This window comes from Leucopleurus acutus, assembly GCF_964270905.1.
Source record: "Leucopleurus acutus genome assembly, chromosome: 20".
In the NCBI taxonomy this organism is placed as follows: Eukaryota; Metazoa; Chordata; class Mammalia; order Artiodactyla; family Delphinidae; genus Leucopleurus; species Leucopleurus acutus.
In genome coordinates this window covers 56043292-56104239 of record NC_139162.1, presented here as the reverse complement: position 1 = coordinate 56104239, position 60948 = coordinate 56043292, and the positions used below count along the sequence as shown (strand labels likewise).

Below are 60948 nucleotides of genomic sequence, written 5' to 3'. Positions count from 1 at the left end.
ACCCCCGTACTGCCTTCTCCGTCAAGGATTGGCCCGCGCGCGTCTCGTGACGCCACTCCACGACTGCGCGCCCCTATTGGCCGGCGCGCCTTCTATCGTCCTTTTAAACCGCCAGAGTCCCACCTCCCTTCGCCCTGCCCAGGCTCCTCGGCCGACCGTTAGTCGCGTGAGTGATCTCCTGGGCGTCGGGGCGCGCGCGTGCGCCAGCGTCTCATTCAAACGGGCCAATCAGCGGTCGCGTCGCCCTTCACGTCCTCTCCCACTCTACTTCCCCTTCTCCGCCACTCCATCCTCCCGGATCCCTCCCCGACCACCGCGTACCCCCATTGGCCGGCCCGCCGAGCGCCCCCTCCCCAACTTCGGCCTGCAGCTTGCTGGAAGGGAGCGAGCTCGTCGAACGCCGAGGGCTGTGCGCGCTGACGTCACGGGTCGAGGCACGGCGAGAGGGGCCCACGAGGGGGCGCGGCCTGTGGGCGGATATAAAAGGGCGGCGGTGCGCGCGCAACAGGCTTAGTGCGGCCGGGCACTGGGGGCGGGTGGAGGTGCGGTGCGGTTCGCGGCGGGCGTCGGAGGCAGCGGGGAGCAGAGCGGGGCCGCCGGGGCCTCGCTAGGGCCGCAGCGGCAGCAGTTGGGCCCCCCGCCCCGGCCGGCGGCCGGAGAGCGCAGGAAGGGGGCCGGGGGGACCCGCCCCCGGCCGGCAGCAGTCATGGTGAGCTAGGCGTCCAGGCCCGGGAGGGGTGGTTGGGCCCCCCCTAGAGGAGGAGGCGGGGTCTCAGGAGCCTCTCGCGGGCGGCTTGGGGGATTGGAGGGCCCACCTGGGTATCCCGGGCCTGAGATGGGCCCAGGGGCCTTCCTGTAGGCGGGGCGGGGCGGGAGGGGAGGGCCCGGCCGAGCTCCGGGCTTTTTGGCCCGCCCGTGGGTGTTTCGGGAACAACGACGCTCCGCCGCCGTCTCCAGGCTCGAGTTGGGGTTTCCAGGGTGGTCTTAACCAAGATTAGGTGGGGAAGGGGGACCGGCATAGGCCTCGGGCCTGCCCGGAATCATTCGGGGACCTTGCGGAGCTACGAGCGGGCTTTGGGGTCTTCTGGGGAAGGTGGAGTCATCCGCAAGCCCTCGGCAATCCGCCCTATTTCTAGTGGGAGATCAGCTTGGGGCGGTCGCCTGAAACATCCTGGGTTGGGGGTTCTGGGAGCTCGGGGTGATTGACAGCCTGGGACTGCAGGAGTAAGACTAGGGTGCCACTGCATCCTAGATCCTGCAGGAGGCACCAGGCCCTGGCTCTGCCCGTGGCTCACCCCCTTGTCTCCATACCTAGAACTCCAACGTGGAGAACCTGCCCCCCCATATCATCCGCCTGGTGTACAAGGAGGTGACGACACTGACAGCTGACCCACCTGATGGTATCAAGGTCTTTCCCAATGAGGAGGACCTCACTGACCTGCAGGTCACCATCGAGGGCCCTGGTGAGTGTGGGAATGAGAGGGAGGGGTGCACTTCCTAGATCTCCGTCAATCTTAGAGCAAGGATAGGAGGCTCCCACTGTGAGGTGGACTGCCAGACCCTGAGGACGCAAGGGTAGACATGACAGGCACACCTGTTACACATGGTGCTCACAGTACGCAGGGCAGGACACTAGAAATGACAAGTAATTGTATATACTTTCCCCGTAAGTGTTGTGAGAAAAATTCTGGGGGCCAGGAGAGCATATAATGGGGCCTTACCTGGGTTTGGGTGTTTCCTCCATCCTGAAGTATGGGTAGGAATTAAGTGGGATTGGGAAGAGGATGCCAGGTGGGGAGAAGTGTCAGCAAAGGCCTGGAGGGGAGGCTGGATCATCTCAAACTCCTTCCTGCCGCCAGTGTTAGGCTCTCTGGGGACCAAGCAGAGAACAAATGCAGGCTTTCAGGGAGATAACAGTAATAACCACATAACTACAGGGGACCGTTTGATCTTGCAGAGTGGCTTAGCAGGTTGTTTCACGTGCACTACATTTAAGTTATTAGTTGAATTTTTATAAGTGAAGAGTGTGATGAAGGACCTAGTCTGGAGTTGAACTTGTGGGGAGGGGGTCAGGGAAGCCTTCCTGAGGAACAGAAGAAAAAAGACTTGTGAAGCTTATAGGGAACAGATCTTTTAGGGCTTGTAGACCTCTTTTAAAGGAGTTTGGAAAGGAAGCCTTTGGAAGGTTTAAAGCCGGGCCAGTGGGTCGCTTCAGACTTCACTTTGACTTCAGTGAGGGTGGGGATAGAATCTGGAGGCCGGTCAGGAAGCCGCTGACCATGGGCATCCATCAGGTGAGAGAAGTGGTTCCGCTGGACTTGGAGGTGGGCTCAGATTCAGGAGTGGACCTGGAGGTCAGCTGCCCAGGCTATGATGGGTGGGACGTGGGGGCTGGGGCATGAGGAACAGCCATGGGTCTGGAACAACTCCCAGTGTTTGCTGCGGCAGGGAAGACCACGGAGTGGACAGAACTGTCCTGACATTTGCCTGAGAAGCTTCCAAATAGATGTTTTTCCTAGGAGCTGAGTGGGCACGTGTGTCTGTGCCTCTTGGGAAGGGTGTGCTGTGCCTTCACTTGGGAGTGAAGAGGGATCCGTGGGTGGGGACGACCAGTCAGGGGGTTTACTCTGAGCTGGGGGTGGTGCCTGTGGCCCCCTGGGAACCTGGGCCTGTCTTCCTCTCGAGAACCCCCCGTCTGGTGGAGGAGGCGGTGGGGCACTTGCCTCGCAGCCAGACCGTGGAGACTGGTTTTGGGGGTGCCTGGAAGGCCTGCGCCTCCTGACACTGTCCCCCTCCCTGCATTCCAGAGGGGACCCCATATGCCGGAGGCCTCTTCCGCATGAAACTCCTGCTGGGGAAGGACTTTCCTGCCTCCCCGCCCAAGGGCTACTTCCTGACCAAGATCTTCCACCCAAATGTGGGCGCCAATGGTGAGATCTGCGTCAACGTGCTCAAGAGGGACTGGACAGCTGAGCTGGGCATCCGGCACGTGCTGCTGGTGAGTTCTGCCTGGGCCTGGGCCTCCCTCCTGGACGCATCCCAGTGATGTCCAAGCCACGGAGCCTTGTTTCTCTTCTAAAGTCAACACTGAATTGGTTGGGGCTTCTACATAAGAATCCAGATTTCCAGCTTTTCTGGAAGGGTTGGCAGTGCCCAGCTACCTTTGCTGTGGAACAAGTGATGGTTTGTGTAGCAGGACGGTGTTCTGACAGGTACAAGTCAACCGTCTGGTTAGGGCGAAGATAGATTTTCCAGTATCCTGCAGCGTACAGTTCATTGGTGTTTCAGTAGTCACAGCTGTACAACCGTCACCATTGTCATTCCATCGTTCCTCAACCAGGGGTGGTTTCGTTCCATTGGGGACATTTTTAATTGTCACACCTGGGGGTGCTACCAACACCTACTGGGTGGAGACAGGGAAGCTGCTGCACATCGTGCAGTAGGGACCACCCCGCAGAGAACCATCCAGGCCCACCTCAGCCAAGCTGAGGTGGAGACAGCCAGACTACTCTGGTGCTCCAGGGTCCCCATAGGCCACTTAAAGCATGTAGGTCACCTGATGCCTCTCCACCCCTCCCACAAGGTGAAATTTAAAAAAACAAACACTGAATTTCTAATGAGCCCCTGGGGCAGTTGGTAGGGAGGATGGGGAATTGGGGTTTCCTGCAGGGCCCGGGGGAGGATTGAGCACCAAGGTAAACAGACCCCAAACCTTTTCCTCCTCTCCCTGGAGTGTCAGTGGTGGCTGCCAGCAACACCAGAGATGATCTCACAGAATAACTCCCAAGTGTCCCCAACAATCCCTAGGGCCTGCAGTGCGGGGCCCAGGCCAGGCTCAGCCATGGGAGGGCAGCTGTGGGAAAGGCGGGCAGTCAGGCCTCTGGTTGTGGGGTGCAGTTGTCAGAATTAGGGTGTGATGCTGGTCCCTCATGATTATCAGTGACGTGTGTTGGGCCAGGTGCTTTGGGGAGTACTTGTTACTGCCCCCATTTACACGTGAGAGCATTTCACCTGCTCAAGGCCAGACAAGTTCTGGGTTCCTGGGGTGCTCTGCGTTCCCTTTTAGAATCAAAGTGGAGGTAAAACAAACACGGCTTAGGGGCCACAGCTGTCTGGGTAGACTCCTCTTAGAACGGTCCATTGGGGGCTGGCTGGTCACACCTTTTGGCCTCGATTTACTCTGCAGTTAAAATGGGCAGATTAAGGAATATTGAAGACTCACTTCCTTCCTGGACCACTCTCGACTGTCCTCGGGCATCAGTCTCTGTTTATGCCCTGGTGCCTTTCTCTTGGGTATTAACAGCTTGCCCAGCCAGGATTTGTGCCTCTGCCCTTGAGATTCCTGTGAAAGCCAGCGATAGCTGTAGCTTTAAGCATCTTCCTGTAGTGTAATGTAGAGCTAGTTGTCTAGTTGCTAGTTCCTAAGTTGTCCCCCTCGCTTCCTTTTTTTTTTTTTTTTTTTTTTTGGCTGCATTGCGTCTTCGTTGCTGTGCACGGGCTTTTGTCTAGTTGCAGCCAGCAGGTGCTACTCTTCGTTGTGGTGCGCAGGCTTCTCATTGCAGTGGCTTCTCTTGTTGCAGAGCACGGGCTCTACAGCGCAGGCTCAGTAGTTGTGGCGCACGGGCTTAGTTGCTCCACGGCATATGGGATCTTCCCGGACCAGGGCTCGAACCCATGTCCCCTGCATTGGCAGGTGGATTCTTAATGACTATGCCACCAGGGAAGTCCCCCCTCACTTCCTGAATGACCTGGGGCGAGTCACTGATCACGGTGCCTGCACACATGTGCCATCTGGGGGAGCGGTGTTGGGAGTTGAGGCCACAAGGCCGGACGTGTGAGGCTTGGGGGACCGGCCCCCCCTGACCCTGGCGCTCTCCCCACAGACCATCAAGTGCCTGCTGATCCACCCTAACCCCGAGTCTGCCCTCAACGAGGAGGCGGGCCGCCTGCTCTTGGAGAACTACGAGGAGTACGCCGCCCGCGCACGCCTGCTCACAGAGATCCACGGGGGCGCAGGTGGGCCCAGCAGCGTCAGGGCCGAGGCCAGCCGGTCCCTGGCCAGTGGGGCTGTGGCCTCCACCGCTGACCCCATGGCCCCTGGGGGCCCAGGAGGGGTCGAGGGGCCCATGGCCAAGAAGCACGCGGGTGAGCGTGATAAGAAGCTGGCAGCCAAGAAAAAGACGGACAAGAAGCGGGCGCTGCGGCGGCTGTAGTGGGCTCTCCTCCCTCCCTCTCCTACCCGCCACCCACCTGCCCCCAACTCTGTCTCTAAGTTATTTAAGTTATGGCTGGGGTGGGGGAGGGCACGGGGGCACTCGGACCTGGATTTGTTTTTCTAAATAAAGTTGGAAAAGCAGCTGTTGTTGCCTCCACCACCCTGGCTTTGAGCAGTGGGCGCCCCAGCCCGAGTCTTCACGTGGGCTGAGCACAGGTCTCTCAGCTCAGCGGGCCTCCTGTTGGAGTCAGAGACGCCCTCTGTCTGAGGGGTGCAGTGCCAGGCACGGGCCTGCTGCTGATCTCTCCTGCCCTTGTTCTCCTGAAATGGGCATAGTGGCCGGGCAGTGGGTGTGGGAGCTCCGTCTGTCTGCCGTGCGCTGGGGCACTTGATCCCGCTCTAGCCAACAGAACATGTTCCTGTGGATTTCTGTATCATATATCACAAATCCCAGGCCTAAGGAGACACCTGTCTTACAATTTGCGTTGGTTGGAAGTTGGTGTGACGGGCTGGTCGCTGCTCGGGTTTCAGAAGTGAAGTTGAGGATCCACTGGGCACGCACGTTCCTTTCTCGGGTCCTCTTAAAACTCAAAGCTGGCGGGATTCAGTTTCTTGGGGTCATAGGGCCTGGGGCTATCCCCAGCTCCTAGAAGCTGCCAGGGTTCTCACCCCACAGCCCCCTTTTGTGGGACCCAGTTGATTAGATGAAGCTGATGAGCCCCGGGTGATAACTTGACTGCAGGAACATGTCCCAGCGTGGTCACAGGTTCTGCCCTCACTCCAGGGGTGGGGGTGGGAGACCCGGTGGCGCAGGTCAGCTTCCTGCATGCACCCCTGTGGCATGGCCCTTCTCCCTGCCCTGTTCCTTCATCTGCAGGAGGGCAGACCTGCTGGTCGTCGTACCTCTTGGACTGTTATGGAGGGTCAGGTAAGGGCCGCAGACCCGGACAAGTGTCGGGGTTCTCGGCTGGTGGGAGAGTAGGGAGTGGTCGGCCTTGGCAGAAACCAGCAAAGGCACAGATGGGGAGGCCAAAGATTTTGTCGCCCTCTGTCAGGCTCTGTGCCGGGCCTTAGGACACAGTGTCAAAAATGATCATAAAATACAGAGAAAGGAAAGCCTGGTATGCCAGTTTTCACAGTTGCTTCCTTTGTAATCAGCAAAGCCTGGAAATATAACCCACATGTTCACCAATGGATGAATGAGTAAAGGAATTGTGAATTCACACAGTGGAATACTACTTAGCTAAACACTGATACACAAAATAACATGCTGAGTGAAGCCATATACGGAAGAGTACAAAATACTTGATTCCATTTCTATGAAATTCTAGAACAGGCAAAGTTAGTCACTAAGGGCCAAAAGCAGATCACTGGCTGTCTGAGATAAGTAGGATAAAGTGTACAGGGGTGTGGGAAGGCTTTGGGTGTGATGAGTACATTCCAGATCCCAATTATGGTGGGGGTCACATGGGTGCATAATTATGTCAAAACTTATAAAGTATATACTTAAAATAGGTGTATTTTACTTTGTGTAAAGTATATCTAAGAGAAGTTGATTTAACTTTTTAAATCAAGGACTTCTGTTTATCTAAAGGAGAATGAAAGACAAGTCAGTGGGACAAGTCAGTGGGGTTGTATGCAATCGAAATGGACAAATCCAAACATGTATAAAGAGCTCCTACAAATCAGTAAGAAACAACACAAAAGTTGGCAAAAGCATTTGCACGAATGCTTCACAAAAGGGGAAATCCCAAAGACTACCAAGCACATGCAAAGATTCCCGTCATCACTAGTGATGGGGAAAGTGCAGTGTAAACCCAAGTTGAGACCACTATGCTCCCGTGAAACTTGCCACAATGATAAGATCTGACAACGCCACATGCAGAGCCACGGATACTCTCCTGGTCCACAGGGCGACCCTGGCAGGAGCGTGAAATGGTAAAAGTCACGTGGGGACGCAGTAGTATCTCATTACTCAGCCTTCTTGCACATGTACCATAGGCTGCAAAACCACATTTGTCCTAATTGCAAGCAGAATAAACATGCTTGTATATTCAAGGAGCAATACTATACAACACAAAAGTAGTGGACCATCACTACTTCCAGCAGCGTGGAAAACAACATCAGCCTAACAAGCAAGTCACAGGAGACCCACAGTCTGAATGCCTTCGCACACAATTCCAAAACCGTCAAAACCAAGCCGTGCTGCTAAACACACATACCTTGGCGGTAAAGCTGTAAAAGCAAGAAGATTGTTTCCCTAAAGCTCAGGATACTGGTTACCTCTAGCCAGTAGGGAGCCCATGAGGGAAGTGTATAAATGTGTTTTGTGTGCTTTTCTCTGTGTCTGCTATATTTCAGAATTTTAACAACATGAAGAAGCTCACTGAGATATGGACCAATCTCCAAAATATGTGAGAAAGAGCAACATGCCAATGCTGTACAAGATACGCTACCATTTCTGTTGTTTGTTTTAATTTTGTTTTAAATAGGATGTGGGACTTCCCTGGTGGCGCAGTGGTTAAGAATCTGCCTGCCAATGCAGAGGACACGTGTTCGAGCCCTGGTCCGGGAAGGTCCCACATGCCACGGCGCAACTAAGCCTGTGCACCACAACTACTGAGCCTGCGCTCTAGAGCCTGCAAGCCACAACTACTGAGCCCACATGCCACAACTACTGAAGCCCTCCTGCCTAGAGTCTGTGCTCCACAACAAGAGAAGCCACCATAATGAGAAGCCTGTGCACTGCAACGAAGCCCCAACGCAGACAAAAATAAATAATAGGATGTGTATTTGCTTGCATATTCATCGAATGCCTCCAGAAGGTTACATTAGCTCCTGCAAATACTGTCCCAAGAAAGGAGAGCTTGGAATACCATGTGCATGTTACCCATTCAAAAAACAGACTTAAGAAAAAAAAAAGCAAGCAAAGACTTGACTTGTTTTAATTTTAAAGTTAACAAGAGCTTCTTCAGTGAAACGGCTCCCTCTCATTCCCATCTCCCCACACCCAATTCCCTTAATCAGGGACAACCAGTGTCAGCAGGTTCCTGTGTATTTTTCTGGGGAAATTCTATGCAAACGTAAGCAAATTTGAACATATTTTCTTTTTCTTTTTCTTTTTTGGCCACACCATGCTGCTTGTGGGATCTTAGTTCCACGACCAGTGATTGAACCCGCTCCCTCGGCAGTGAAAGCGTGGAGTCCTAACTGCTGGACCGGCAGGGAATTCCCATAAACCATATTCTTTTACGTCCAGCGTTTCATCTGTGTATAACACAGCACGTCGCACCTGAGTTTTTTGACTTAGCACATCTTGGCCATCTGTCCTGCAGCACTCACAGCCCTTCCCTGCCCTCAGCTGTGCCCTAATGTATGTCACACTGAGCTGGAAGGAATGACCTTTGTGCATGGATCCCACGGCACACAAGGAACAGAGTCAACCTTTTCAAGTGACATCCCCGTGCCAGAGGGCACATTCATTTGTAATTCTGTACAGACATGGCCAAACTGTTCCCCGTGGGTTTGTACCCATTGACGCTGTCAGTGACATAAGTGTGCCCATCCCCCCCACAATGGCCTTAATAAGTGCACTTTGATTTTTACCCAACTTCTGGGTGTTTCTCAACCTGAGAGGCGAACACTATCTTAGTCTATCTTTAAAAGACTTTTTTTACAACAGTTCTGGGGTTACACAGAAATCGTGAAGACAATAGTGCCCCCCCCCACCCTTGGGTGCATCTCCTCCATAAATGCTACACTAAGCGAAGGTACTGAAACAAACGTGCTGGTTTTGCTGTGAGAACCTGGCCAAGGGCCACGGGGGTGACATACAGTCAGGGTGAACTCAGCAGGCCTGGGGTGCTCAAGGCCCACAGGTGGATGATTGTGAACAGTTTTCAAGATGAAACACAAGGGACTTCCCTGGCGGTCCAGTGGTGAGGACTCTGCACTTCCACCGCAGGGGGCACGCGTTCAATATCTGGGCAGGGAACTAAGATCCCACATGCCAGGCGGCATCGTCGGATCCGGGGCTGGGATCCTGGGCTCCTCGCATGTCTCCAAACCACGTGCTCATGTCATTTTCATAATTAAAGACTTTAAAGAATAGATTTTATTACAGCAAATGACTACAAGAAAAACAAAGAGATTTTTAAATTCCTGGACTGGGAAGAAACAGCCTGGAGGGAATGCAGCAGAGGACGCAGCGGTGTATTCACAGAACCCATGTGGACTGGGAGACACGGGCACTAGCATGTGTGGGTTTGTCCTCAAAGTGCTCGGAAAAACACGAGCATTGTTTTGTGTGCAAATAGTTATAGACATGGGAAGACATTTGTGATTGTTTTGAGTCCATCTGCTCAAGATAATTTATAATAAACTGTTCATTCATGCAAGGAAGATTTGTGGGCTTGTCCTGGCCGGCCATGTTACAAGCTTTCTGCACATTTAACCACAAGGACCTTAGGAAGTAAGGTCTATTCATATGCACGTGTCACAGGCACAGAGGTTGAGAAGTGATGGAGCCCTGATGTATCTGAGGTATCCGTGAAGATGGAACTATAATCAAGGCCAGTCCTTCCCACGAACAGAGCACGTCTCAGCCCTGAGTTTCCACTGCTCGGAGTGACCTTGTGCGGGGTAGCTGCCAAGGGTGCGCCCTACACTCTCTGCAGACATTCCCCGGATTAGTACTGGAGACAACAGCAGCAAACTAAACCAAGATCTCTGCATCGCAGAGCCCTGAGGAATCAGACGCTTGAAACAACCTTATTGTTTCATCTGTAGGGAAACTGAGGTGCAGAGATAGTGACTCACGCAAGCGTAGGAACTGGCAGATGTGGAACTGGAGGGGGATGCTGTGGGTGGTGGGGGACGGGAAGGGTGCGGGCATCTCTCTGGGTACTTGCCTGTAATCTCACTGCCTCCTGGCCCCCCTGTTCCTGTCGAGAAGCCAGCAGTTAGTCTTACTGCAGTTCCCTTGCACGTGAGGTGCTCTTCTCACGCTTTCCAGATTCAGTGTTTTTACTATGATGTGTCTGGGTAGTTATGATTTTTTAAATCTTGTATTCTTTATTTGCTTTTCCAACTTCCACGCCAACATACATCACTTGCGAGAAAACAAAGTGTGCATAGATAGCCCCCCACACAAACCACACCTGCCGCCAAGCTCTCCTCCCCCAGGAGGGAGATGGGCAGCTGAGATCTGCTCCCTCCCAGCAGCCCTCTCCTGGTCCCCCTCACCGAAGTGCCACCCAGACCCCTGGCATGGCGTCCCCAGCCCAGCCACCCTTGATGGCCTGGCCACCCGCAGGGCTAGAGGTCCAGAGACCGAGTGAGGCTGTGTTATGAGGAGGAAACTGAGGCCCCAGAGGGAGGTAGTTATCTTGGGGGTTCCGGTGACCAGCCGGACTCCACATGGGCTAAGGGCCTAGAGGAGCAGGGCTCTGGGGCAGACAGGGAGAGGGACACCATCTGACGACCGGCCGCCACGTGGGTGAGCAGATGCTCAGCGCTGTGTGCATGTGGTGTGCTGGGGTGCCAGGCTAAGTACTGCCTCACAAGACACACCCACTAGATGGACTTCAGTGCTGTGGAGAAAAATGAAGCCGGTGTGGGGGTGGGTTTTGATTTTTAAGAGTGGCCAAAAGAGGGACTTCCCTGGCAGTCCGAAGTTTAAGACTTGGTGCTTCCACTTCAGGGGGCGCGGGTTCGATCCCTGGTCAGGGAACTAAGAACCTGGATGGTGGCCAAAGGGGACAAGTGGTCAGGAGAGACCTCACTGCCCAGCAACATGTGAGAGTAAGAGGCCCTGGCTCCCTGTGGGGAAGCACCTTCCAGACAGAGGAACAGCTAGTGCAGATGCTCCCAGGCAGAACCGCGTTCTGTGGGGGACAGCAAGGGGCTGGGCATCTGAGTGAAGATGGGCCCGACTAGCCAAGGCTAGGGGGCTGCCTTTCACTCGGAGTGGGATGGGAACCGTGGGAGGGTTTTGAGCAGATGTTAAGTCGCCTAAGTTCCACCTGGAACTAAGGATACCACTCCACCTGGGTTGAGGACAGACCCCAGTGGGGCGAGGGTGGATGGTCCAGGAGAGGAAGAGGGTTTGGCAGGAAGCGATCACGTTCACAGCCACTGAGGAAGGCTGGAGCGGGCAGCAGGGTGGGAAGGGGGTCAGGAACTGTCCAGGTGTGTGGAGCTCCTGGGCCTCAGCACAGAGCTGTGAAGTGGGGGCAGGGTTGTCGTCTCTGCACAGGGTCCTCAGGATGGCAGAGACCTGAACCCTTGGCCCATGGCATAATGGCTGGCACATAATAGGTGCACAGGAAACACACCAGGAGCAATGATGTGGGTGACCTTTACCCATCTGAGCCTCGGTTTCTACATCTGTAAGGCGGGGATGACACCTGCTTCATGGCACATCTGGGGTAGTCAAGAGAAAACAGCCACTCCTCAAGTGTACATGTACGTACGTATGTGTGTACACACGCACGCCACAGGCTCATCTGAATAGTTACAGACGCCATCCAGCTTGTCATAGGCTTAAAACGCTACACCAACAGCTGTTTACCACACTTACCTGCATTCTTTAACCCAGGGGTCCTCAAACCCCGGGCCGTGGACCAATACTGGTCCGCAGCCTGTTAGAACTGGGCTGCACAGCAGATGAGAGGCAGAAAGCAAAGCTTCATCTGCTGCTCCCCATGGCTCGCGTTACTGCCCGAACCATATTTCCCTCCCCCAGTCCCTGGAAAAATGGATTTCCACAAAACCAGTCCCTGGTGCCAAAGAGGTTTGGGACCGCTGCTTTAGCCCACTTAATTCTGACAAGAGGCAGAGCTCCAGTTACTTGCCCAAGGCCACACAGCTAGCAGCTGAGCTGGCAGAAGGACCCAGGCAGGTGCCCAGTGGCAGCGCCTACAAGGACCACGTCTCGGTTGTAATAAACACAAGGAAGCAACTAGGAGAACCGACGTTAGACCCAGCGGTCAGAAAAGACCTCTGAGGAGACAGAGCTGTGCAGCCTGGGGTAGGGCTGGAGACACGCTGCGCTGGAGCAGTCAGGAGCAGCTGAGGGCAGTGGGGAGGGCAGTCACCTGCTGAGAACAGGAAGCAGGTGAGGGACGGTGCTGCAGGGACGCTGGGCTCACCCCCAGTGCAGCAGGAGGCAGAAACACTTGGCCAGGTGGGCTCCTCGCCAATAAACGGCTGTTTAAGGACATGCCTACTGGCAGGAAGCCTGAGGCTGCCACCTTCCTCCTGGGTGGCGGGTGCAGCTTATGTCCCCCTCTCCCAGGTGTGGACAGAGTCCCACAGGCTTCTGGACTCAGGAGCTGCACTGGTGCCCGTGAGTGCAGTTCTGGGCCCAGACCAAAGGCCAAGGCATGCTGAAGGCCCTGTCCACCCCCAAGTCCTAGGATGCTCACTTCACACCTGCAGAGCCCCCTGGAGAGGCCGAGCTGCCCCAGGACCCACAGTGGGAGGGGAGGGCCAGCCTGCCTCAGGCTGGAAGAGGCTGGGGTCCCAGACAGCAAAGACCCAGACTGTAAATGCTTCCTCCTTCAAAGGCCACACTGCCAACACTGCTGTGACACAGGCCACAGAACTATACAAACAGAAGGTGCGCTGACCCTTGGTCTAGATGCCCACCCCTCACGAACCTTAGACTAAATGTTAAAAAATCAAAAATTTCCACTTAATGTCTCTCTTGAAGCTTTGTCATGCATCAGCAGAGTATGAGATCATGCTGATTCTAGATTTTACTTAACCTGCAGTTCCTTTTTTTGCGGTACTGGACAATCACCTCTGAGCGTCGAATGTAAAAATTCACACCAACGCCAGCCCTCCGTGATGGGCAGAAACGATGGGCCAAGGACACACACAAAAGCTGGGGCTCAGCTCCCCCACCTGGACCTGGTCCCTCCAGACTCAAGACACTGGGACGACTGTGTGCTGCCGGCTGGTAGGGGAGCCCCTGGGGACATGGCCTGGAAGGCAAGGAGGTTGCGGCAAGTCAGCTGACAGCTTTATTGCATTAGGGAAGGGGACAGATTGCTCAGGAGCTCTTGGTGGGGCGGGTCCGCTTCCTCTTCACCATCACAGGCTTCTGGCTGCGCAGGATGGCGCTGGCTCTGCGGATGGCAGCCTGGGAGGCGAGGCGGCCTCAGGTCACCCACCCCACCAGCTGTGCCCCCCACCCCCACATGCCTCCCAGATGGGCAACGTTCCCTCTTCCCCAGAGCGCAGGTCCAGCTCCAGTCACCAGAGGGCCGTCCTTCACAGCACTGGCCAGGCTCCCTGGGTCCCCACTGTGTAGTTGCCTCCACCACCTGGCATCAGCTCTCCAGCCCCCACTCACCATACGCAAATCCGGGCGGTACTTGTTCTTTCGGATCATGTGCCGGATGCTGCTGAGGGTGGCCCGGGCATTCTTGTTGATGGTGGTCCGCACGTAAGAAGTGGCCGGCTTTCGCTGGCCTGGTGGGGTGGGGAGATGAGGAGCCCCAGGGGTCAGACGGTCTGGACCTTTGGTGCCCACCCCCGGGGTGAGGGCACAATCCCACCCAGAGAACCTGAGTGCCCTGACTGTGTGAGCCTGGGAGGCCGCCCCATCTCCAGGCATCAACTTACAAGACAATGACGAGGACAACCACAGGCCAGGCCCTGCACCTGTATAGGCGTCTCCTCCCCAGCCTGTCCCTGAGACACAACACTGTTCATCTCACTGGACAGAAGTGGAAGCAGACGCAAAAGGACCAGGACTCCCTTGCCCAAGGTCCCATGCACAGTTGTGTGACTCCAAGGAGAGCCTGGGCGAGGTGGGCACTTGGCACCATGCTGACCAGGTGGCGAGCGCTCCCCAGAAAGCAGCTCTGGCTCCTCTCCCTTCCGCACCCTCCTGGGCCCTAGCTACCCGCTCAGCAACAAGTGTCTAAAACGCCAAGCTGTGAGGCTGGGGTGATGTGGAGCCACAGGAGGACCAGGGTAAGAAGAGTCCTGGGGAAAACACCTACCCATCACCTGTGCACAAGTAGAGTTGGACTCCCCTGCCCAGGATAAAAAGGAAAACACCCCCTTTATTGTGCCAAAGAGCTGATGGGGTCCCGGCTAGGATCCTGTGCTCCTGGGTTTCCCCCCAGATGCCAAGGTCCCTGTACCATACTGGGGATTTGATGTTAGCCTTCTGACCCCAGAGGAGAGCCCATGGTACCTCCTCAGGTCAACCAGATTCCTGACAGCCGAGGAAAAGCCACCCAACAATCCAAGAAGGGAAAGCAAAGTTTTTGGGACCCAGCGCACCAGACAGGGTTCTCAAGAGTGTGGGAACCTGAGAAGCCCAAAAGCATAAACAACTGGTTGCTCCCGGGTCTGTGCTTCTGGGAAGGGAGGTTAACCGCCTTCCTCCTGAGAACAGAAGGCAGCAGATGTGGCTGCTGCTGTCAGTGAACAGGACACAGGGCTCAGAACCCAAAGAGAAACCGGTCCTAATCAGGGATCCGGGAAAAAGCTCATTCCTATCTGTTAAAACCCACTGCCCATCTACAAACAAAAGTGTTGCGGGTGTGGTACCATGACTCAGCTATTACCAAGACACACCCCTGCCTCCCCTTGACCTCCTCTAAGAGTCTAAAAGAGCCTGTCTGTGCCTGAGACACAGGGAAGTGGGATGCTGAGCGCCCCATTCTGAGTCCTTGAAGCCAGAATGGGAGCCAAACTACTGCTTCAGACCCAAGCTGTCACTTCCTATGCGGGAGCCAGAAGGCGGCTCCCCATCTGTTTACCTGAATTTTCCCACCGGTGGAGACAGACTTCCACCTGCTTCAAGGATTTATTCTGAAAACATCATCAAACCGTGCAACCCTGTAATTTAACCCTGACAAGCACCCAGCGGACTTCAGGTGCTTTTAATTTCTCCACTTTCTAGATGATAAGCTCACATACCTGGTGGGCTAGCTTGGAGAGGAACCAGCCCCCCAGGTAAACGTCCTGACCCCAGGAATCCTCCATTCAATAGCAGAATCACTCCCGCGGCCCGACAGTAAAAAACTACAGCCCCCTGCCCCGGATGGGGATCTGTTGCCTGGGCCCAACCAGGGCAAATGCTCACCGGATCTCCGCTTCATGACCACCACGACCCCTTTGCCGTCCGCCGCCGGCTCCACGCCCACAGTCTTGCGGTGAATGAGCCCGTTGTAGCGAAAAGAGTTGCGGGCCTTCAGGTTATTGGGTTCCTGGGAAGAAGGACGCAACGCGGTCGTGAAGAGGAAGGGGGCACAACAATCGTAAAGGTCCCTCCCTCCGACCCAGCCGTCGGGGCCCCGCTTACGGTGCTGTACGTCTGCTTATTCCTCTTGATCAAGAAGCTGGAGCAGTTCCGCACGACCATCCATTGCAGATGCGCGGACATGGCGGCAGCTGCGGAGAAAGGGGCGCGGGAAAACGTCAGGGGCGCAGCAGGCCGACGCCGGACAACAGAGGAAGGCTGCATTTGGGGACCTGGCGAATGGGAGCACCGCGTGGGCCGAGGGCGCCTAGAAATTTGCCAGGCGGGGCTGGGCGGCCTAAGGTGGCGGCGCTAACCTGGGCGGCCGAGACTAACTGCGGGGGACGAGAAATGAGAATCCACAGCGACCTAAGGCGGCGGGGCCGGGGTGAAGCCAAGAGCGCGAGAGGCGCAGTGAGAGAGGCAGGCAGGGGCACAGACACCCGGTGGCAGGCGCGAGAGGCGGTCACGCGGACGCAACTCACCTCCTCTCGTGGCGACGGCCGGATACGGAAAGAGGCAGGTGGGGGGCGGGGCGACGCCTTTAATAGCAACACGCATTTCCGCTTCCTCTCAGGGTACGCGCGCGCCGTCGCCTGTCCCCGCCTCCTTCCGCCCGCCTCCGAGGCAGCTCGTTCGGCTATTTCCTCCAGTCAATCTCAAACCGTTCGGGGACTTTCGGAACTCTTCGGCTGGGAACCCGAGGGCGTGTTCTCGACGCGGAATTGGTACAGTTCCGAGGGCCCTTCGTGTGTTTTCGGAACTCCACGGCTGGATTTCCGAGTGTGTCCCTTTCCAGAAGTCCCAAGTCCCCTTCCTCAACGGCTTCTCTCCAATATTGCCACTCAGAGCTTGCCACAGGATGGGTGCTCAATAAACATTTGTTTTATGAATGAACTTGTTAGTGCGTGAACTATTTAAACCACACAGGGACTTCGGGTGCTTCCAGGTTCTTCGTAGGCCCTTCCAAGTTCTTCGTAGACCCTCGGCTATTCCCGACGAAGGCAGCAGGCTCGGTCGGACATTTTCGGAACTCTCCGGAAACACTCTTCCGAAGGGCGGCCGGCTTCCCTCTTATTGGCCCATGCCCGCTTCGAATCTCTTCGGAAACACTCGGTCTCCATTCGGCCACGTTCGGAAACCTTCGGCTAACCCCGGGAGCTCCCTCTCAATTCGCCCTCCCCAGGGTCCTCTTAAGCTCCTGCACTATTTCGAGTCTAGAGAGAAGCCGGGCGGACCCTTCTCGCAGACTGCCACCCATTTCCTCTAAGGGCGAGGTGTGTTTGGAGGAAAAGAGATTTGCCTGGGAAAGGTCTTGGTTTCTTTAGGGCCTGCATACCTGTTCGCCCAGCTTATTTCCTGTGCCTCGCGGACTCCGGCCCTATTCTCCCCCTCCATTCCGCCCTATGTCACACCCGTTACACTTTAGGGAAGTTTATTTTCTGTTGTCAGGGTCCTCTTTAAGGGGCAGGAGGCTCGCCTGATATACCTCTGAGTCCTCAGCCTCACCAGCACAGGGCCTGGAAAGACTCCAAGTGAACAGAAGGAATGACGGTGCTTTATGTCACCTCCATTAGGGCACCTTGAGTTGTGATTACGTCCAGAAACTCCTTGAGGGCAGGGGCCTTGTCTGGCCCATCTCTGTGCCCTTGGACTTCGCCGTAACGAGTCCTGACAGTCCAGAGGCCCCAGGAGAAATCTGAGCAAACAGGAATGTTGGGGTTTGCCCTGCTGCCTCTATTAGAGCCCCCCGGATTTTCACCATGCGCTGCTTCAGGCTCCTTACGATGCAGGGGCCCTGGGCCGCACTAATCTGTGCGCCCAGCTGCCCCCAGCATCGGCTTCTGAGGGCCAGGGCGCCCTCGGGCCGGGCCCGTCCGCACCCAGCCCAGCTCAGGTGACCAGGCGGGTGCCGGGCACACCTGGCGCAGTCCCCTGACCCCGCCCCGGACCGGGCCGCACCCGGAACGCGGAACGCTCTCCGTCGGAGCCAGCCGCTGCGGTGGAGCAGGTCCATGGCGACGGTGTCGGCGGTGTGCGCCTCGCAGGGGCCCCCGCCGGGCGCACCGTCCCCGCCGGCGGGCGCGCCTGTGCCCGCGTCCGGCCTGGGCCGCTGCCGGTTGGCGCTGCTGCTGGCCGTGGCGATGGACGTGGCGGGCATGGCGGCGCTGCTGACCGGCGTGTTCGCGCAGTTGCAGGTGCGCGGCCGCGACTTCGGCGACCTGCTCATCTACTCGGGCGCGTTGCTCGTCTTCCTAAGCCTGCTCGGCTGGATCCTCTGGTACACCGGCAACATCGAGATCTCGCGCCAGGAGCTAGAGCGCGACTACGGCCTGCGGCCCTCGGCGCTCGCCCGCCTCGCGCGAAAGCTCTCCCGCCGCTGGTCGGCGCCGGCTTCCTCCTCCGCCGGCCGGCGCGCCGCGCCCAGCTCCTGGGGAGCGCGCCCCGCCGCCCGCACGCCCCAGCCGCCCGCCACCGGCTCCCGCCGCGTGCGCCTGCAGCTCGCCGCGCTCGAGGCCGGGCCTGGGGCGGCGTGTGCGAGCAAAGAGTGAGCCCGAGGTGAGGGGCGGGGAGGCGGGGAGCGGGGCGGGGCAGAGGGGAGAGGTGGAGGGACCGAGGGACAGGGGGGAGATGGAGGGACAGCGGGAGAGATTGAAGGACAGTGGGAGAGATGAAGAGACAGACGGAGAGCTGGAGAGGTAGTGCGAGGGAGGGAGGGAAGGACAGAGGGGAGAGATGGAGAGACATCAAGGAGAGATGGAAATGGAGAGGGAAAGGTGCAGAGACAGAGACAATGGGGAGAGAGAGACAGGTAGAGGTCAAGATTGGAAGGCAGAGAAGCAAAAACTAGCAGAGACCCAGAGGATGAAGACCTAGAGACAGTTGGCATGGGTGCAGACTGAGGAGAGACAAATGAGACCCTGCCCTCAGACGTGCGTGAGGGCTGGAGAGTCACCTTTAGCTCCACCAACACTTGGAGATTATTCGTCCCTGTGCTCCAGTCCCCAGGTGCACCGAGTCCTACTTCCCATTTAATCCTCCAAGGGTAACAGAGTCTCTGAGGTCACTGCTATTACTATCCCCATCCCGGGGAGGACACTGAGGCCCCAAAAGGTGCCACCTCTTGCCAAAGGGGAGGTACCTGTTGCACTCTCCAGAGTGCACTCCTCCGCCAGAGACCTGCTGTGGCTCCCTGTTGCCCTCTGGTCAAATGCAAGCCACTCGCTATGTGTGTGTTTGCCACATCTCAGCCCCACATCTCCTGCCTTCTCTGCAGTTAGAATGACCTCCCTTAGTCCACGATGGCCAGGCTGTCTCACACCAACTGGCCTCTGTCCATGCCTTCACCTACACTGGGGGTGCCCTTGTTGTCTGCACTCCACTCAGAAAACTTACCAGGTGTCTTCAGATCCAACTGAACTTCAGTGCCTTTCTCTGGGTCTTCACATTGTCTGAGTGACCATTGTTATTGCTTGTATCACTGTGTGTTGTATGTGTGTGTGCTGATACTTCTCTCCCACCCAACAGGGAGCCCCTGGAGGGTAAGGCCTGGGTCCCTGGTGTCTTTGTTCTTAGCATGCCCCAGCGAAGAGTGAACTCAGGAAGTCAGAGGTTGAGGATCCGGTGGGTGGGTGGATGGATGGATGGATGGATTGGGTTGATGAATGAGTGGATGGATAGATTGATTGATGGATGGATGGGTGGATGGAGTTGTGGGTGGAGAGGTGGATGGGTGAGTGGATAGAGGGATAAATGGATGAATTGCTTGATGGATAAATAGGTGGTGGATGGGTGGCTGTAGTTGGATTGATGGATGGATAGATGAGGGTTAGATGGTTGGATAAATTGGTTGATGGATGGGTGGGTGGATGGATGGATATGGTGGGATTGATGCTGGTAGATGGGTGAATGTGGGGTTGTATGGATGTTTGGACAGATGGGTAAGTAGATAGATGAGAGGATAGATGGGTTGGTGGGTGGGTGGATGGATGAGTGAAACAATGGATGGATGAGTGACTGAATCAGTTTCTCAAATGGAGGTTACATAAAAGAATTAAATTCTAATGCCCTAAGACATTCTTTATAGGTGATGAATTAACTTTCCTTCTATGCATCCAGAAGGACAGTAATATACCCTTTTTTTGTGAGAATTTTGAAAATAGTCCAATCATATGCTATGTTCTGTGGTTCAGATGAGGAAACAGTTTATGCATAGATGAAGCATGAGCTAACACAAAATTTGGCATACAATGCAGAAATAACCACCTGTGGTTAAAATTACCCCTGGGAACACTTTACCTTGCCCAGAAGTCTAACACAGCTGGGTAGACCTCTGCTGCTAGAACCACTTGCCAGAAACTGGCCAAGCTGACCGGCCTGTAGGCCCCTCTTAGAAGGAAAACGGGCCTGTCCAAACACAGGACTCCATAATGGCAGGGTGAGGTGATTCCAACCCATGAGGGACAGAGAACTGGAATTTTAACAGAGGGTCCTGTAGGTCCTGGCTCTGGTCACTTCTCTCTGCCTCTGGGACCAAAATTAGTTGAGAAGATGTGCAGAGCCAAACCCATCCTATGTCATTTCTCCCCCCATTTCATCTTCTCTGTCTCTGCCTGTCTTTCTCTTTGTCCCTGTGTCTGTCTGTCTTTTTTTATCTTTGTGCCTCTATCCTTCCCTCGACATATTTGTCTCCCCCTCTCTCTTTTTTGTGTGTAAGTCTCTCCGTCTCTGCCTTTCCTTGCCTCTCATTCCCCACCTTGTACCACTGAGTTCCGGTGAGTTAAAGGCACAGTCGCTGCCGCAAGTCAGGGCACGGAGTAATGAAGGAGCCAATGAGCAAGTGCGTCAGTCAATTGTGAGGGACTGAAGCGGGAGGAAAGGGCTCCTTCTCCTGGGTGGTGGTCCTGGGATGCAGGGATACACGCAGGGGTCCTGAGCAGCCACTAACCCCATCCTCCCTCCTGCAGACGAACGCATGGCCACACCTGTCAGGACACGATGGAGATGTGCAGCTGCCCCATCGCCATCTGGCTGCCAGGATGCCTACCTGTCCTCCATCTATCCTCCCCTGGATAAAGGGCTCTGCCTCACTGTGCTTCATATCTGTCTGGAGAGGGACGGCACTGGGGCAGGGGTGAGGGAGGGGCTGCCCAAGCCCTTGGGGACCTAGGAGCCTAGCTTCACGTTGTCGCCTCATGGAGGGGGACAGGAGTGGGGGGCAAGGATCTCAAGCCCAGACCCACCCCCTGAGTCCAGACCTCCCTCAGCCCAGGTTCCTCTGTTAGTTTGAGGTCCCCAGAGATGCAGACAGAGGGATGAAGACTTGCAAGATATTTGTTGGGGACATACTTATGGAGGGTAGGTTGGAGTAGCTCTGTTACCTGAGAAAGGAGGGGCGGAGGAAAGAGGACTGAGCACGATGAGTCTTCAACTGTAATGAAGTTCCAGGAAAATTTCCGTGCCACCACTAGGGAGTCTGAGAGCTATAGTCGTCCGGCGTTCTGGGAAGCAAGGCAAATGCCTGCTGGCCCAAGGGCGGCAGGATCCCAAGGGCAGGCAGCAGAGGCTGTCAGGCAGCGGCAGAAGGACAGCTGAGGGGCACGGTGGTCCATGTCCCCCCAGCCCAGCTGCAGTCCCAGCCCAGGCCACCCACAACTCACCCCAAGCCCCTCAGTCCAGACCCCCCATAATCACAGCCCAGGACCTACACTCAACTCAGGACCCCCACCAGCTCAGGCCTCCCCCGATCAGCCCAAGTCCCTCTCAGCTCGGATCCTCCCCACTTACCCCTGGACCCCAGATGCCCGTCAGCTCACACCCTCCATGATCACAGCCCAGGCACCCCCCAAAACACACACACACACACACACACACACACTCTCTCTCTCTCTCTCTCTGCCTCCGGGTCTTATCCGTCCCCTGCTTCATGTTTCTCAGAAAAGAGACCATGCATCTCTGCTATATCTGTATTGAGGGATCCCTCCAGGGGTGCCCCTAATCTTCCTCCTCCCCTGCTTCCGTTTATTCGCCCCCTTCCGTGCCCTCCTCATCAGTGCCCCCTGAGATGTCCAGGGCCCCCTCTGTGGGCATGCTGCCAATGGATGCCATCTTCTTTTCGCTCGGTGTCCGGTCCTTGGGTAACAGAGAGACGGTCTGGGACAGGTTGCACTTGCCCTTCATGAACCACGGCAGCCGCAGCATATCCCGTCGCTTGGCCCACCTGGCAGGGAGGGGACACCCTCAGCTGTGCCGTCCACCTGGCCCCGCCCGCCAGGGCAGGGGAGCCCCCCCGAGCCCCGACCCCACTCACCAGAACAGGCAGATGCTGGAGCTCAGGAAGAGGAGGCCTCCGCACATCCAGCCGAGTGCCCACATGTGCTTCCTCTGCATGTTTTCTGCACAAAGCAGGGAGCCATGAGACCGAGGGGTCCCTGCCACCAGCCCCCCCCCAGGGGCCCCGGCTCCCCGGCACACACCATCCGGCCGCTGGTGGTAGCAGACCCCGTTGCGGTAGCAGCATCGTAGACGCAGACAGAGATTCGGGTTCTCAATTGCCACCTGGCCCCCACAGCTCTCCCGTTCCCAGACATCTCCCTCACAGCCTGGGGACCAACGCGAGAAGCAGCTTCCTCACAGAGCCTGACCCCAAACCAGGCTCTGGGGCTGCCGGCCTAGTGCTTACTTCGTGCTGGACCCTGGACTCCAGGCCCCCAGCCCCTCTCCCCTCAGACCCAGGGGTCCGGGCCCCCAGCCCCTCCCCCCTCAGACCCAGGGGTCCGGGCCCCCAGCTCCTCCTTCCTCAGACCCAGGGATCCGGGTCCCCAGCCCCTCCCCCCTCAAACCCAGGGGTCCAGGCCCCCAGCCCCTCCTCCCTCAGACCCCGGGGTCTGGGTCCCCAGCCCCTCCTCACTCAGACCCAGGGGTCCGGGTCCCCAGCCCCTCCTCCCTCAGATCCAGGGGTCCAGGCCCCCAGCCCCTCCTCCCTCAGATCCAGGGGTCCAGGCCCCCAGCCCCTCCTCCCTCAGATCCAGGGGTCCAGGCCCCCAGCCCCTCCTCCCTCAGACCAGGGGTCCAGACCCCAGCCCCTCCTCCCTTTAGACCCAAGAGTCTAGTCTGGGCTCCTTATCCCCAGGGGACCCAGGGTTTCCTCCACTGCTCACTCCATGGATAGAAGAATCCCTGGATTCCATTCCCATCTGTGAAAGAAAAGAGCGGTGTTGGGAGGCTGTATGGAGGGTGAGGAGGGCCTCTGCTCAGCTCTCTGACCCTCTCATCAGCCCCCTCACCTACTGAGCCCTGCATTAGCAGGAAGAGGCCCAAAGCAGGGATCCCAGACCCCACCATGTCGCCTCCCCAGGCTCCTGGGGCCTCTGTGGGGAGAGACCTTGAAGGCCATCACCCCAGCAACCGGCTCGCCCCACCCGCCTGCCCGGCTGGCCCCCAAAATTCTAAGTTCTATTTCTAGGGAGCCCCCTTAGCAATTGGGAAGAAAGAAGGGGGGGTCACACTGGCCTGGTCACACCTGGTTGCTAGGGAGTTGCTTCCTTAGCAACCAGGTGGAAGGGGCCTTGTGGGTGGGATGGGGCCCTGGCATTAGAAGAGCCTCCTTAGCAACCTGCGTAGAAAGCAGGTGGGAGTCTAAGACGTCTCCTCCCAGCCAACCAGGGGACCCAGGGAGTGGGCACCCCGAGACCTTCTTGCCAGGGAATCCCTCTGCTTAGTAAACATTCCTGAAAGGCAGCTCCAGGTGACCCAAAGGTTCCTGAGACCTGGTTGCCAGGGAGTCTTCACCCTAGCAACCAGGGGCAGGGGGCCTGAGGCCCAGAAGACCTCACTGAGCCCCATTGTTAGGGAGGCCCCCTAGCAACCAGGAGACCTAAGAGGGCGATGAGAAAATGGGGGTCAGGCCATAGGCCAGAGCTCTTGCTCCAGAGTCCCCTGGTCCCAAAGGCATCCAGGCCTCCTGATGGGGAGGGCCAGGATCCGAGAGGTCTGAGGCCCCAGGTGGTGGAGAGGGGACTCATGGGAAGGGAGCCCCTTCTAGCTCGGTCTGTTTCCCCCTCTGCAAACAGGGAAATGGGTCCGACTGGGATCCCCAAGCTTCTGGTTTGGTCCACCCCAGTGGTGGGGGAGGAGGTCAACTTGGGGGCTGGGGTGGGAACATGATCCCTCACTCTCCCCTGAACCTCCACTCAGCTTTCCAGCCAGTGAGGAGGGGACTCAGCTCTCCTGGGGCGGTGTGTCTTTGTGCCCAGATCCTGAGTCTGAGGGAAGAGGGGCTGGGGGTCTGGACACTTGGATCAGAGGGAAGAGAGCATTTGGGGTCAGGACTCCCAGGTCTGAGGGAAGAGGGGCTGGGCATCTGGACCCCGGGGTCTGAGGGAGGAGGGGGAAGGGGACTAGGTCTGAGGGCAGCTGTCCAGGAGTCCAGACCCCATTTCTCAAGAAGCCCTTTGAGGCTGCCTCCCGTCCTACCCATCTCCCGTAAACATCCTGGTGGGTGCTGAGTGGGCCCAGGGTTGCCTTCGTCAGAGATGACACAGGTCCGAGGGGCTCGGCAGGGGGCCGGGGGTGGGGGTCAGAGGGGTTGTGGGGCTGAGGCCGGGCAGCTGCTGACCGTTTCCTGTGTCAACATCATCTGGACCCACTTCCCAATTCCCGGGATTCCTCAGGGATCAAGGAGGGGGTGGGGGGGCGGGGCCGCAGGGCCCTGGACCGCGGCTTGGGGCTGGGGGGGCCGCCGTCACGGCCCTCACCACTAATGACAGGTTTGGGCCGCCTCTGCGGCCCGCCTGCCCCGTCACCCCCCAGGGGCCAGACAGGACCCCCCAGGGACAGACAGACGGACACACACAGACTTGGACCTGCTGACCTCACACCAGCCAGCTCCACCTCACCCAGGGGCCAGCACATGAGCATGGACCCCCTGGGGTCCCCCGTCATATCCCAGTGGCATCTCCCCCCACGGCTGTCACCCCTCAGAGTCTCAGCTCCGTGTCACCCCCAGTCTTTGTCTCTGCACCCCTGAGCTTGTCTCTGCGTCTGTATGGGTCACAATTTTTTTTTTTTTGCATCTCTGTCTCTCACTCTGGCCTCTGTGCTCCTGTCTCTTTCTGTTTGTCACAGTCATCTCCTGTCATTGTTTGTGAGTCTCCTACCCTGCCTCTCCATCTCTTTACTCGTGTCTCTGTCTTTGTCTCTCCTTCTTGCTCTCCTTTCCACAGAAGTAGTCTGAGTATCCCCAACCCTGGGGAAGATCCAGGAGTCCTGAGTAACCCCCACCCTCCTGTCCTGCACCCACCGGCCTCCTGCTGCCACAGTGAGGAAAGATGACCCCGCATCCCCGGGGCGAGAGGGCCGAAGCAGGCCGAGGGGACTGTCACTAGTCGGGGACTGATGACCCATGCCTAGACCCCTGACCTTCCCCAACAGAGCACTCCCCAAATTGCAGAATGGCCACAAGTTTTCTCTACCTTTCTTGAAACAAGGGTTTCGGACCTGGACACCTGCCACTTGGCTCTGAGGGAGGAGGGGGCTGAGAGCTGGACCCCTAGATCTGAGGAAGTAGGCGGCTGGGGGTCTGGACTCCTGAGTCTGAGGGAGGAGGGGCTGGGCTCTTGGACTCCTAGGTGAAAGCAATGGGGTTGGGGCCGGCAGCCCCGGTTCCCCCGAGGTGGAAGGGGCTGCCATCACCAGATCCCTACTGTGGCTCTCAGGCTGGGCCCAGGCCCAGTCCCCCATCCCCTCAGGCCAGTCCATCTCCCAGACTGGTGGCCTGAGTCACCTTGGCTGGCCCCACCGGTCTTGGGGGGGGGGCTACGTCAGTTCTCCCCTCACTGACGCAGCCTTGGGCCCCCCCACGCTGACTCAGCCGGAAACAGGCCCCCTGAGGGGCGGAGACCCAGTGGTCAGAGGCCTGGGTCCCAGCATGAGTAGGGGCTGGGGAGGGCCCCTGGGGGGCCCTGGCAGGGGTGGCCATGACAGAGAGGCAGAGGGAGTTCTTACCTGAGGCGATGAGGTCATGTCCCACCATGGGGGGGCTGTGACCTCACCTCCCTGGGGACCTGAGCAGTTGCCCCCCCAAGTGGTGGGGGATGGGAGGGGGAGGACTTCAGCCAGCATTCATCCTCAGAGCCCCCCTGCCAGCTCAGCAGTCTCAGGGGCGGGGAGGGGGAGGGGTGTCTGCGGGGAGACCTTTGGAAGTCCTTGTCACCTTCTGTCTTCTCACTACCCTCCACCCTTCTCTGCCACCCTTATCCTGGGGGTTGGGGTGCTCCTGGGGACTTGGGTTCCTGTCATGGTCCCTCACTCTTCTGCCGTGAATCCCCGGGGCCTGGTGCCTGGTACTCCCTGTGTGCATCTGTGTTGGCACCATGTGCCTGGTACTCCCTGTGTGCATCTGTGTTGGCACCACCGTCCCCCTGAGTCTGTGTCTCCCACCCCTGCTCCCACCCCTCTCCGCATCTCCACCTCTCCACCTCTCCGCGTGGTGTCCTCCCTGCCCTGTCCTGGTCTCCAGCTCCCCCCACCCATCCCAGCTGCTCTCTCCGTGTCTCACCATCTCCATCTCTCCCAGGGGCTCCCTCTTTTCCTCCGTCTCCCTGGATATGTTAATAAAAATCAACGGTGAGAATAGCAATAGTTCGCATTTACTGAGAGCTGGTTGTGTGCTTTACAGGCGTGAACTCACTGTATCCTCACACAGGCTTTTGGGAGGGGGTCGTGCCCGGGGTATCCCTATTTCACAGATGGAGAAACCAAGGCACAGAGAGGTGAAGCCATGTGCCCGAGGTCTCACCTCTACTGGGTGTCTCGATGCCTCTTTCTCTTGGTCCCTGTCTCTCTGCCTCTGGTCCTCTCTCAACATGTTCCAACGTGTCTCTTGGAGAAAGGCCCCCCCTCTCTCAGTCCCCACTGCTGAGTCCTCGTCATCTCAGCATCGGCATCTCTCAGAGGATCTCTGCCCCTTGGGACTTCTCCATCTCTGTCACCCTGCCTTGTGTATCTCTTTTCTGCCGCCTGCCTCCCCTCTTTCTGGCATGCCTGTCTCTGTCCCTTTTCCTTTTGGGGGTCTCTCTGGGTCTCTCCAGACGTCTCCTGCTGTTTTCATCGTGCCCCTCAAACCTCACTTTGCTCTCCTGTTTCTCTGCCTCTGCAGCGTGTCTCCTTGGCTGTCTCCATCTCTGCACCTCAGACTCTCTACCTCTGTCCCATGTCCCCATATCTCTGTGTGTCTCTACCTCCTTGCCTGGGTCTCGGCCTCTCCATCTCTCTCTGTCCCTGGGAGTCTCTCTCCGTCTCACCTCCAACCCCCCAGGCCTGCGTCTTGTGGTCCCGTTGCCACCTCTACCCCGTCCGCATCACCCCCTGCCTCTCCATCTCTCTGCCTGTCCTGGTCCAGCCGGACCCCCACCCTGCAGCCAGGCCCCAGCTCTTGAGCTGCGCGTGTCTGCCCCGGCGGCGGCGGCGGCCGGCCGAGGAGGTGGAGGGAGGGGACGCCAATGACCTCACCAGCCCCTCTCCGACCACCCCCCCTTTCCCTTTTCAACTTTTCCAACTTTTCCTTCCGTGCCCTCCTCCGAGCGCGGCGGCGTGAGCCCTGCGAGGCAGCCGGCTCCGTCGGAATGGAAAAGGCAGGCAGGGAGGGTGAGTCAGGATGTGTCAGGCCGCCCTCCCCTGCCGCCTGCCCCCCGCCCGCCCGCCCCGGCCCCCTATATAACCCCCCAGGCGCACACACTCCCTCACTGCCGCGGCCCTCGCTGCTCACACGCACATGCCTCCCCTCCCCAGGCCGAGGCCCAGCTGACCCCCAGGGCTCCCACGGCAGCGGACAGGGAAGGGTTAAAGGCCCCCAGCCCCCTGCCCCCTGCCCTGGGGAACCCCTGCCCTGTGGGGACATGAACAGTAAGTTGGTTCAAGCTCCTGGAGGGGGGACAGGGAGGAAGGAGGGAGGGACCGTCGGCGGGAAGGGTGGGGAGCAGACAGACAGCGGAATCGGACCGAGAGACGGAGGAGAGCGAGGGAGCAATGGGGAGGCGGAGACGGAGCGAGCGGGAAGGAGATTCAGAGAAAGCAGGAGGCCTAGAGAAGGGACGGGCAGAGCGAGACATGAAAGGACGGATCAGAGACGCGGAGACACCGGCAGGGCAGCGCGAGGCAGAGAGAAATGGAGACTCACAGACAGAGACAGACGAAGGCCAGGGGGTGATCCCAAAGGGCCCGGGACCCCCAGGGAGTCAGCGGGGACCGAGAGACGCAGACTCCCAGGGACCTCAACAGAGAGGCTCCGGGAGGGAAACTGAGGCAGAGAGGCCAAGGAGGTGAGAGCAAGCCCAGAACACCGACCCCAGCTACGGGGAGGAAAGACAGAGGGAGACACAGGGGTGCAGACAGAAACAGGAGAGCCAGACGGATGCGGACGGACGGGCGGACAGACCGCGGCCTGGGAGGGCCCAGGGGGCGGGCTGGGGGTGTGCTGCGGGAGCGGGGCGGCCCGGGGGTCGCTGATTGGCTGGCGGGCGGGGTGGGCGGGGCCGCTGGGGGATGGGCGGCCGCGGAGGGAGCGGGCCGGAGCCCCCGCGCTGAGCACCGCCGGGTCCCTCTCTCCCCGCCGTGAGCCCGGCGCGCCCGCGCCTCTGCCTCTCTCCGCCCAGGTGTGCTGTGGGGTATCCCCGGCGCTGCGGCCCGGCCTTCCGCGGTCCACTCTGGTGGGGCCTACGCGGGGGTCTCCCGGGGAGGGGTCAAGGCCCCCGGACCTCTGTCCAGGTCTCCTTCCCCTGCTCTCAGTCCGGTTTGGGCTCCTGAGCCTCGGGAGGGGGCAGGTTCTGGCCTGTGTCTCCCCCCTCCTGCCCCGCCCCGGGGCCCAGATTCCGGCGTCCGGGGGCGGACGGGAGACGCCCGGCCCGTCTACCCGCCCCGGGGCGCGTCTGCTCCGACGGGCGGGGCGACCAGAGCCAGAGAGGGAGAGGGAAACCCGCCCAGGCCCTGCGACGTGCCCTGGGCGCTCCGCCCTGGGACTCAGGACCCCCTTCCCAGCCCCTCCTCCCTCAGACCCCCCGGTCGGACCTGAGCCTCCTTTCTGTCCTCTCCCTCCCTCAGGTGTTTGCTGCCTGGTCCTGGTCGCGCTGAGCCTGTGGCCAGGTAGAGCTGCTGCCCCGGGGCCACCTCCTGGCCCCCCACGGGCCTCCCCAGACCCTCGGGCTGAGCTGGACAGCGCCGTCCTCCTGACCCGCTCTCTCCTGGCGGACACTCGGCAGCTGGCCGCACAGCTGGTAGGAGAGCCTGGAGGGGATGGGCTGGGGCCAAGACCGAGAACGGGGAGGGCGTCTGGGCTACCACGGTGGCAGAGACGGGGGAGAAAGGAGTCCGGGGCTCGTGGTGGGGGATGAAGCGACCCCCGGAGCTGGGCAGGGTCCCTCTCACGGCTTCTTTCCCCCCAAGAGAGACAAATTCCCAGCTGACGGAGACCACAACCTGGATTCCCTCCCCACCTTGGCCATGAGTGCGGGGGCGCTGGGAGCCCTGCAGGTAAGGGCAGGGGTGGGAGTTGGGCGGTGAAGGGGGTGCAGGGGGTTAGGGGCTGGAGTGGGCAGGTGCCAGGTGCTCCTTGACGCCACCCCCCACCCCGCCCGTCCCCCAGCTCCCGGGAGTGCTGACACGGCTGCGGGCAGACCTGTTCTCCTACCTGAGGCATGTGCAGTGGCTGCGCCGGGCAGGAGGCCCTTCCCTGCGGACCCTGGAGCCCGATCTAGGCGCCCTGCAGGCCCGGTTGGACCGGCTGCTGCGCCGGCTGCAGCTCCTGGTACGATCACCTGGCTCTGAGATCCAGGACCCCAGACCTCAGGCCTACTCCGAGACCCTCACCCTGTGTCCCTGAGACCCCAGACTCCAAAATCCTGCCTGGAAACTCTAAACTCTCACCCTGAGACTCGGAAACCCCATGGTCTTGTGACTCCAAGACTCCCATCCTGAAGCCCTAAGGTTTGAGAATCCAAACCCTCACCCCAAGACCTGGAGACCCCGGTCCCAAAACAGGAGGAATCCAGACCCCAAGCCCAGGATATTCTGAGCCTCCAGAGCCTGAGACCCACCCATATCCTGGCCCCGAGATCCTGACACATCAAGACCCCAGACCCTCAGATGATGCACCGTGACTTAAAGCCAGACTGCAGACCCTGGCTCTGCAAACCTCAGATCTCAAGGACTTGGACCCTGAGATCTCAGACTAGAAGACCCCAGACCCTGAGCCCTGGGTCCCCAAGAGCTCAGATCTAGGTTGTGAGCCCTTAAGACCCCAAGACCCTGACTTTTAAAACCCCAGACTCAAGACCCTGAGATTGTAAGACTTCAGACCCCGGTTCCTGGTCCTGGTGACCCCAAAGACCCTGGAACTCAAATTCCAACTCTCAGCTCTGAGACCCCAGACTTGAGACCCCACCTCTCACACATGAGTCCCTGAGCTTGATCCTACAATGAGACCCCACATCTAAGACCTCGGCCCCAGGATCCTGGCCCTGCTGCTACAGACCTCACCTCCAGCCCTCTGAACTTGGCCCTAGAACCCCAGCCTTAAGACCCCCACCTTTTGGCCCCAGCCTCAATTTTCTGAACCCAACGTCCTGAAGAACTCCCAACCCAGACACCCCACCTCACAGGCCAGAGACACAGTGGAAATAAGCAAGCTGGACCTCCCCAACCCTGATTCAGTACAGGCTCCAAATTCCCGCTTCCCCGGACCCTAACTGCACCCCTGGCCTGACGTTAACCCTCTGTCCTCTCCTGACAGATGTCCCGCCTGGCCCTGCCCCAGGCGCCCCCAGACCCACCGGCACCCGCCCTGGCTCCCCCGGCCTCACCCTGGGGAGGCGTCCGGGCGGCCCATGCCATCCTTGGGGGGCTGCACCTGACGCTCGACTGGGCTGTGCGGGGCTTGCTACTGCTGAAGACTCGGCTGTGACCCGCCACCGAGAGCCACCAGCGCCCTTCAAAGCCAGACCTTATTTATTTATTTATTTCGGGACTGGGGGCGTGGCAGCCAGAGGACTCCGCCCTCACCATTGTCTCCCTCTAGTTAGAGACGATCCCTCCAGGAGACCTGGGCAGGGGGGCATCTGTGCCTTATTTATACTTATTTATTTAAGGGGGTGGGTGGGAGGCAGGTGGACTCGGGGGTCCCTGAGGAGGAGGGAACTGGGGTCCCGGATTCTTGGATCTCTAAGAAGTCTTGCCACAGTGTCTCCCTGACCCCCACCCCTCTCGGCTTGGGCAGGAGCATATATTATTTATTAAACAATTACTTTCTGTGTTGGGGTGGGGAGGGAGGGGAAAAGGAGGCCTGGGTTTTTGTTCAAAAATGTGAGAACCTTTGTGAGATAGAGAAGAGGGAATTAAATTTGTCATACACATCCACTTAGAGGTGATTTCTCTGGGGGCCAGGGGCTGGATGCTGGGGTCCTTGGGGGGCCCTCCGTGGACAGGGAAGTAGAGGAACCATCAGTCCCCCAGAGACTGTGAGTTCTTAGTCTCACAGTCAATAAATAAATATTTAATGGATAGTTACAGAAGGTTACCCTGTGACCAACAGTACTAGTACAGGACAAGGCTGCAGGCTCAAGGTTGTTCATTACGGCAGTGTTTACAACAGCAAATTGGAGACAACCTAGATGTCCAACAGTAGGCGATGGTCATATACATGACAGTGCATCCATGTGATGGAGTACACCAGCCATGAAGAGGGATGCTACAGAGCCTGCTTTAGGCATAGAAGAAGCAGGCCACAAGGCTACAAACCACTGTGTGATCCCCATTTTGTATAGATACGTATAATCCATGGATTATTTAAAAATCCTAGAAGGAAATACACCAAAGTGTTGACTATGGCCACCTCAGGGTACAAGGTGGGGGTGGGATTGTGGGTGACTTTTGTTATTTGTGCTTCTCTATATTTTCCAGAATTTTTACAATGACCATGTATTTTGCATGACACATGAAAAAATAATAACCACTATATTTAGAATGACAGAACATCAGCACCCCCCGCCCTGAAAGCCCTCAGAAGGCGACAGGAATGGCCATTCACTGTGCGCCTGCTCTGCGCCATGCCTTAAGTGTGGGGTTTTACTTACAAGATCCCGTGCATCCTCCAGTACCCCCCAATTTTACAGATGAGGGAAGCTGAGGCTCCTCAGGGATGCCTGTCGTTTAAGGCCACACAGCTAGGGAGAGGCAGAATATGATTTTGCCAAAGGTCTGGCTTATTCCAAACCTCATGTCCCTTTCTTTATAACCAATGTACAGCAACTGTTGCCACGGACACAAACAAGTTAGATACAGGGAAACTGAGGCTCCTGGGGGTATAGACCTTACCCAGGGTGTAGAGATGGGTCAGTGGCAAGTTGGGACTGTAATTCAGGCCTCCCCTATTAAGAGTCAGAAACCCTTTTGTTTAATTATTCACTTACCACATCCCAGACGGCCCCTCCCAGGGCCCCGGGTCGTCCTTAGTTTGGGTCTGGAGCAGGGGCTTCTGATTCACCCACCCCAGCCCTCAAGACTCCAGGACAGGTTCCTGGAGGGGAAGGGAGCTGAAGGCCCCTGGAGACTTCCCAGGAAGAGCTGCAGCTGTGTCCGATGAGGTCACAAGCTCCTCCACCACCGAAGGCTCCTCCCCCAGGCCAGGGCTGAGCACCCCTGCAGGGCCATGTCCAAGCCCTGGGGAAGCTCCACCCTCTGGAACCGCTGAAGCCCGAGGGGCTGGGGCCGGTGGGCTGGGGGGCTGGCACCCTGCCTCCGTGTCCCGGGTGACCGACACTTTCTGCAGCCATCATGAACCGGCTCTGGAACATCAGGCGTTGGGAGCCACTCCAGGGCCCCCTGAAGTGGGTCCCCACCCTGGGCGAGCTGCAGAAGACCCTCCAGAAGGGCGAGTACTTGCCCCTCCGCCCGCTGCCCATGTTCGAGAGTAACTTTGTCCAGGTCCCTGGCTCCCTGTGCCCTGGGGGCAGAGAGGGGCAGGAGGGAAGGGAGACCCCCTGGGCTGGGGGATTTAGGCCCAGGAGGGCACAAGGCAGCTGGGGGGCTGGGGAGTGGAGCTCTGTGTGGAGGTGCCAGAGGAGCATAAGAGAAAGGAGTGGTCCCAGCCCCTCTCCCTGGATCCCCAGGTGACCAGTCGAGGGGCCCCAGTGTATGTGCACCACAGAACCAACCGAGTGACCATGGGCGTGGCCGCCTCCCTGCCAGGCCTGGTGTTGCCAGACATCCTGCTGATGGCCTAGCCCCCCCGCGGGCAGGGAGCGCTCCAGCCTCGTCCTCACCAGGTGCCACCATCCCCCCATCCCCTGCCACCTCGCCCCCATCTCCTGCTCTTCCGCTTCCATCTCCTGCCTCTGCTAGGATGATCCCGCTGGACCTGGCCCACCTCTACGTCCACGACCTGTCTGCCTGGCACCTGAAGCTGCGTCTGGTCACGGGCCGCCGCTATTACCTGGAGCTGGACGCCCCTGACAATGAGGTCAGCTTCCTGTTTGACTGCTGGATCCGCCTCAACAACCTGCTCCGGCAGCCCGCCACCTCCTGGGCCCCCAGGACCCTCCACACGCCCCCCATGGACCCGGGCCACGTGGCATCTCCAGGTGGGCCCTGACCCCACAGACCCCTGGGGGCAGCTATGGTTCTAGATTCGAGAGGGTGCCAAGACCAAAAGCCAGAAGTACAGGAGCCCCAGGAATGGAGCTGGGGCCAGGACCCCTGGCTCTGAAGGAGGAGGAGGCCTGCACTCCAGAGTCTGAGGGAGGAGGGACCAGGGGCTGAATACCTGGGTCTGAGGGGGGAGGGGCTGGGGGCCTGGACCCCTGGGTCTGAGTGGGGAGGGGCTGGGGGCCTGGACCCCTGGGTCTGAGGGGGGAGAGAACAGGGGCTGGATACCTGGGTCTGAGGGGGGAGGGGCTGGGGCCTGGGTCTGAGCATCTCCACTGGCCTTGACCATCCTTCCCCTCCCCTCCATCTACCTACAGGGGTGCTTTGATTCTGAGGGGGCCACATGCCTGGCAGGTTTACTTGAAACCCCTTCACTCTGTATCTCAGAGGACAGCCCTGAAATGCCCTTGCTGGGCTCCTGTGATCACTTGCATATGTACCCGTGGCAACAGGACATGGACGACCTGATGGAACCGGAGGCCAGCACCTTGTCCACGTCCTCCCTCTGCCCAGCCGCCTACCCTCCTGACTTCCACAGGTGCAACGAACAGGCCAGGCCTCTGGACTCCGTGCAGAGACTGTGGCCGCCGCCCTCCCAGAAGCCCCCAGCCATCCCTGCTGCCTCTTGTAAGGCTCCATTCATCCTTGACCAGTCCCAGAAGTCCTTGGCTGCACCTGTTCCATCCCGGAAAGCGCCAGCTTTTCCTGCTGCTCCCCAGGAGGCCCCAGCCACACCTGCCCCATCTCAGAAGGCCACACATGTATTGGCTGCTCCCCAGGAGGCCCCAGCCACGCCTGCCCCATCTCAGAAGGCCACACATGTATTGGCTGCTCCCCAGGAGGCCCCAGCCACACCTGCCCCATCTCAGAAGGCCACACATGTATTGGCTGCTCCCCAGGAGGCCCCAGCCACGCCTGCCCCATCTCAGAAGGCCGCGTATACACTTGCTGTTCCCCCGAAGGCTGTATCCCCCCCTGCTCCAAACAGGAAATCTGTGTTCCTACCTACCCTGTCCCATAAGGCTCTGACCTTACCTACCCAATACCAAATGACATTGGACCCTGCCACCACTGGCGTGTTGCCTGCGGAAAGTCACGGAGGAGATGTGCTTGAGAAAAGCAAGCCTGAAGGGAAGCCAGAGCCGTGGTGTTGATGGGCACCCAGGAAACAAACATAGTAGAGGTGAGGACTCAGAAAACATCCCTGGAGCTGCCTTTCACCACCACCGAGAAGGAGGAAGTCCTGGTCAGCAGAGCCCAGGATGTCACCGCGGATGGCTTGAAGGGCAAGGGCAAGTTGAAGGACAAAGTCCGCAGGATGAAGGAGGAGATCTCTCTGGACATGCTGGGCTTCAAATCCAAGGAGGTGGGGCAGCAGCAGAAGTGGATCAAGACCCAGGAGCTGGCCAACGAGGAAGCCTCACAGGGGCAGACCGGGCCCTTCTCAGTGGAAGGGCTCACCCGTGCCAAGCTGATGATCACTGCCAGTTCCAAGGATCCCTCCTTGAGATCAGCTCTGTTCAATCTGCCCTCCTGGCTCTCAACCCAGCAGGGGTCTGCCATGCCAACTATGGACACGGTACCCCTCAGCACCACCAAGGTGTCCTTGCTGGAGGAGATGCCGGTGGTGGTCAGGGAGCAGCCACAGTTGGGGGCCTGGGCGACGGGGAACACGCATCCATGGGCGGAGGTGGAGGAGGTGCCCCGGGACCCAAAGGGGCCTTCCAAAGCGTCCCCCTTCCCCAAGCATGCCACCAGCAGCCCCAAGATGAATGCTGCCTCCCTGACTCCCATCTCTCTGCCCTCAGCGAGGTGGGAGGACGTAACGGAGTCTCCTACCTCTCTCACCCCTGTCTCAAAGATGGAGGCCAGGGTCTCCCAACAGCCCAGGAGAGTATCTCAAGAGCCCAAAAGGGTGCCGGACCAGTGCCCCATGGCCACAGTGAGGTCGTCTTTGGAGATTCTCTTGCCCACTCTCTTGGAAATTGAGAGTATGAAGGACATGGCCTCCAAGGTGGAGAAGATAGAGGAAGTGGGCATCTTTGCTCCTTCGCCCAGGTATTTGGGGTGACAGCTAACGTGTATTGTCAACTCTGTTATCCACGAGGTAGAGAGGATCATTCCTTCTTTTTCCACTTTCCTTTGTGCTCTCAGTGTATAGTGAGTGTCAACTACGTGCCAGGCATCATTCTATGCACTATGGACATGGCATTGAGCAATTTGGGGAGGGGGTGCTCCTGGCATCTTTTGGGTAGAGTCCAGGGACGATGCTCAACATCCCACAATGTACGCGATGGTGCCCCACAGCAAAGTATGATCCTCCACAAAATATCAGTAGTGCTGAAGCTGGGAACTCTGACAATAAAATCCACAGTAATTATATTGTACATTATTAGCTGATAGGGCTCCGGGCAAACAGCAGGGTAGGGAGGGCTACGAGTGGGGGTAGGCAGCTTCCAGTATTGGATTGGGTGGTCCGGGAGGGCCTCAGTGAGCTAGTGTCATTTGTGTAAAGATCTGAAGGAGGGGAGTGAGGAAGCCATGTGGACATCTGGGGAAATTCGTTCCCTTCAGAAGGAACAACCACTGCAAAGTCCCTGAGGCAGGAATGTGTACGATGTGCTGGACCAAGAGGGAGCTCCAGGACAGCCCAGAGTAGGAATTGTGGTCACAGGAGTCACGAGGGTGGCACCATCATGTGGGGCCATCTTAAGTACTTTGAGTTTGATGCTGAGCAAACTGGAGGTTTTGAGCAGAACGGCTGGAGTTGCTGTATGTTAGAAAGGACTCTCTCTGGCTGAAGTGTGGAGAAGGTAGAGGAGGAAGGGTGGATGCCGGGAGAAGAGTGGGGAGGCAGTTGCAATGACGCAGGAACAAGATGATGGTGGCTTGGACAAGAGGGGAAGGAATGGAGGTATTGAGAAGTGGTGGGGTTCCAGAGATACTTTGATGGTTGAGCCAACGGATCAGCTCGTGGATTGGGCATGTTGACATGGCATTGAGGTTTGGGATCTGAGCCACTGGGAAGATGCAGCAGTCAAGGAGGCTGTGAGTGGAGTAGATGTCAGGGACAAGATCAGGAACTCCATTTTGGACATCTTGATTCTGAGATGTCAGGTGAGGATGCGGGGTACGCAGCTGGACACATGAGTCTGGAATGATTTGGGGAATCATCAGCAAATGGATGGTTGCTGCAAGCTATGAGACTGGAGGTCACCAGCGAGTGACTGCAGGTGGAGACAGAGGCCAAGGTGTTTAGGGAAAGGGGAACCATAGTCAGAGAGTGAACACTGAACAGCATCCTGAACACCAGGTGAAGAAAATGAGGAGCATCGTGAGGGCAGCCGTGTCAGATACCACGAGCAGGTGAAGGAAGACAGGACGAGAGAGGACCTCTGGATGTAACAGCAAGGAGGTGACCTGGTGGGGACGAAGACCTGAGTGGGGCAGGCTTAAGGGAGCACAGGAAGTGGATCACCATGCTGCAACTCTTGAAAACATGTGGCTGAGCGAAAGGAGCTAGACACAAAAGGCCACACAGTGTACGATTTTCGTTTGCAAGAAATGTCCAGAAGAGGCAAATCCGAAGAGACAGGAAGCAGATTGGTGGCTGCCAGAAGCTGCAAGGGATGGGAGGAACGGGAAGTGACTGCTTAATGGATTTGGGGTTTCCTTTTGGGGTGATGAATATGTCTTGGGAGCTAGGTAGTGGTGGTGCTTCCACATTATGAATGTAATTTATGCCACTGAATTGTACACTTTAAAATTGTTACAATGGTAAATTTCATGGGATGTGTATTTTCCCACTACTTGTATACATACATATGTATGTAAAGAGGGGAATCGGAGAGAAGGAGTAGACCAGCTCTTTCCAAGTGATCTGCTGGAAGGGGAGGAGGGACCTGAAGAGGAAGCTGGTACAGGATGTGGGACAAAAGAGGGCTTCTTAAGAGGAAAGAGATATTAGTGCGTTTGGATGTTGGGGCAAAGGATCCAGAGTCAGACTTGATATTAAGGAGGCAGGAGGGAGAGAAACCTAGGAGGGACACTGGTGGAAACGTGGATTCCAGCTCAGGCTTGGCGGGCCCTGGAGCAGGACCACGCCCCCTGCCCCCCATCAGCATGTATTTATTGAGCAGTTACTACTCTCTCCCTGCCGATCCCGCAAAGCCCTCTCTGGCTTTCTCTCTGCAGCATGCACGGTTCCCAGCGGCCTCAATAGCGGGATGCGGGGGACTCAACCTCAGTCGCCGAAGTGTCCAGAGGAGCCCAGCGGGGCCAGGTAGCCCCTGAACCCTGCAGATCAGCCTTATACCTGGCGCTGGCGTCCAGGAGCCCGGACCCCACCCTGTCTCTTTCCTCTTCCTCACAGGCCCCTAGGTGTTGTGCACCTCTACTGTAAGAATCAGGGTCCTGAAAAGGCCGGGCGGGGATGCTCCTTCTCCGGTAGAGACCAGAGCTATCTATATCTTTGTATATTGGGGGGGGCGGGGGGCGGGTCGAGGGAGAGCCCGCGTGGTGGCCCAGTTTCGCAGAGATTAAAAGCATGAGCCTGAGACTCGGCAAGAGCAGCGCCCGGGTGCCTGTGTGTGAGCGCCTGCCCCAAGTGGGGGTGTCGGGCCGGAGGTGGGAGTCGCGGCGGGGGAGGCGGGTCCACACCGACCCCGCCCCGCGTCCCAACGCAACGGCGCAACGGCGTCCATTGGCTGGGGCTCCGGGGGTCCCAGCCAATCCGACCGGGAGGGTCGTGTTTTTCCTGGGCTGGGACCCTCGAGACTCAGAAGCGAGGGTGTCCCCGGACGGAGCCACAAGCACAACTGAGCCAGTGACCTGCTGACATCAGCCTGGTGAGGGCAGGACGGGTGGGAACGGGGGCTGGGTTTCGTGGTGGGGGTCAGGAGCTGAGTGCGGGTCGGAGCGAGGGGCGCCCCCTAGGCCCCACAGAACCCCATCCCTCCCCGCAGGAGACGCCGCCTTCGTGGATGTTGGGTATTGATTGCCCAAAGCCCTGAAAGGGGAGATGGCCAACGGCACCCTTCGACCCGCGCTTCCCCAAGCAGAACCAGACCCGTAACTGTTACCAGAACTTGCTGGGTAAAACCTCGCGGGCCAAGTTAGGGGGAGCGGGTGAGAGAAGGTGGGAGGCAGGAAGGGGCGCGCCCCACCTGAGGACGAGGAGAGGGTCCTGGACTCGCCGCGGGGGCGGAGACCGTTGGGGTGGGAGGTGGAGTGGACCACGGTCTGAAGGGGCGGGACCTACCTGGGAGGGGAGGGGCCTTGTATGATAGGGAGGGACCGATCAGTGGAAGGTCGGGGCCTATTCTGGAGGCGTGCGATCAAGTCACGGAAGGGTGGGGTGACGGAATAGACGAGGCCTTGCGGGGAGGAGGCGGGTCTGCAGCTGGACCTTTCTGAAGGGCGCGGCCTTGGCGTGGAGGGGGCGGGGCGTGCTTGCGACCCCGCCCACCTGCCCGCTCCTTCCCCCCCCCCCCGCCCCACTCGGCAGACTACCATCCCTGCGTCAAGAGGATGAGGCGCCGCGGGAAAAGCACACAGCCCCGCGAGTATTACTTCCGCGTGTTCCACGCGCTGTGCCCCATGAGCTGGGTGAGCGGACAGAGGGGCAGCGCACAGACGGGCCGGGCGAGGGTGGATGGGCCGGCTGAGTTGAGCAAGCGCCCGCTCCCCACCTTCCTCCATCCTACCCCCCCCACCCCAGGTGCAGCGCTGGACCGAGATCAAGGACGGGACTTTCGCTGGCAAAATCTAACGGCCCGAGGGCGGCTTCTCCGAGGGATGAGTATCAGTGTCATCACCCCCAATTCTCTCATCTTCCGGGCCCCACCACCCCAAACCCCGCCCCATCTTTAAGCTACAAATAAAGCTATGTTATTGCTGATATTTCTTCTTAATGTCTGGTCAGTGAGGTGCGCACGGGGGCGTCGGGAGATCCTCCCTGTCTGTGCCCTGCAGCCAACACTACTGGTTCTAATCATGGGAGGGGTGAGGGAGGACTGGGCTCCATCAGGGCTGGTATGGAGGGAGGACAGTCAGGGTAGGAGCAAGCTGAGCCCCCCGCTCCCACCCCCTTCCCACCTTCCCCCCTCCAGCAGGCAGCAGTCTCTTCTCAGCAGGGTCTCCCTTGGCTCTTTGAGTCCCAACACTTGCCCACCAGGACAGTTCCAGGGTCCTCCTGCCTCAGTCCTCACACCTACCTGTCACCCAAGTCCTCCCTCCACCTCCGCCTTCAGGATCCTCTTCCCCTCCTGGACCACCTCCCCAGCTGGCTCCTGGACTTCCTGCCCCACCCCTTCCATCCCATCTCAAGTTCCACCCAGCGCTGACCCCTTCACTCCCTCCCCTGCTCCCCACCCTTCCCGGCTTGCCACCACTCCCTCACTCCCCTGTCCCCTTTGACTCCACATCCCTCCCAGTACATCCCCAATCCCATCACATGAGCCCCTCCCAACAGGGTGCTCTGTGCTGGTCCCCTAGGTCTTTGGAGCGCCCTGTCCACAGCCAGGAGCAGCCTTTTCTCCTCTGATCAAACACACGTCACTTCAGTCTCTCCTGCCAGCCCGTTCCTGACTGCGAGCTCCTCCAGGACGCTCAGAGCTCCAGGATAAATTCTTCTTCGCTCCCGCCCCACTCGGGCTCTGGGCCTGCCCTCAGCCAAGCTCAGGGACCACAATGCTGAGATTCATCCTGATTCCAGATGCCCCTCAAAATGTCACCTCTCCAACCACCTCCCTCCCCCCCTCCCCCCCACCCCGAGCCAGGCTGAGGAATGACCCTTGACAGAGCTCAGAGCCTGGGGCTTCTAGCCTGACCTAGATGGGCATGAGTCCTGGGCATCAGGGTGGCGGTGGATTTGACTTTCTGCCTGAAGCTGTCAGTCTCCTGGGGCAGCCTGGACCCCCAGACTCTGCCTGAAGTGATCTCATGAGGTCTCCATTCAACCCCAGGGTTCAAAGGTGGCTATTACTAATCATACGACAACTTACTGGGTGGCCCTGGACAAACCTCCTGACCTGCGTCACCTCAGTTTCCCCAGCTGTCAACAGAGATGGTGCAAAATCCCATTCTCAGGAGGGGTGGAATGATGGGGGGGCGGCTGGGTAAGTTCAGGGGAGAACTGGCTCCATCCACTCCCCTCACCCCCTCTATGCTGCCCTCATCCCCCTACCCAGGGCACACCCCAGATGTGCCATCTCCCAGGATGGCCCCACCCGAAACCTTGGCCCCGGGCCCCCTCTCTCAGACCACAACCTGAGAGGCAGAGGGGCAAATGAGGGCATGGGGTGTGGACTCAGACAGACAGGCTGGAAGCTACAGGAGGGGGTGAGTCGTTCATGTGACCTCCCCCGACCTGCAGACCTCTGGCCTGCACAGAGGTGGCGCTGCTGCAGGAAAGAAGGAAAGCCGTGATGCCACGCAGTCCAGGCAGCTCTGAGTCACCGAATGAATGGGGCTGGCGGCTGTCTGAGCACTTGGTGAGGTCATCCAGGTAGCATCCAAGCACAAGGCCTGACACCTGTGCAGCCACAGCCAGCCTCCCGACCTCACCAGAGCGCCAGTGCTGGCAGTGTGTTCTCGCCCTGTGGGCCAGCAGCCCCTCCCAGTTCCCCCTTCTTTCCCTCTGGGGCCAGGATCCCTGCCACCATCCCTTGACCACTCCTGGGACATTCTTACACTCCTGGCTTCCCTTCTGGCCACCACTGCCCTATGGATGCCTGAACCCAGGGCAGGGCCAGACCCACTTCACTTCCAGCTGGCTGGGCCAACACTCTCAGGCCCCAAACTCTGGCTCTGAACACCTCTTCCTAGGCTCCTGGGCCATCTTCGCCCACCCACATCCTGAAACCCCCAATGTCAAGCTCACTGTCCCGAAACAGCCTCCCGGGACAAAGGAAACTGACTTCCCCATCCCTCCTCACAACCTGCATCCCTGCTCTCCTCCTCCTCTCCCTGCTACCCCCTCCCAGTCCCAGCCCATCAACCGCACACTTACCCTCTTCCCCTCCCTCTGCAGCTCCTTCCTCCCAGTCTACTGAAAGGGTCAGGTGCTTCCCGGTCAAAATCACAAAACCACTCGGTGCCCTTCACCCGTTGCTCCATGAACCCTCCAGGCACTGCTCTGGCCCTCGTCTCCACCCACTCCCCCATCCCATGGAAGCCACTGCTGAAACAAGCCCTGAGTCTCCAGTGGGCACGGTCCCAGCCTCCCCTCTGGTGTCTGCCTCTTTCCCATCCCAAGGATCTCAGAGCCTGGTTGAGCTCTGAGAATGGGTTCAAGTCCTGGCCCTGAAGCTTGCCAGCCTTGTGGCCCCAGACAAACTTCCTAAGCCCTCTGCACTGTGGCCTTCTCACCTAAAATACAGTGATAACGATACCTAGACTTCACAGGGCCGTGGGGAGGGTGATGCTGTGTCACAAGCCAGGACAGTGTCCAGTGCAGCCGTCCTCAGGGTGTGTGGGTTCTCTGTCTATGTAACTAATTTGAGACACTCAGAGTCCTCATGTCGGCCTGATTCTGGTGCCCAATATCATGTTGGAGGTGGGGGTGGCTGGTCGTCAGCTGCCCTCCTGGATCAGCAACCCCAGGATGACCAACACCATCAACAGGGCCCTGGAGCTCCTGCAGGCATCTGGTCAGCCCCATGCACAGGGTAAAAGCATCAGAGAGCTCCCCCAAGGGGAGAAATGGGATCCAGGATTGGGATGTCCTGCCTGGCTCCCTGCCGTCCCAGTAACCCAAGGAGGGGAACTTAGAAAGCTTTGGGGAAGGCACTGCAGAGTGCGGGGCTTCCTGAGACTCTGGCCTGTAATTATTTCCCGTTTCTTTCAACTTCCTCCTCCTCCTCCCCCAGCCAGATTCCCCGTTTCCTTGCTCTGGCCCCCAAGTGTATGACGGGGTTCTCAGCTTGAGCCTTGACCCTTCGACCCTCCCCCTGGGGTTCCCAAGCCCCAGCTCCACCCAAACATCCCAGGGGCCGCCAGCTCACTGGACCCAACACACACTCCTCTCACTTCCCTATCGTGGTTGGGGCTCCATCTACCTGGTGGTTGAGGCAGAAACCTGGCAGCAAGGCGGGCTCTGTCCACGTACCAGCTGTGCGGCCTCAGGCAGACGTGCCTGCCCTCCGACTACCTGCAAAGGCAGGGGGGTGATCTTGGTGGCACTGCTGTGAAGGTTGATGCCAGATGCACAGAACCTGAGACCAGTGTCAGCTGTAGTTATTGTCCCGGAGGTCTTCCTTCCCTGTCATCCTGTCACTCTAGCCCAGTGGTTCCCACTGGGGGCTGGATTTGACCTCTAGGGGTACATTTGGCAATGATCACAGGTATTTCTGTCACCACTAAGGGGATGCTACTGGTAACTCGTGGGTGGAGGCCTGAGAGGCCACTCCTCGTCCTGTGACACAGGATTAGCAGCTCAAGACAGCAGCAGTGTTGAGAGTGAGAGACCCCGATCACTGGTTTCTAATCTTTGTGTTTTGGGTTCCAGACACTTTTGAGAGTTGGATGAAGGCTCTAAACCCTCTGCGCCAAGAACACGCCTGTGAATATGCAGTTACTACATTTGAAATAGGATTCCAGGAGGTTCTCGGAACCTCCAATGTCCATCCAGGCTAAGCCTCCTTACTCTGCTGTCATATTTGCCGAGAAGCCATGAATTTCTGCTTGTCTAGAGGGACAAGTTCTTTAGCGACTGTGTCAACCATCTCTCTTCATTCTCTTCGTTACCACTTGCCGACTGGGAGGCCCTCTCCCTCATTTTTAACCTGAGGGAGAAAACTAGGAGGGTTCAGTAGGATTTGCATGGAAGAAAGACACATTTTCTCATTCTGAAAGGGATGAAGCAGGCTATACATAAATAATATGAATTTTAAAGTAAAAAAAAAAAAAGTTACCTGCTTTGAACTGTCCCCACCCCCACCCCCAGGTCCACTGTGGAAGTGCCCCTTCCTGGGCCATCTCCTTGGCCCACCCAAGTCTTCCTGCAGCCTCTCCATGTGTGTTCACTCCCTCTTCTCAGCACCCCCATGTCCCTCATGCATATGGCCTGGCCTCATCAGCCTCCAGGGTAAAGTTTTCCAAGGCCGGTCGACATGGAGGAGATAAACTGGGGCCTGCAGCCCACACACGACCCTCAGACGTTCCTGGCTTGTTCTCATGAAATGGCTGTGAGGCCTCAATGAACAAAAAAAACATATCCACAAGACGCTTTGCAGCGGGTGCCTGGTACCAGGAAGCACTCACTGATTGTCAGCTGTTAGTACTTCCTTCTGTAGAATGGGGGTTGAGGTGAGAATTAAGAGACGATGGGGGGAGTTCCCTGGTGGCCTAGTAGTTAGGATTCTGGGCTTTCACTGCTGTGGCCCGGGTTGAATCCCTGGTTGGAGAACTGAGAACTGAACTGGATCAGAAGAAACAAGAAGATTCACTGTCCTGGCCTCACAGAGCCAGGCCAACCGAGATGACACACGTGAGATCTGGGAGGGGCTCTGACTTGAGACAAGGGTGATCTGGCCCCAGGTGACCCGGGACAAGTCACTCTAATTGCTGGACCTCACTAATCTCATCTGAAAAATGGGGAGACTCCCCACCTGGGTGAGAAGATGGGACTGAAAGCGTTCTTTATGAGCACAGTTTGCGCCTCTGTACTCGGCCATCCTCAGAGCCCACTGCCCTTCCACCCTTCCAAAGCTTTCAGGGCCCAAAGTCTGGGCTGCTTCCTCCCGGTCTGGTCTCCCCAACAAGGCGGAGGGTCTCACCCTCCCAACGGACATCACTTCAAAATGTAAATCAAGATGAAATGCTTCCCAGGGCACTGCTTATGACAAGGTTTTAATAAAATAAAATAGAAAGTTCAAGTGCTTCCAATCCCCCAACATACCCCATTCTGGCGTGGGGGAGGGGAGGGAGCCCCCACAGCCCAGTAGCACCAGGGATAGCACCATGAGAAAGATGAGGTCGCACCGGCCTCCCTGAGACCCACGGGGGTGGTGGGGACATGCCCCTGGCCGCCCCCTCGTCGCCCCCCACCTCAGACACAGAGCCGAGAGCACACTGACTCCCCTCTGTAGGGCAGTGTCTAGGGAACGCCAGCCCATGTCAGTTCCACCTCCTCCCGAGGCCTGGGCTTCTTTGGAGAAGCCACGGGGCGGCCCCCACCCCTTATGGCTTTGCTCCCTGGGCAGGAGAAGGCGGGTGGGGAGGGAACAGCTCCTTCAGCCCTGAGGCTGGGGCTGGGGTGGGAGGGCGGCAATGGCCAGGGCTCCCTGCTAGGATGGGGGTGGCTCAGGGGTCAGCAGTCACGAAGGGTCAGGGGTCAGATCCCCAGGGGGTGTCCAAACCAACCCGCCCCGGGGGTCAGAGCTGTGCTGGGGTTGAAAGTCAACGCCCTCCCAGAGGTCCAAGAGCTCCTTCTGGAGGTCGGTTACTGAGAACTCAGGGCAGAGGGGACCAGGAGGGACGCCCTCCTCTCCCAGCCTGGGCCTCCCTGTCCAGCCCGTCACGGCCCATCACCGTTGACATCCAGGTCAATGGAGCCATGGCTGACCACGAGCCGCAGGCGCTTGGGTGGGGAGAAGGGGGCAAAGGCAAGGGCCTGCTTGGGGATGGGGATGGGGCCTGGGGTCCCGGCGGGGACGGGAGTGGCAGTGGCAGGCGGGGCCGGGGCCACACGGCTCAGATCCACACGTACCACATAAGGCAGCCCGTAGCGCCGGGCCCAGTGCCAGTCCTGCTGGGGGGCCCAGCGGGCACGGGCGGCCGGCCCCAGAGCCACTAGGGCCTCCGCCCGCAGGCAGCAGTGGGGGCCACAGCCTCCCCATCGGTGCAGGGAGACGCGGGCAGCACGGAGAACGGGGGGCGCCGGGGCCCGCCGGGGCTGGGGGCGTCGGCGCCTCCGGGGGCGCACCCGGAGCTGGGGCTGAGGCAGCCACTGGAGCCAGAGGGGTGAGGCATCGGGGCGGGCGCCGCAGGGCGGGGGGCGCAGGGGCTGGCAGGCAGCTGTGGAGGCCCAAGGGAGGGGGAGTGGGGAGAGAAAAGGGCAGCTGTGTGAGCAGGGCCTCTTCAGAGGGGAAGAGCTCCTCCTCAGGCCAGCCGCCACCCCCCCCACCCCTGCCCGATGCTCTTCAGAGGGGGACAGATGAAGAGAGGATGTTCAGGAGTGAGGTCCTGTCTGGGGGACCAAGTGGGGGTACCAGGAGGGACAAGACGAGAGGAGGGCAGAGAAGGGGCTGGGGCTGGGGGAGCAGCTGATGAAGACAGGCCAACAGGACAGGGTCCCCGCCCCACACTCACCGCAGAACAGGTCCCGGCGCAGCGGGGGTGGGTGGGCACAGGCCCGGGGGCCATCCAGGCCCTGCTGCAGCCGCCGCTTCGTCTCCCGGAGCTCATACTTGTCCACGGGCCGGGGCGGCAGGGGCTCCTTGGGCTGTAGTCGGAAAGCTCCTTCGCCTCTCCTAAGGATGGAAGGGAAATGAGGAGGGAGGGAGGGGTGGGCCCTGAGGATGCACTTCTGGTTCCCAGGATCCCAGGGACCGTGTCCCTTCCTGCAGGCCATCCCCACCTCTCGCAGGTGTAGCATTCACAGTGCTCATTCTTTTCACCGAAGAAGCCTTCGCCGTAGAAGCATGTCACCTCGTCCCCTGGCTCGATGTCCCGGAGCACCTTCACGCAGGCTGCGTTCCCATCTGCAGGTACGAACTAGGGGCCAGGAGGCTCAGCGCCCTGTCCTGGGGGTGGCCTGGCTCCACCCCGCCTGGCTGGCACCCTGGCCTCAAGGGTCCCCCTAGGATGGGCAGCACCGGGAGCCTGGGGAAGAGCCCTGCCCAGGGCCTGCCCTCAGCATGCACTCCCTGACCCTCCCCCGTTTTGCTGGCTCCCACCCTCCCTGTAGGACATGACCTAACCAGCCTCTGGCAGTGCGCACAAGAACTGCTCCCTCCAGCACTCCTTCTCGGGCTCCTCTGACACACCCTGCCAGCCTGCACCTCAGTGGCCGAGATGTGCGCCTCTGCCTGGCTCTGCAGCCTGCCCTCCCCGAGGCCTGTGTCCACCCTGCAGCCCCAGTCCAGGATCGCCACCCCTCTCGCCTGCCTGCTCCTGACTCCAAGCTCCCCATTTGGGAGAGGCAGCACTCCCATCCATCCATCCATCTGCCTGCCCACCCATCTGTCCATCCTAGCCTGACACACACCTGGGAGTGCCCCTGGCCGCCCGCCCACCCGCCTGACGCCAGGACAACCGGCCGGCACCTCCCGAGCGGGCAGTGTTGGGCGTCCTCTTTCTCTGCCTCCCTGGGACCCCAGCTGCCCCTCATCACCTCCTACGCAGCTCTGCCCCAGGCTACCTGCCAGGGCCACCCCCGAAGCTCCCAGAGCAGCGGCACCAGGGCCTCTGAGAACCAAGCCCCCTTCACTCACCCCGTGGGAGCCTCCACGGGGCAGACCCAGCTCATGCTGACACACGAGGCGGGAGCCACTGTGCCTCCTCGCTCTCCGGTGTGGCGCCTCCCCTCTGAGATGCCCTAAAGCGGCCCCATTTGCCCTCAACACCTAGAAAAATCCTACTCCTCCTTCAACGCCTGGCTCCAGCGTCACTTCCATGCAGCCTGCGGTTCCACACCACGTGGTGGCTGACCCCCACCTCACCGAGCTTTGCTTGACTCTCCATCCTATCCAGCGTCTGTGCCCCGAAACCCACGGAACAGTGTGCAGAGTCACAGGACGCTGACACACACCCAGCCTTCACGACTGTCCCAGGAGGCAAGTTCTCCCCGTTTCCCATCCGAGAAAACAGGGCCAGGGCAGCAGAGCCAGGACTCAAACCCTCCCCACACCCCTGGGGTCCCAAGGGCGGCCAGGTGAGCCCCACACTTGGCAGGGTGCACACCCAAGGCCTTACAGGGGCCACCTCCCCACAACTCCTCTCTCTCACTGCTCTGTGCTCCACACGCTGCACAGGGTGGGGGGTGGCCTCCCGGAACCTCCTATCAGGAAGAGTCCTTGTCCTCCAGGGCAGCGCTTGCTCTGACCCCACCCCAGGAGGCCCTCCCCAGCCTCCTGCTATCACAGATGCCGTGGGTGTCTCCCTGGGAAGCCCGGGGCCCATGGCACAGGCAGGGGCACTTTGTGTCTCCCCATCACCATACTCCCGCCAAACTGGCCCAGCCCCCCGCCCAGGTTCAGAGAAGGGAGAATGCGGCCAGCAGGTGGCAGCCTGGGTTCCAGTGTGACTTTAACCAGAGCCCCTCCCTCCTCTGACAATCGCACAAGCGCCAGTGCTGCACAGCCAGGGGTGGGAAACTACTTTGTCAGACGGGGAGACCCGGGACAGTTTCTGGCTATTCGCCGAGCAGAAAGCCCCTCCCTCGTGCCCATTCCTGCGAACGGGGGTCCCCAGGTCTCACCTTGCAGTTGGGTTTGCAGTCTGGAGCCAGTTGGGGGGTCGCGGGGAGAGAAGAGAACTGGGTCAGCGAGCCAGAGAGCCGGGGCTCAACCCCTCCCCCGCTGGCTCCTCGCACCACCCCGCCCCCGGCCCCGCCCCCACTGCCCCCTCCGGCCCCCCCAGCCCCCTCCTCGTCCCCACCGTGGTTGATGAAGGCGGCCGGGCCGAGCCACAGCTGAGCGCTGCGCTTGCGGGTGGAGTACATGATACTGAAGTCATTCTCCCCGGCCCTCAGCAGCCCCTCGTCCGCCTCCCGCAGCTCTGCGATGCAGCCCACCAGCAGCTCCAACTTTTCGTTCTTTTTCCTGCCCAGAAGCCAGGTGGTGGGTCTGTGAGCACCTCCCTGACCACCAGTGCTGGGGACAGGGGCCCCTCATCCCAGGCCTCCGGCGGGAAGAATCGATGGGACGCACCAGCCACCGCGTTCCAGCTCCCAAATCTGAAATTCACCCACCGTTGCCTCTACACCTGCGCAGGCGCGGCACCCTCCACCTCCTGAAAGCCTGACCCGCATCCTCTCCCGCTCTCGGTTCCTCCAGCGTCCAGTGCCCACTGCCTCGGCCTCTCGCAGTCCAGTCCTGCCCGGAAGTCCCCACAGGCGCCCCCGCACTCTTCACTAGACCCTTTGGCTCATCCTTCGGGCCTCAGCCTAGGCCTGGCTCCCAGGAACACTCTCAAAATTCCCGGGCAGGCTCAGGACTCACTGAGCAGCTGTGGTCAGCCCTGTGCGCTCACTCAGCTACCGCCTGCCTCCCCGCTAGAATGTGAGCAGTGGGCAGGGTCCTCTTGTTCACGGTCCTGCCCCGTACCGAGCAGCGATTGCTACGCAGCAGGGGCTCCAGAGGGGATGAAAAAAAAGACAGCACAGCCCTGGGTGCAAGATCAGTCCTTTCTTGGCAGCCCCAGAGAGCCTGGGTCTCGAGGGGATCTCATCTCCCAGCAGTGCCGTGGTGGGCCAGGAGGGTCTTGGGGGACCAGACCCGGCCTCCTTTCTCTCAACACAGACATCTTCATGGCCCTGTCCCGAGTGTCCAGTCTCCTCCAGAAGGGAGGGGGTTTCCTCCCCCAGCAGCCCCCAGGGAGGGATGCCTCCTGTCAGGCCTGGGGCCCTGGGAGGCATGTTCTGCCCTCTTACCAAGCGCGGGTAGACACAATCTTGGCTCCATTTGTCTCCATGGAATAACGGGTACAGGGCAAGATGGTGAAGCCGCTTTCAGGCAGGAAGGCTCGGAGGTAGCGATAGATCTGGGGGAGGTGAGGGGTGGCAGGGTGAGGACATGGGGCAGGGTCATCCTCGGCCCTCTCTCCTGGGTTCTAGTCCTGCTCTGCCACTGACTCGCTGTGTGGTCTCAGGGAACTCACTTCCCCTCTCGGGGCCTCAGTTTCCTCATCTGTCAAATGAAGAAGTTAGACTCCATCTCAGAGGGCCCCCCAGCTCTCCTTTCCTAGGATTCTCTGAGCCTTGCCTCAGATGGTCCCAATGGCTAGGAAGTCAGGGAGTCCCGGGGAGCTGTGCTGAAGGTCTGCCCGGCAGGGTGGAGGACCCAGGACAGGCAGAGGAGACGGGGAGAACACAAGGGCCGAGGGGAGGGAAGGGAAGGGCTCCCTCACGTGGGTCTTGAGGGCAGCCTCCTGCCGCGGGCCCCGGCTCTGGAAGTAGTGGGCCATCCAGCCTCCCAGCGTCAGGGCCCGGTACGCAGCCTCCAGGTCCCGCTGCCTCAGGAAGGCCTCCAGCGCTGAGCGCAGGTGGTGCTGTCGCCGCAGGGGGGGCACGGGGCTGGGGGAGAGGGCACGCCTGGGTCCCAGGGCCTTGGCCTATTCCCTCTGGGCCTTCCCAGGCCCCACCCCCACCCCCACTCGGAGCTGAGAGGAGGATGGGGCTGAGGGGTGGCAGTGGAAGGAAGGGGTCCCGAGCCCTCGGTCGCCCTCCCCCAGGTCGCCTCACCTGACGTTCATCTTATGGGTGCGGAAGCCGAGGTAGGGGTCCAGGACGAGGCTGGTGGCGAGGTCGTCATTCTCACACAGTTCCCTGGCTGTCACTCTGTCGGGGCCCATGGTGCCCCAGGCACCATGCTGCCTCCTGCGGAGAGTGGAGAGCTCAGGGCAGGGGCAGGGGCGGTGCCCCGGGCGTGTGCCTGCTCTATGTCACTTCTAGGTTGTGTGAGACTTAGGCAAGCCCTTCAGTCTCCTCATCTATAAAGCAGGGAGAAAAGCAATACTGACTTCACAGGGCTCTCGGTGAAGATGAAATGCAACAAGTGCTTCTGACAATGGGGAGATCCCCAAAGAAATGCCAGCCACCATCGTTAGTAGCTGCGTCTCCTCCAACCACCTATGACAGCCCCGCCACGTGCACACACACTCGCAGACCCTGTGCGCACACGCAGATTCCCCAGGACCCCCATACACACCACACACACACACACACACACACACACACACGCAAACGTGCCAACTGGCTCACGGAAGGCTGATTAATTGGCAGTCTGGGATAACCCTAAAGGCTTAGTCCTGCAGGAGGTGGAAGTCAAGGGGGACCCAGCAGCTCCACCTCTGGCCCTCACCAAGGAAAAAGCCCAGGCTTCCTGCCCAACCAGAACTGCTTGTTCCTCTGCCCATCCCCACTCTCTCCTGGCCTTGGCCTCCACCCTCATCCCCAGCAGCCCTTGGGAGTCCTCAGAAGGCTCTGGGTGAAACCCCAGGCAGCCCGACTCGGAGGCGGGTGAGGGGAGGGAGAGCAGAGGAAGGATCCCAGCACCTGCTCTCTCTCCAAGGATTCCGGGGGAGGGAGGGGCACAGAGGACAAAGCGGGGGGAGGGGGGGAGAGAAAAGGAACGGTGTGGAGAGGCAGAAGAGGCCCATAAAAAAAGAGGAGAAAGACGGGCATTAGCAAAACGAAACAAAACAAGCCTCCTAACCCCGACTGCAGAGGGCCTGGTGGGCACCGACACCACGGTGCTTCAGGGAGAGCAGATGGGGGACGGCGAGGAAAGGGGAGCTGGAAAGAGATCAGGAGCTAGAGCAGCTGGGAAAGGGGGTCGAGAAGGCACGCAGGCTGGGGAAAAATAAAGAGGGGGCGCTGCGGGAAGGCGCTGGGACTGAACGGAAGCTGCAGAGGGGCAAGCGGGTAATACGGACACCACAGGGAGGGAGCTGGGGCAGGGAGAAGGGGCGGGGGTGCCTGCGGGGGAGACCGAGGGCTGCGGGAAGGCTTGGGGATCCAGGGAGGACCCCAGGAAAGCTAGCAGGGAGACCAGGGGTCCAACGAAAGTAGAGAAGGACCTGGAGGTCCAGGGAGGGTCCTGAGATGGTATAGGGGGACCTAGGGGTTCCAGAACGGGGCTTGGAGAAGCAAACAGGGACAGGGGAAAGTCCTAGGGATCCAGGGAGGAGCACAGAAGAGCCGCGAGAAGAGAGCCTGGGCTCCAGGGAAGGATCTGGGTAGACAGTGAGAATCCAGGGGAAAGGCCTGAGGTCCAGAGGGAAATTGGGGGAAGCAGACAGGAGCCTGGGGAGGCAGGGAAAGTGCAGGAGAAGGGCCTGAGACCCAGGGAGGGGAGTGTAGAGTCAGGGGGCGAGCTGAGGGTCCAGGGAAGGGCCTGGAGCGCGAGAGCGGGGCCTGGGTAAGGAAGCACAGGAAAGGGGCTGGGCGCCGAGAGCAGCCTGAGGCTCGCCGAAGGGCCAGGAGACGTGGGCGCCTGGACACGAGGAGGGGCCGGGCGGGGAGGGGGACAGTCGGGGCTGGGGACGACCGGGAGCCAAGGCGGCGCGGGGCGGGGGCCGAGAGGGGGCTCAGAAGTCGGGCCCCGCGCCGCCCCTCACCCGCTTCTCCTCCTCCTCCTCCTCCTCAGGCGCCCGCGCTGCGGCTGCCACCACCTCCCACAGCCTTCTCCAGCTCTCTTCAGACACGGTCGCCGCGCCTCCCGTCTGCCCAGCCGGGCCCGCCTCGCAACGGCCGTCACGGCCTTCCATTGGCCAAGGTCGCCGCCACTCTTCAGTCGCTCTGAAGCTTGCGCCGCTCCCGTTGGCCGGACTCCGCTCTGCCCCTCCCTGCCCGCCCCACGGTCAGCGCCCCTAAAAAACTCCGCGTCGCCCTCGCTGCTGTTGAGAGCCGCCAACTGCACCCAGTGGCTGCCGCCGCTGTCCTTCCGGCGCTGCCATGGAGACGTATCCCCGCCCACGGCCCAAAGTCGACGCCCTCATTGGCCGAAAGCGTCGTCGCTCCGGGAGAAACGCGGGTTTGGGTCGGGTTATTTGGGTCCAAGTGGAAAGAGGGCGGGTACCGCCTGCTCCAGAGCCCGTATGTGATTGGTTGGCCTTGGAGCGACTCATGCTTCCATTGGCTAAGGTCTCCGCCTGTCACCATAGAGTCGCGACCTCCCTGTTCTTTTTCTGTGGCGAAACCTTCGACCACCAGAGGGAGAAAGCAGGGGAGGACGGGAGGGGGGGTGAATGCGCGCGCACCTCCTTCCCCCCCGCCTGTCTGGGCCAGCGGTTGCCAAGGCGACAAAACTTTATTGACAACCCTGCCCGGTACAAAGGGCTTTTCGCTCTCTTCCTCACTCCTAGACCACCTTCTCTTCCCCTAAATAACCTGTTTAATTTTGAGTACCCACAATACACTTTGTGGGTGAAAGGGTCAGAAAGAAGGAGATTGATAGGTGGGGGCTTTGAAGAAAGCCCTGACTCATGGGGAGCTCCCATGGGGCACCCCCCCACGCCCACAGTTGAGATCACCCCTCTGCTCCAGTCTTAGAGGCAAACATAATTAGTAATTCATCATAATTACGCCCAGAATAATAAGCCCCACACTTGGAGCAGGCGGTCTTTGTTTTGTTGCCGGCTGTATATCCTGTGCTCTTGGAACAATGCGTGGCACGGAATAGGTGCTTCATTAATTTGTGCTGAAGGAATGAATGTATGAAGCTGGTTTCTGCAATCCTTCACTCTGTGACTTTGGAGAACTGGCTTGCCGTCTCTGGGCCTCAGGCTCGCATCTATAAAATAAGGACCACACTGGTCCCTCTTTGAGGGGTCTTCCTTAACACCCTCCTAGGTGTCCTTCACTCGTGCTTCCAGGCTCCCACCCTCTGTTCTTTCCCCAGCTGGGACTATCCCCAGCTCGGAGACACCCCCAACCCAGGTACCCCCACCCCCATAAGGATGGCTATAGCTCCGGAGAAGAGATGCAGCCTCACCCGGAGAAGGGGAGCCAGCAAGCAGAGAGGACCCTATAAAAAGCTCAGCTCGGGGCTTCCCTGGTGGCGCAGTGGTTGAGAGTCCGCCTGCCGATGCGGGGGACACGGGTTAGTGCCCCGGTCCGGGAGGATCCCACATGCCGCGGAGCGGCTGGCCCCGTGAGCCATGGCCGCTGAGCCTGCGCGTCCGGAGCCTGTGCTCCGCAACGGGAGAGGCCCGCGTTCCGAAAAAAAAAAAAAAAAAAGCTCACCTCAACTGAAACAACACTGTAAATCAACTAAATTCCAATAAAAATTAATTTAAAAAAACAACAACAACAAAAATACTCAGCTATTCGGGAAAGTCCTATCAGCAGGTCTGAATCTTAAAAGTGCAGCCCTGGGCTTCCCTGATGGCGCAGTGGTTGAGGATCCGCCTGCCAATGCAGGGGACACGTGTTCGTGCCCCGGTCCGGGAAGACGTGCCGCGGAGCAGCTAGGCCCGTGAGCTATGGCCACTGAGCCTGCGCGTCCGGAGCCTGTGCTCCGCAACGGGAGCGGCCACAACAGTGAGAGGCTAGCGTACCGAAAGAAAAAAAAAAAAAGTGCAGACCTTCCACCAGCGGGTGTACACCCTAGAGAAATTCTCAAAAATGTGAACAAAAAAATAAGCACAAGAATACTTGCGACAGTGGTGTTCGTAAGGGTGAAAAACTGGAAGCGGCTTAAATGTCCATCACATGAGGCATGAATTAAACGGATCATGGTATCTTTACACAGGGGAACACCATACTACAGTGAAAGTAGGTGAACCAGCACTCTGTATATCAACCTGGACAACTCTAAAGCATGCTGCTAGTTGCAGAAGTTTACATAGTCGAATGCACGCAGTTTTAAAACACATAAAACAGGGGTTGTGTGTGGACGCATGAAATTATACACAAACTTGCATGGGTATGATAAGGGACGGGGGAGTCCCAGTGGCGACCTCTGTGGGCAGAGCGGAAGGGATGCAACCAGGAAAGCTACTCAGGACATTGTTATTTGTAATTTTTTTGTTTTTTAAGCCCGGAGGTGGAAGCCCTGAGTTCATTGTATTCACTGTCTGTTCTTTTTCTACGTGTCAGAAATATTTCATAATACAAATAACATTTTAACACGCCAATGCCACTTCCAGGATTTTATGCTAAAGAAATAACTGGACAAGTGTTAAAATATTTAAAGATGTTTGTCTCAGCATTTGTTGAAAAAGCAGAAAAATAGGAAGAGCCGTAATGTCCAGCTGTAGGAGGTTGGTTGGACCGATTACAGCATATTCGCAAGACGGAAGAACAATAGTACCTAACAGTTGCTGAGATCTTAGCACACTCCAGTCACTTTGCAAATAGTCCTGTGAGGGAGGGGCTGTTATTATCCCCATTTTACAGATGAGCAGAGTGAGGTTTTCCAAGAAGGTGTAACTGGCCACCACATTACAGAGTTTGTACTCTCAACCCCTGCTGCTACACTGCCCGGACAGGATCCAACTGGTTCTCGACCCACAGATGACATAAGAGGCACCTTGGAAAAATGAATAAATCTCTGACACATGCTACAACACAGATGAACCTTAAAAACATCATACTGGGTGAAAGGAGCCAGAGACAAAAATTCACATATGGAGTAATTCCATCTCTATGAAATATCCAGAATAGGTGAATCTGGAGAGACAGAAAACAGATCTGGGGAATTCCCTGGCAGTCTAGGAGTTAGGGCTCCCTTGCTTCCACTGCAGGGGGCATGGGTTCCATCCCTGGTCGGGAAAATAAGATCACACATGCCTCAAAGCGGTGTGGGGCGGGAGGAAGCAGATCTGCGATTGCCATGGGCTGGGGAGAATGGGGAGTGACTGATATTGGGCATGGGGTTTCCTTTTTGGATGAAGTTCTGGAACTAGAGAGCGGTGATGGTTGCAAAGCATCGTGCATGTGCATAATGCCGTTGAATTGTGCACTTTAAAATGGTTAAAATGGGGTTTCTTTGGTGGTCCAGTGGTTAAGACTCCACCTTCCACTGCAGGGGGCACAGGTTCAATCCCTGGTGGGGAAGTTCCGCATGCCCCGAGGTGAGGCCAAAAATAAATAAATAAATACAATGGTTAAAATGGCAAATTTGACATTATGTATATTCTACCACCACCACCCCCCCGGCAAAAAAGAAAGAAACTCCACCAAGAAACAAAAAGAGAGAAAATAATAAAGAATCACCTAGAGAAAGTAGTGAAAATATAGATTCCAAGGTTCAGCCTCTTGAGAGAGGCTGGTCGAATATTTAATAATTAATCATTTCAGGATGTTGCTGCCCAAAGTGTAACCATAGACCAGCAGCATCAAGCAGGATTCCACGGGTGCTTGGTAGAAATGCAGAATCTCAGACCCCACCCCGACCTCCTAAATCAGAATCACCCAGACTGGTGATTGGGACGTTCCAGAACGTATGAGAAGCATGCCTTAGAAGACACCTGTGTTGCAGGTGGCTTCCTCAGAGCAGTCATTCACTTGCTGGAGGGATATGGTGGGCTTGGTAACTCTCAAGGTGGCACGTGACTTATTAAGGGGGAAAGCGTGCTATAAAACAGCAAATTCGGGATGATCATATTTTGAGGGGAAAGGGATATCTACTTTTATGTGTGTGTAAATTAAATGATTGGGAGGAGGGTGTGGAGAAAAGGGAACACTTGTACACTGTTGCTGGGAATGTAAATTGGTGCAGTCACTGTGAGAAAAAAATTTGGAGTTTCCTCAAAAAATTAGAAATAGGGACTTCCCCGGTGGCGCAGTGGTTAAGAATCCACCTGCCAACGCAGGGGACACGGGTTTGAGCCCTGGTCCGGGAAGATTCCACACGCCGCGGAGCAACTAAGCCCATGCGCCACAACTACTGAGCCTGCGCCCTAGAGCCCATGCTCTGCCACCGCAATAAGAAGCCCGCGCACTGCAACGAAGAGTAGCCCCTGCTCGGCCAAAAAATATATATATAAATATATATATTACAGATAGAATTATCACGTGATCCAGCAAGCCCACTTCTGGGTATATATCAAAATGAAATCTCTATCACAAAGAGATATCTGTACTCCCCAGTTTATTGCAGCATGATTCACAATAACCAAGACATGGAAACAACCTAAGTGTATGTGGACAGGTGAATGGATAAAGAAGATGTGTATACATACATTGCAATATTTTTCATCTATGAGGAAGGGGGAAATCCTGTCATTTGCAACAACATGGATGAACCTGGAGGACATTATGCTAAGTGAGAAAAGATAGACACAGAAAGACAAATACTGCATGACCTCATTTATACGTAGAATCCAAAAGACAGTCGAACTCACAGAAACAAAGAGTGGAATGGTGGTTACAGGGAGGGGGGAACGGGGGTTGGTCAAAGGGTACAAACTTCCAATTATAAAATGAATAAGTTCTGGTGGTCTAATGTACAGCGTGGTGACTACAGTTAATAATAAAACATTGTACGTTTGCAATTTGCTAAGAGAGTAGGTCATAAGTGTTCTCACCACGTACACACAAAGATGGTAACTATGTGAGGTGATTGATGTGTTAATTAGCTTGATATCGTGGTGATCATTTCACAGCGTATACATATATCAAAACATCACGGTGGGGTTTCCCTCGTGGCGCAGTGGTTGAGAGTCCGCCTGCCGATGCAGGGGACACGGGTTTGTGCCCCGGTCCGGGAAGATCCCACATGCCGCGGAGCGGCTGGGCCTGTGAGCCATGGCCATTGAGCCTGCACGTCCGGAGCCTGTGCTCCGCAACGGGAGAGGCCAGCGTACCGCAAAAAAAAACACAAAAAACCCCATCATGGTGTACGCCTTAAATATACGTAGTTTTTGTTTGTCAGTCGTACCTCGATAAAGCTGGAAAAAAATAAATGGTTGGTGGGGAGTTGTCTCTCTGTTTTCATGTATTACTTGTGTAATAACAAAATGTATACAATAATAGAATAAAATATAAGTATTCATACTATGTTAATTTATACACATATTCCTATATCTATATATACATACCTATGCATATGTACACATGCATATACATAATTATCTATATATCTGTCTCTACCTATAGCATCATCATTATCCCGCTCAAAATTCTGCAACGGACTCATACCCTGGTAGCCAGCCCCCAAGAGGATCTTCACTCTGCACCCCACCCCCTTCCCCAGGATTCATGCCTTGTGTAGCTTCTTCCACACTGAACATGGCTGAGCTGTGTAACCAACAGGATATTGCAGAAAAGATGGCATGTCCATTGCTGTGTTATCAAAGACACCATCCGCTCTGGGATCACTCACTCCTCTGGGGGAGCTCAGCGCTATGTCAAGAGGTCATGGCAACCACCTATGGAGACATCCACGAGGCAAGGGCAAGGAACTGAGGCCTCTTGCCAACAGCCAGAGAGGAACTGAATCTGACAGTCATGTGAGTGACCACCCTGGAAACGGTCCTCCTGTCTCTACCAAGCTTTCATAGGATTATACCCCATCCACAGCTTGACGGCCATCTCAGGAGAAACCCCAAGCCAAAACCATCCAGCTAAGCCACTCCTGAATTCCTGACCCACAGAAACCATATGAGATGATAAATGTTTTTTGACATCCTAAACTACAGGCAATGGATACACACCTAGATTAAAATGTGATGTCCTTACAATGGCCTCCATTCTTCCTCTGATTAATCACTTACTATTCTCCTCATTGCTCACTCTGTTATAGTCCCATTGGCTTCCTTGCTGGAAGCCGGAAGTCCCAAGCATCTCCAGGTCTTTCCCTACTCTTATCTCTGCCAGGAGAGCTCTGCCCACTGATATTCACAGGGTTCACTCTCTCACCTGCTCCAGGTCTTGGCTGCAACATCACTTCCTCAGGAGACCTTCCCCGACAGCCCTGCCTGGAATCACCCACCCACCGCAGCCATCCCCCTACTCTGCTCTGTTGTTTTATGCCACCAGGTTTGAGGGAATTTGTTATAGCAGCCATAGGAAGCTAATAGATGGTTGATTAAGTGGACTGGATCAATGGGAAAGTGGATGATTGGATTGATGGATGGATTGTAGGATAAACAGGAACAGAGAACTGATCGAATGGGTTAAAGAATGAAAGAACATAGGGGTGGGTGAATGGATAGTTGAATGGATGGATGGAGCTTTGGAGAGCTGGAAGAATATCTGAAGAAATTATGGTTGGATAGATAGGCAAATGGGTGCATGAGTGGGTAAATAACTAGTTGGATAAATGCATAAAGGCAAGAACATATGCACAGATGAACGGGTGGTTTGGGTGGAAGTTTGGCTGGATATGGGTATTTGAGGAAGAAGCATGGTACACTGGAAAGAACCAGATTTTATTTTATTTTTTTTATTGGAGTATAATTGATTTACAATGTTGTGTTAGTTTCAGGTGTACAGCAAAGTGATTCAGTTTCACATATATAATCTTTTTCAGATTATTTTCCCTTTTAGGTTATTATAAAATATTGAGTATAGTTCCCTGTGCTATACAGTAAGGTCCTTGTTTGTTATCGATTTTATAAACAGTAGTGTGTATATGTAACCAAAAGTCTGGTTTCTATTTCTGTGGGCCTATTTCTGTTGTATAAATAAGTTCATTTGTATCATTTTTTTTAGATTCCACATATAAGCGATATCATATGATATTTGTCTTTCTCTGGCTTACGTAGTATGATATTCTCTAAGTCCATCCATCCATGTTGCTGCAAATGGCTTTAGTTCATTCTTTTTAATGGCTGAGTAATATTCCATTGTGTACATGTACCACATCTTCTTTATCCACTCATCTGTTGATGAACATCTTGGTTGCTTCCATGTCTTGGCTATTGTAGATAGTGCTGCTATGAACATTGGGATGCATGTATCTTTTCAAATTATAATTTTCTCCAGATATATAGCCAGGAGTGGGATTGCAGGATCATATGATAGCTCTATTTTTAGTTTTTGAAGGAACCTCCATACTGTTCTCCATAGTGGCTGCACCAACTTACATTCCCACCAACTGTGTAGGAGGAAGAACCAGATTTTAGAACCAGACAAACCTTAGCTCTGACCCCAGCTCCCCACAGTGACGTTGGGAAGTATGGCAGCCAAAATGGATCCCCCTTCAATAAAGAACTTACTCAACTGTGAGGACTGCATTTGGCTGACAGCTCCCAGCTGCAGTACCTGCAACTGTTATTTTTTTTGGATCCAGATTCTTTTTGGGCAGCCCCCAACCAATGACTTAGCATAGGGGTGGGGGCCGTGCTGGGGCCTGACCACTTCCACCCAATGTGGGACTCATCTAATGGCAATCTGTTTGTTTTTTTTTCTTTAAATTGAGATAAAATTCAAGTAACACAGAATTCGTCACTTTAACCATTTTGAGGTGTATAATTCAGTGGCATTTGGTACCGCTGCACTCCACCATCACCCCTATCAAGTTCCAAAACATTTTCACCATCCAGAAAGGAAGTGATTAAGCAATCACTCCCCACCCGTCTGGCAACCACCAACCTACTTTCTGTTCCTATGGATTTGTCCGCCGTGCATCTTTGCTCTGCATCTCCCCGTTGGGCTGAGCTCTCTGAGTTGCATGGTCTCAAGCTCTTCCTAAATATACCTTCCTTCCCCCCTTTCCTTTTATAGGTGGCAGACCGACTCCCCCGCCTACTCCTCTTCTCCCTCCCCTCTACCTTTCACTGGTGTCCCCCCCAATAAATCTCTTGCATTGCTAACGCCACAGCAGCATTTGCCTTCTGGAGGACCCAGGGACACAGCAAGCCTCTTGCTCTGAGCTCGAGCTCCCTACCCTACAGAGTTGCACAACTTCTCAGGGTTGCAGAAGGCTCTGCAGAAGTTCTTTTTTTAAAAAAAATAAATTTATTTATTTGTATCTTTATCTTATAAATTTATTTATATTTATTTATTTCTGGCTGCTTTGCATCTTTGCTGCACGTGGGCTTTCTCTAGTTGCGGCGAGCAGGGGCTACGCTTCGACGTGGTGCACGGGCTTCTCATTGCGGTGGCTTCTCTTGTTGCCGAGCACGGGCTCTAGGTGCGTGGGCTTCAGTAGTTGTGGCTCGCGGGCTCAGTAGTTGTGGCGCACGGGCTTAGTGGCTCCACGGCATGTGGGATCTTCCCACACCAGGGATCAAACCCCTGTCCCCTGCATTGGCAGGTGGATTCTTAACCACTGTGCCACCAGGGAAGTCCCGCTGTGCAGAAGTTCTGAACACAACCTGGAGGACCCCACAACGTGAATACCTACCTTTATGCAGCATTCACTATGTGCCAGGCACTGTTTTAAGTCCTTGCGTGGACTCACTCCTGAACCCCATGACACAGGCACCATCATGATCCTTGCTTTTACAGCTGAGAAAACAGAGATCCCTAGAGGCCTTCATCCCCTACCCGGGCAGGTTCCCTTTTCTGGGGAAAACGATTCCCACCACCAAGCAGAAGCAGTTTCCTAAAAGTGAAACTGCAATATCATCTCACCAAGAGGAAGACCATGGCCTCTTCCCCTCAGCTGAGCCAGGATAGCAGCCTGTTTCTGGAAGGATCCGGAAGATTCCAGGCCCCCAGCCTGCAAGTGGACAGTGGGAGGAGCCTGATTCCCAAATTGAACGTAGCCCACCAGGCTGGAGTCCCCCTTCCCCCAGTCCTCTCAGGGATGTCCTGAGGATATCAAACAGCCACCAGAGGGACACCAGTAAGCCTAGCCTTTGTACCAATGCAAGAAGGTGGGTACCAAGGCCCAGGGCAGGGCAAGGGGAAGTCTTGCTTCGGGGCACCTGGGAGTTGGCATCTTTACTTCCTTTTGAAAGAGGAGCAGGAATCAGACAGGCATAAGCACAGCTGGGGCAAGGTTGGGGGCACACTTTCCCTGGCAGAGTGAGCAGCAGGGAGCATCCAGCCCTCCCTCCCCTGGGCTCCTTCAGGGCTCTAGGGCACACATCCCCTGTACACACGGACCCCCTTCGAGGACAGCGGCTGGGTCAGAGCAGTCCTGGGAACCCAGGTACCTCAGGGAAATGTTGACTGAATGAAGGAAGGAAGGATTCGGGAGGAAGATGCTGAGCC

General features: G+C 57.4%; 8 protein-coding genes across 8 annotated transcripts; 5 read left to right on the top strand and 3 right to left on the bottom strand.

The window, feature by feature from the left end:
• The first annotated feature begins 525 nt into the window (after positions 1 to 525).
• UBE2S (ubiquitin conjugating enzyme E2 S) lies at positions 526 to 5350 on the top strand. Its single transcript, XM_082862217.1, has 4 exons — positions 526 to 709; positions 1316 to 1463; positions 2808 to 2998; positions 4884 to 5350. Exons 1-4 carry the CDS (start codon positions 707 to 709, stop codon positions 5211 to 5213), a joined length of 672 nt encoding a protein of 223 aa, XP_082718343.1. The 5' UTR covers positions 526 to 706; the 3' UTR covers positions 5214 to 5350.
• A 7869-nt stretch (positions 5351 to 13219) lies between these two features.
• RPL28 (ribosomal protein L28) lies at positions 13220 to 15947 on the bottom strand. The gene is made up of 5 exons (XM_082862537.1): positions 15797 to 15947; positions 15543 to 15631; positions 15324 to 15447; positions 13575 to 13693; positions 13220 to 13361 (listed from the first exon to the last, which is right to left on the bottom strand). The coding sequence occupies exons 2-5, from the start codon at positions 15621 to 15623 to the stop codon at positions 13272 to 13274; spliced, it is 414 nt and encodes a 137-aa protein (XP_082718663.1). The 5' UTR covers positions 15624 to 15631; positions 15797 to 15947; the 3' UTR covers positions 13220 to 13271.
• Positions 15948 to 17454: 1507 nt separating this feature from the next.
• Positions 17455 to 20567, top strand: TMEM238 (transmembrane protein 238). Its single transcript, XM_082862371.1, has 2 exons — positions 17455 to 18038; positions 20447 to 20567. The coding sequence occupies exon 1, from the start codon at positions 17495 to 17497 to the stop codon at positions 18029 to 18031; it is 537 nt and encodes a 178-aa protein (XP_082718497.1). The 5' UTR covers positions 17455 to 17494; the 3' UTR covers positions 18032 to 18038; positions 20447 to 20567.
• Positions 20568 to 21500: 933 nt separating this feature from the next.
• Positions 21501 to 22875, bottom strand: TMEM190 (transmembrane protein 190; the record flags this gene model as incomplete). Its single annotated transcript, XM_082862275.1, has 5 exons — positions 22766 to 22875; positions 22640 to 22675; positions 21956 to 22081; positions 21790 to 21874; positions 21501 to 21699 (listed from the first exon to the last, which is right to left on the bottom strand). Exons 1-5 carry the CDS (start codon positions 22821 to 22823, stop codon positions 21501 to 21503), a joined length of 504 nt encoding a protein of 167 aa, XP_082718401.1. The 5' UTR covers positions 22824 to 22875.
• Positions 22876 to 27103: 4228 nt separating this feature from the next.
• On the top strand, positions 27104 to 30435 carry IL11 (interleukin 11; the record flags this gene model as incomplete). The annotated part of the gene is made up of 5 exons (XM_082861869.1): positions 27104 to 27125; positions 28578 to 28750; positions 28920 to 29006; positions 29119 to 29280; positions 30265 to 30435. The coding sequence occupies 5 exons, from the start codon at positions 27104 to 27106 to the stop codon at positions 30433 to 30435; spliced, it is 615 nt and encodes a 204-aa protein (XP_082717995.1).
• A 1868-nt stretch (positions 30436 to 32303) lies between these two features.
• GARIN5B (golgi associated RAB2 interactor family member 5B) lies at positions 32304 to 35244 on the top strand (the record flags this gene model as incomplete). The annotated part of the gene is given in 6 exon segments (XM_082861946.1): positions 32304 to 32453; positions 32639 to 32749; positions 32751 to 32794; positions 32871 to 33109; positions 33528 to 34316; positions 34319 to 35244. Coding segments are annotated over 6 exon segments (2259 nt in total).
• Positions 35245 to 38155: 2911 nt separating this feature from the next.
• Positions 38156 to 38943, top strand: COX6B2 (cytochrome c oxidase subunit 6B2; the record flags this gene model as incomplete). Its single annotated transcript, XM_082863358.1, is given in 4 exon segments — positions 38156 to 38182; positions 38186 to 38267; positions 38680 to 38780; positions 38893 to 38943. Coding segments are annotated over 4 exon segments (261 nt in total).
• Positions 38944 to 44691: 5748 nt separating this feature from the next.
• KMT5C (lysine methyltransferase 5C) lies at positions 44692 to 51486 on the bottom strand (the record flags this gene model as incomplete). Its single annotated transcript, XM_082862729.1, has 9 exons — positions 51456 to 51486; positions 49579 to 49713; positions 49245 to 49410; positions 48769 to 48878; positions 47775 to 47938; positions 47596 to 47615; positions 45754 to 45890; positions 45486 to 45646; positions 44692 to 45191 (listed from the first exon to the last, which is right to left on the bottom strand). The coding sequence occupies exons 2-9, from the start codon at positions 49686 to 49688 to the stop codon at positions 44692 to 44694; spliced, it is 1368 nt and encodes a 455-aa protein (XP_082718855.1). The 5' UTR covers positions 49689 to 49713; positions 51456 to 51486.
• Between the last annotated feature and the right edge of the window lie 9462 nt (positions 51487 to 60948).

Bases quoted from the DNA above. Each gene is read 5' to 3' on its own strand.
- UBE2S (XM_082862217.1), top strand. The intron at 1,464-2,807 runs GTGAGTGTGGGA...CCTGCATTCCAG, and splicing joins GGTCACCATCGAGGGCCCTG to AGGGGACCCCATATGCCGGA. The intron at 2,999-4,883 runs GTGAGTTCTGCC...CTCTCCCCACAG, and splicing joins GCATCCGGCACGTGCTGCTG to ACCATCAAGTGCCTGCTGAT.
- RPL28 (XM_082862537.1), bottom strand. From the start codon at position 15,623: ATGTCCGCGCATCTGCAATGGATGGTCGTGCGGAACTGCTCCAGCTTC. The intron at 15,448-15,542 runs GTAAGCGGGGCC...CCTTCTTCCCAG, and splicing joins ATAAGCAGACGTACAGCACC to GAACCCAATAACCTGAAGGC. The intron at 13,694-15,323 runs GTGAGCATTTGC...CCACCCCACCAG, and splicing joins GGTCATGAAGCGGAGATCCG to GCCAGCGAAAGCCGGCCACT.
- TMEM238 (XM_082862371.1), top strand. From the start codon at position 17,495: ATGGCGACGGTGTCGGCGGTGTGCGCCTCGCAGGGGCCCCCGCCGGGC.